The sequence below is a fragment of the Vigna unguiculata genome, chromosome 1, assembly GCF_037176805.1.
Source record: "Vigna unguiculata cultivar grain cowpea cultivar isolate G323 ecotype 2 chromosome 1, ASM3717680v1, whole genome shotgun sequence".
Classification (NCBI taxonomy): domain Eukaryota; kingdom Viridiplantae; phylum Streptophyta; class Magnoliopsida; order Fabales; family Fabaceae; genus Vigna; species Vigna unguiculata.
In genome coordinates this window covers 3290932-3347876 of record NC_140792.1, presented here as the reverse complement: position 1 = coordinate 3347876, position 56945 = coordinate 3290932, and the positions used below count along the sequence as shown (strand labels likewise).

The 56945-nt window shown below is 31.2% G+C and overlaps 4 protein-coding genes and 1 pseudogene across 4 annotated transcripts; 2 read left to right on the top strand and 3 right to left on the bottom strand.

Moving 5' to 3' along the window:
- The first annotated feature begins 3446 nt into the window (after positions 1-3446).
- Positions 3447-7662, top strand: LOC114177996 (uncharacterized). The gene is made up of 4 exons (XM_028063655.2): positions 3447-5675; positions 5754-6729; positions 6819-7010; positions 7111-7662. Exons 1-4 carry the CDS (start codon positions 4351-4353, stop codon positions 7273-7275), a joined length of 2658 nt encoding a protein of 885 aa, XP_027919456.2. The 5' UTR covers positions 3447-4350; the 3' UTR covers positions 7276-7662.
- On the bottom strand, positions 7523-12229 carry LOC114174604 (uncharacterized). The gene is made up of 5 exons (XM_028059463.2): positions 10375-12229; positions 9172-9470; positions 8401-9057; positions 7734-8313; positions 7523-7661 (listed from the first exon to the last, which is right to left on the bottom strand). Exons 1-3 carry the CDS (start codon positions 10580-10582, stop codon positions 8677-8679), a joined length of 888 nt encoding a protein of 295 aa, XP_027915264.2. The 5' UTR covers positions 10583-12229; the 3' UTR covers positions 7523-7661; positions 7734-8313; positions 8401-8676.
- Positions 12230-12578: 349 nt separating this feature from the next.
- Positions 12579-16099, bottom strand: LOC114174529 (putative disease resistance protein RGA4). The gene is made up of 2 exons (XM_028059386.2): positions 16071-16099; positions 12579-15526 (listed from the first exon to the last, which is right to left on the bottom strand). The coding sequence occupies exon 2, from the start codon at positions 15523-15525 to the stop codon at positions 12931-12933; it is 2595 nt and encodes an 864-aa protein (XP_027915187.1). The 5' UTR covers position 15526; positions 16071-16099; the 3' UTR covers positions 12579-12930.
- Positions 16100-42477: 26378 nt separating this feature from the next.
- Positions 42478-43810, top strand: LOC114182481 (uncharacterized; annotated as a pseudogene).
- Positions 43811-48954: 5144 nt separating this feature from the next.
- On the bottom strand, positions 48955-50255 carry LOC114178659 (two-component response regulator ORR3-like). Its single transcript, XM_028064693.2, has 5 exons — positions 50138-50255; positions 49904-50007; positions 49695-49772; positions 49488-49558; positions 48955-49307 (listed from the first exon to the last, which is right to left on the bottom strand). The coding sequence occupies exons 1-5, from the start codon at positions 50238-50240 to the stop codon at positions 49091-49093; spliced, it is 573 nt and encodes a 190-aa protein (XP_027920494.2). The 5' UTR covers positions 50241-50255; the 3' UTR covers positions 48955-49090.
- Positions 50256-56945: the final 6690 nt, after the last annotated feature.

Genomic DNA, 56945 nt, shown 5'->3' with positions numbered 1-56945 from the left:
CTATAAAATAAAAATTAAATTGTTTTATCAAACAAGAAAATTAAAATTTAAAATACTTTAATTTATTCATCCAAATTAATTATTTAAGAATTGTTGAAATCCCTAGTTCAAACACAAGGTAGTTTTTTCTTCACATACTCATATGAAATTTACATGAAAACTTTGAATACTAAGATGGTTTAAGAAATAACTCACACCCATGGATTATGAAATATAACTCCTATAGCACCTATATCATGCTTAACAATATTTGAAAAAAAAGTTGAAGTAAATAAAATCAACATTTTAAAATTACACTGTACTCTTTATATAACGTGGTCATCAACATCTTGATTGAGACAGAACACATGCTAGGATTGCACACCACACGCAACCAAATACAACTCATTTTAACTTTACCATTTATAATTGTTTCAACTTGCAAAGGCCTGTGGGGTTCTTGCATTTATTATATAAGTGTTATGAAGTTTCTCGCAAGATAAGGAGTCCCCTCAAATTGATTTTTTCTAACAAGTTTTGACTTTTTCAACTGGATTTGAGAGGAACAACACTACACTTAATCTTCCCTATAACGGATTTGAATTTAAATTAGTACTTGTATTACGTGTATACATAAATTAAATTACATTTTAAAAATATATTGAAACATTTAAACATGTTTGTACGAGTTTCTTCAAAAAAAACTTTTAAAACAAAAAATATGAAAAATGAACTTAATGATTAAACTAATTTGAAAAAACTTTGTTATCAAATTTTTTATTCTAACTTAGTATAAATTAATTTTAATTTATAATTCTTCTTTTATATTTCTTTAGAGATCTTTATGGATAAATATACAGTTTGTGTCCAGGTTCTTGGTTTGCTACAATGCCACATGGGACCAAAGGGTCTAAATCAATTTTGAATAATGACACCAAACTTTGGCAAATTCATAGTGTGAGAAAGCAAATAATTAATGACCTAGATTGAGACCTTACACCTACATTGACCCCTCAACTATACTATATATATGAACACATTACTGAGTCTGTTAGGCACACCAACCCTAAACATGGCTTCCTTTTCAACCTTTCTGGTGTTACTTCTTGCTGCCCTAATCCTCATTCCTCAAGGTTTTGCTACTTATTACAAACCAATCAAGAAACATCCCATTTACAAGCGTCCAATTTATAAGCATCCCATTTACAAGCCAAAACCTTTCCACAAGCCAATATACAAAAAGCCACCCTTCAAGAAGAAGCCACCTTATGGAAAGTACCCTCCAGTGGAGGACAACAACAACCATGCCTAGAACATGCAACATCCCCTTTTATCTTATTACTGCTTAAATAATAAGAGAATCTGCTTTGTGTTTTCTTGCATTGTCATGAATCACTCTTCTTTGCTCTTTCACTTCAATGCTTTGTGTTAATTATGATGTTGTGGTCAAGACAAAGACCATCACACATATGTCTCTGAATGTAAATCAAATCATAAATATGCTTCTTAATTCTACTGCAAATTATGAATAAAATGACTTTTGTGGTTCAGATTGTGAAGGTTATTGTTCATTGATTTACCATTTATGGTTAAGCTTTGTTCCTGTAGAGCTAAATATACAGTTAATCCCGCTAAGTAGAAAAGTCTCTTAGAGGTTTAATATTTTGCAGCAACACTTTTTGAAATCAGTTTGTGTAGTTCATTGGTGCATGGAATGAAAGTCTGACAAGAGACGAGAAACAGTGGTTATGAAACTTCTGTTCACTCTCCATGCTTTCCTAAAATGATGATAAACACTTACTGAATTAATTTGAGTATAAAATCAGGGGCGAGATACTTTCAATTACAGGTTCAACTTGAATAATTATATTTCTGGGTAAGAACTTATAAAATAAAGTACATCAAGGTAACCATAAATTAATTTTAATTTAATAGAAAAAAATGATTTATTTCAATACTTTGCTAATCAAACCCATATTCAAAATGTACAAAAGATAAGTTCCTACTTTAGGGAAAGGGACTGTGTTATATATATATATATATATATATATATATATATATATATATATATATATATATATATATATATATATATATATATATATATATATATATATATATATAATAGTCATCAGGAAGAGTGTCTCGCATTCATTCATCTTTAATGTCAATTAGAATTACTAAACTCAGTTTTGCCACTTTCTCTTTTCAAGTTTCACCAAAGCACTTCGTGTTCCTGTTCAGTGTAGACATAGTCATTGTATAAAATTAAAACCTAGATTTTAATTACCCACAGTTAAGATGCAGAAACAATCTGAAGTAATGAAGAAAAAATAAGATGGTAAGAAGAAAATGAGATTGAGGACTAAAAAAAATAAGATAAACCCATAAAGGAGAAAAAGGTACCAACCTGACACTAAGTGGATCGATTGGAGAATGCAGTGTTCATACCCACTTCAGTCAAGGCCCAACACTCGTGAGTGGGCGAAGAAGGCATTGGCCGAAGGCGCCTTCTCCATGCACCTTCAAGAAATCTCCTGTACCCCCAAAATTGACCCCCAAAATTGATGCTTATGTCCTTATTTAATATACCGTGAGAATGAGTGAAAGTGGGTAGGGACGCAGTAAATTTCATTTACTGCGTCAACGTCCCTGCACCCCCAAAACGTTACTATACATTACTATTAGTATTCTTGTACTCCCGTTTCTTCTCCATCCAGTGTCTGCTTTCATTAAAATTTTTGCTCAGTTTCATTGTGGTTCGTGGTCTTGAGAGCTGTCCTTCAATCGTTCATTCTCTCTGTAGTGGTCCCTCTTCTCTTCATTCGTTCATTATGTCTGTGGTGGTCCCTCTTCTGGTTTGTATGACTTTCATTTATTTTTTTTAAGGAATCCTGTTTTGTTTATTCTGTCAGTGAGTATGCATTATTGTGATTGAAGGTTGATTCTTTGAAGGAAGGTGTTGTGAGTAACTACCTTATCTCCTCTCCAAGTGGTACTTCCGTCAATCCAGGTTAGCCTTCATACCACCTTAAGTTCTTTGTAAACGGCATTTGTTTGAAGGGATTGTCTGTGTTTCAAAACGCAATACAAAAGTTGTTTTTCAAAATGTATGGGAAACAGATTACAGAATCCGTTTCAAAATGTTATGAAACAGTTTCTGTAATCCGTTTCTAAAAAAATTTGCAAATTTTTTTATAAAACGGAATACAGAATCCATTTCATAACATTTTGAAACGGATTCTGTATTCCGTTTCATAAAAAAATTTGCAAATTTTTGGAAATGGAATACAGAATCCGTTTCAAAATGTTATGAAACGGATTTTGTATTCCGTTTCATAAAAAAATTGCAATTTTTTTGTGAAACGGAATACAGAATCCGTTTCAAAATGTTGTGAAACGGATTCTGTATTCCATTTCATAAAAAAAATTGCAATTTTTTTTGAAACGGAATACAGAATCCGTTTCATAACGTTTGAAACGGCTTCTGTATTTCGTTTCCCATAAATTATGATTTTCGCATCCATTACAAAATTACATATGTGTATATATATATATATGTTCATTACTCATGTTCGTAGGTGGTTGTGGGATGCTGTAAGTCAAGAATACATTTGTTTTTGGTGTTTTTGGTGTACGTTTGTTAGATGATAAATGAGAGTTGATAAGGAATCCGTTTCACAATATTTTATGAAACGGAAAGTGTATGCCGTTTCGCATAAATTATGATTTTTTTCTTACACCCATTCATAAAAAAATAACACGATCACCCCATTATTTTTAAATCTTACTTTTAAATGTTAGTGGTAAATAAACCTTGCATAATATTCTGCTAAAAATTACACCCACACACCCACACCCCATTTCTTTCTTCTTGATTCCATTTCCAGTTCTGTGCAAAGAAAAGAACTCGTGAATAAGATTGGTGGCATGCATGTTGGTGCTGTCATCGTCTTAGAAATAGAATTGAATCACTTATTTCGTTGAAATTCCCGCTCCTTATTTGCATGGATGTTTTGTCCGACAGACCAAACACTTGAACAGAAACCAAAATTTTGTTTTTCCAAACGAATTACATAATCCGTGTCTTAAATATGTGAAACAGAATAGCTATTCTGTTTCATACTTGGATTTTGTGTGTTGGTGTGTATATTGTGTTATTGGGGAATTTTTAATGTGAGTGAATGTATATTGTGTGATTGGTGAATTTTCTAACGTAAATCATGCAATCAATATCAACATGCAATTAGTTTTCAATTTTTGATACGTGTTGCATTCACTCGTTTTCTGTGATACGTGTTGCATTCTTTATGCATTTAGATGGGTTATTTACGTATTAAAATTTCTTTTTTTATTATATTATAGTTCATTATGGAAGATCATCATTTTAGTTATTTGAGTTTCTTGGATTCTCAAGCGGATTCTCAACAAAATTGTAGTCTCATGTCAGAGTTTTCTGATTTTGTTCATGATATCTGCGAACAAGATTATACATCTCATTTTACAACTGATGATATTTTCTCAACACGTGAAGATTTAATTAAATGGGTTAGAGGGGTTGCTTATAATCTTGGGTTTGTCGTTATTATTCTAAGATCGGATAAATACAATGGACAACCAGGAAGAAAGACCCATGTATTATTAGGTTGTGAAAGAGGTGGAAAATATAGAAAATACAAGTGTGATGCAGAACCCAGTTTATCTGGGACAAGAAAATGTGATTGTCCCTTTAGATTGAGAGGGAGACCCATCTCTCAAGGGGAGGGATGGGTGTTGAACGTAAAATGTGGTTACCATAATCACGATGTCTCTTCTACTCTAGTTGGTCACCCCTATGCGGGTAGGTTGAAGTCTACTGAACAGTCGTTGCTTGTTGATATGACCAAAAGTCAAGTCAAACCTGCAAATATACTTCTCACTCTGAAAGAAAAAGATGATTGTAATGTTACAACTTTGAAGCAAGTGTATAATGCAAGATATAGGTACAAACGTTCAATAAGAGGTTCAAGAACTGAGTTACAACAATTAATGTTGATGTTGGAATGTGATCACTACATCCATTTTAGTAGATGTCTTGATGAATCTGATGTGGTAAGCGATTTGTTCTGGACCCATCCTGATGCTGTGAAGTTGTTAAATTCATTCAATATTGTGTTCTTAATGGATAGTACCTATAAAACCAACAAATATCGGTTGCCATTACTTGAGATTGTTGGTGTGACCTCAACAGGATTAACTTTCTCGGCCGCTTTTGCATTTTTATCTAGTGAAAAGCAAAATAATTTCATTTGGGCTCTTGAAAGGCTAAGAGGTCTATTTATGACGTCCGAGGGTGGTCCACAAGTCATTGTAACTGATAGGGATCTTGTTCTAATGAATGTTGTTGGCATGATGTTCCCTGAGTGTTATCATCTTCTATGTCGTTTCCACATTCAAAAAAATGTACAGGCAAAGTGCAAAATGTTAGTAAATTCTATTGATGCATGGGATGTTGTATTGCAAGCCTGGGAGAATGTCATGGACTGTGAAGATGAATTAAAGTTCAACGAGTGTGTTCATCGTCTTGAGCTTGTTTGCCAGCCATGGCCTATATTCATTGAATATGTTAACGACTCGTGGATCATTCCTTATAAGAAATTCTTTGTGAAGGCATGGACGAACAAAGTTATGCATTTAGGGAATACAATATCAAACAGGTATGTTTGTATTTTGCTATTAATTAAATTTTTTTTTTATTAATGGTTTATATGATTTCCTTGTATAAATTATACTAGGGTTGAGTCTGCTCACTGGAGTCTGAAGAAAGTTCTTGGAAGTAGTATGGGAGACCTTTGTTCGTGTTGGGATGGAATTCACAACGTTATTATCTTGCAACACAACGAAATTAAGGCGTCTTTTGAAAGAAGTTTAAATATGATCAGTGACTCTTACAAGGCATTGAGTTATAGAAGATTAGTGGGAAATATTTCTAGATGTGCCTTAGAACTCCTTGCTCCAGAGTTGGAAAGAGTAAAAAAGATTGGATTCGATAGTAGTCGTTGTGGCTGCATTCTCAGACAAACTTATGGTCTACCATGTGCGTGTGAATTAGCACGATATGATCCTGGGATTATTCCTCTCCAAGAAATTCATGTGATGTGGACTAGGTTGAGCTTCTCCAATGCCTCGTCTTCACAATCTGAAGGGCAATTATCTATTCAGAGGGAAGTTGATCTACTGCTTAATCTTTTCAAAGAAGTTGATATTGCAAGAAAAGTGACCATAAAACATAAATTACTCGACATAGTTTGCCCTTCCATGACATCGATGTTACCACCACCAAGTAAAGTTAAGACGAAAGGTGTAGCTAAGAGTCATAGATCAAAGAAGTCAACCAAACGTGATTCCTCCTATTTTGAACATGTGGACGCCTTCATTGAGTCCTCAAGACAAGACACATGTGTTGCAAAAACAGAAAACAAGCTGAAGAGCAAACGTGTAATTGAAGAGAAAGTAATACCCATGCTAGAACAGTTCAATCCTGTTTTTCATCCTTATATAGTCGATGTTGTCGATGTTGTTGCGGACGGTCATTGTGGATATAGATGCATTGCTGCATTGTTGGGTATGGGTGAGGAGTCGTGGCCTCTAATCAGACATGACCTATACAAAGAACTTAGTCAATGGCGAGATGAATATGCAACATTAGTTGGAGGCTATGATCGTCTGGAAGAACTGAGAAAGTCTTTGCTAGTTCACTCACCATCAGGGGTATGACTTCTACACACCAATGTTGAAATTTATGTATTAAAAGTTTTTTATGATATTGTTTTAGTATAATCTAATTAAATTATATGCAGGCTAATCGAGACAAGTGGATGACTATACCAGACATGGGGTATGCGATTGCTAATCGGTATAATGTAATCCTTGTCTGCTTGTCGTCAGTTCAGGATTTGACGATATTCCCACTTCGTACATCCCCACCTATTTCGCAAAGTCAACATCGACTAATTTGTATTGGACATGTTTACAGTTCTCATTTTGTGCAGGTATATATGTTTATATATATATATATATATATATATATATATATATATATTATTTTGATAAAGAATTTTATATCTCTATTCACTAATTACGTATTTATAGGTTCGTCTACAAGAAGGTTGTCCATTACCAACAGTGGATATCATATCATCTAGCAATTGTTACCCAAAGGCAAAAGGTTGGGCATCATTTTATAGAGATAGGATGCAAGCATTCCTAGATTTACACGTAGTGGATCGTAGTTATGTAGATCTCATGGAAGACTGATATTTGTTGATTGTATTAAGTATTTGACTGTTGTTGTTTGTAATTATTTTACCAATATATAAAATTCTAACTCCTTTGGCCAAGGGACGGATATATTTTGGCCTCATTGCTAACATTAAATAACTTAATATAAAATACAATATATAGATGAAATATCTTAATATAAAAATTCTAACATCAAATACAAATAAATAGTAAATGGACTATCCAGACGTAGATGGTCGTCGGCCTCGAACTCTACGTCCTCCTCTACTCTCTTCCTCTTCAACGCCTTCTTGAGCCATCTGCAATAACTCACGAGTGCAATCCCAAGCAACTGTGCCCTCAGTAACGTCTCTACAGTCTATCATCCGCTGAAGACCGCCTACAATGCGTTTCACGAGACCCTGTGATAATAACAAGTTAATGTCAAATATTAAAAGTTACTAATAATACGAGCAACTAAATTTATAACATACCAATAAACCACTGGAAGATGATGACGGTGACGTCCTCTGAACTGGTATGTCATCTGGCAAATTCCGACGAAGTCGGGGCACAATGACAAGGCTAGGTCGGTCGGCCTCAGCTCCACGTAAAATGTATGGATGGGAGACTCTCCTAAACCACTGCAAATATCCATCTGCACATGAAAAAGGAGCTGGTGCTTGGACCACTTGATGTACAACAAACTACTCGTGCTTCTTCCACTGATCATCAATAGCCTCAAAGTCCATCATGGGAAGCGAACTGGGCGGCGGTGGAATAGGCTGCTTCATGTCGCAACACACGCTCCGGCATATGACGATGTACGATGGTACCAACCCTCAGGAAGCTAGAAAACATGCCATGTGTTACAAGTTGTCGAGCAGCTCTATGTGCTACATATGGGTTCCAAATCATCCCATCATATGTCAAGCCATCCAACTGGACTCTAACATCAGCTATAGCGAAAATGGCGCGTCCAGTGACATAACGTAGAGCACGGGGTTCGGTCTCCACATATGTATCCCGTACTTGCTTCCTTCCCAATGTAGGGAAGTGCTCGTATATCCAAGCCTGTATCAAATAACATTTCATTTAACCATTGTCATATAAAACTAAAAACAAGTAAAATAAAGAATAAAATGTTATATAAATGGGTACCTACAGAAGAGGTAGATATCCAGCTAATTGCTTTGTATTTGCAAAGCTGGCATCTCCTAGCTGCTCATATAAGTGGACAAGAGCAGCAACTCCCCAACCATATGTACGACATGTGGAGAGATCTCTAAATAGCTCGAGATAATGTGTACGAACATAGGTCGCGCTTTTGTTAGCAAATATCGTGCACCCTACAAGGTGCAAAAGATATGCACGTGCAGCAAACTCCCATAACTCGTTTTCACAACAGCTGTCATACAACTCTCTCAACCAGCTAAGTCAGACCTGTGCACCCCGACTTTGATTAAGCTCCACACAAGCCATGGCCCGGTCAACACCAAGAAGTGTCGTCAAAATCTCAACAGACTCTTCATATTCAAGATTTTCAGTGGAGCAAAAGTTTCCACTGATGGAAAGATGGAGAAGTGACCATACGTCATCCAAAGTGATGGTCATCTCCCCAATGGGTAGATGAAAAGTATTAGTCTCGGGATGCCATCTCTCCACAAAACCCAATACTAACCCAAGATCGATATATTCATATAAAATATCGCACAGAGACGATAATCCAGAAGCTAACACAAAAGGTGCAACAGAAGGGTGAGGACGTCCTAATTTCTTCACTTTTTTAATATGAGACACTACTTTTACAACTCGATCCTAACAAAAGAAACAAAAAATAAATAAAAGTACTTAACAAAAGAAACAAAAAATAAATAAAAGTAGTTAACAAAAATAAAATCAAACATAAATAATAACTTCTTACTTACTGACCTGACCATCCCATATCATGCGTGCAACATGATCCTCGTACCGAGTCAATAAAGATGTATCATATGGACCACCAGGAAATCCTCCACCATCGTTATCAATCCCCTCCTCATCCTCCTGAGGAACGTCGGAGACCTCATTCTCAACAATATCATGCTCAACAACATTAGCTTCATCCTGACCCGTTGTACGATTTCTACGAGCCGAGGCTGTCGGTCTCTTGCGTGCACCACCTTGTGTGGAACTCTCGGGTACATCATTTGAACCACGTCTAGATAAATTTCCTCGTGTCCGAACCATAGCTATAATAAAATAAAATACAAATTATTTAAATAAGAAATACTCGCCCTCATCTTTCATTTTTTTTTACTCGTAAAAACAAAAACAAAACAATAACTGTAAGTGCAGGTTCAATTTCACAAATCTGTAAGTGCAAGTTGAATTTCACAAATTGAAGAACAATTTAAATAAAAATTAAAGAAGTAAATCAAATGATAAAACGGATTTCACATTTCACTCGAAAAGCAAAAAACACACCCAAAACGGATTTCAGGTTCCGTTTCAGCAGTATGGGAAACGGCTTTCACAATCCGTTTCACCTAAAATAAAAGAAAGGAAAATGTTTTTGAAAAAAAAATAAAAGGAAACAGATTCCAAAAAAAAAAAAAAACCAAACGGATTTCACAAAAAAAAAATAAAAAACACCAAACGGATTTCACAATCCGTTTTAAAAAATAAATAAATAAAAAATAGGAAACGGATTACACAATTCGTTTCCTAAAAAAAAAAGAAAAAAAACACCAAACAGATTTCACAATCCGTTTTTTAAAAAAAAATAAAAAAAAAGGAAACGGATTACACAATCCGTTTCTAAAAAAAAAAAACAAACGGATTTCACAATCCATTTTTAAAAAAAAAATAAAAGGAAACGGATTACACAATCCGTTTCTAAAAAAAAAAATCCCAAACGGATTCCACAATCCGTTTTGTAAAAAAAAAAAAGGGGGAAACGGATTCCATAATTCGTTTCCTAAAACAGAAAAAAAAACTCATAAACTATGTCTCAAATACTCAGACATCAACACAACACACCTTCCAAACTATTTCCGAAGCAGGTTTAACACAAAAAAGCGAAGATGTACACATTCAAATCTACAACTAAAATCAATTAAAATCAAAATACGTGAAAAAAATGGAGAAACGTACCGTGAAAAATGGAGAAACTACCGTCAAAAATGTAAAAGCGGCAGGAACAGATGAAACGCGGTTGTCTGGGGACAAGAATGGTGTGTGGAGAAGACAAAAAGATGGCGTCGGGGACAAGAGGGAGGACGTGGGTGGGTGCTGTGTTGTGTGTGTGGGAGAAGAGAGAGAACAGGGAGAAGAGGTGTGGAGGATGGAGGCCTCTGCACATTAAAAAAACCCTAGGTCAAAGATTCCAAGGGCAAGGGCAGGGGTGCAGAGCAGGGAATCTGCTTTTGGGGGTGCAGTGCGGTGACTCACGGGGTATTTAGGGGTGCAGTGCAGTAAAAAATAATAACTCATTTTTTAACCATGGACAAAGACGGAATTAAGATAAGTTTTGGGAGTATAAGAGAAATCATTGGAGGTGCAGGGAGAAGCCCCCTTGGCCGAAACAATACCAAATATGAAAGAGGAGTGAAAAAAAAAACATAGATTTACTAAAAAAAAACAATAAAGTTGAATAACATTTCAAACACTAGTCATCGGAAACACCAAACACTTTAACATTTAGATCTTACACAAAAAATACATGAACATAGATACAAAGGATTTGAAACCCTAATTATAAAAAACACAAACTTCAACGCCTTGAACAAAAACTTGGAATCGTGATTGAAGAAACCATTCACGCCTTAAACACCTTCAGAACGTCAGTGATTGAAAAAATAGTACAGATTGAGTGAATCAGGTACAAACACGTTTCAAAAAAGGCTTTGCAAGCAGTACAAATTGAATGAGTAAGATAGATGTAGGCTTTGAGAACCTAAAAAAAAGAGACAGAGTTAGAGGCGTAGGTGATGAAGGATATAGATCTTACCATCTGTGAGTTTTTAAAAACCAAAAATTTGCAAATCCTGTGCAGCGAGATGATTCATGTACAGATATTTGAAAATAGGGTTCTCATTTCATGAAAAATATATTAGCGCACCAGAGGAACCAAACCATTTAAAAGAGCATTGTATCTTGATTTGGGAAAACATTGAGGGCGGAGAAGGTGGAGGTTAAATATTTGAGGCATATTGTAGTCTATTCCCATTTTGTTCGTTTCTCTAAATTTCTGATCATTCCATAATGGCCTATTGGTTTTGTCCAGAACATCTCCAAAACTGTGAACAGCCCTCAGGAATCTGATCATTCCATAGGAGGGAATTTTGGGATTTTCTTACAACCTTTTGGAACTATGTATTAAGAAGTCAAAGAGTGGGAAAATGTAGAAGTTTTTGGTAGCCAACCTTTGGTAACCTCACTTGTTCAAGACTAGGAGTTAAGGGTACAACCAAATGAACTTGTAAGGGTGAGAAGGACAACTTAAGAGAACAAAACAGATATTTGAATGTTTATGCGAGTGTTATAACACCATAGAGAACCATTTTCCTAATTTTCTTCTTGATAAAAAATGTGAAACTGTTGGGAGGGACTCAAGGAGAATTCCATTACCCAACTGTATAGTAAAGAGAAGAAAAGGACTACAGAGACTTGAAGACACCTTCTTCATATTTTCTTTTTATTCAATTTTCTTCTTTGATTCTTTGTGCTAGCTGTTGAATCAGTGAGGAAAGAGAGGATCTCATGTTATACAGATCTTGTACTACTACTGATCATACCATATCAAAATCAGTAAGTCTTTAGGGATTTGCAGTAGTAAATCAATATAACAGTACCTTGTTTTGCAGTATCAAATCACATTCAGATGGACTTTAGTTGCATTACAGTTTTATCTTAAATTGTTCATAAAATGATGCGCTGCCATTTACCATCAAAATCTGATTTATTATGCAGGCAACAATTTGCAATTATTGTCTATCAATTGGTCGCTGCCACATTGTCGTTTTGTATTGAAAAACGGATAAAACAATACTTCAGAAGATAAGGCAACACACCGTAGATGGGTTTCTGTCCACCTTAAGTGATAACTGAAAGAAACATGGAATGTTCTGAATGCAGAATCAGGAGAATTACTATCTAAAGGGAAAGAAAAGGTTTCTTGTGTTTTTCGTAATTTTATACCAAAACTTGGATTCTCTCTTATGCCAAACATCATGAAAAAGGATTGTCAAACTAAGACAAGTACCACATAGCATACAACTCCAGTTCTTGAATCGACAAACCATCAATCCCAAGTCAGAAAATAAAGATACATAATTTAAATAAAGGGATGCAAAAAAGAGCGGAAAAACTAGAATATCATCACAGATTCAGAACTTCTTGAGAAAAAATTAGACACGTTCAGAGAAACTTGGACAAGGCAGTATGAACCATGGAGCCATATCTAGAAAATAGTGATTGGCACAAACAAGTGGTTGCTGCCTTCTTCCCCATTCATCACAAAATAAGTCATGCAGACTAAGAAAGTGAAGAATGGACATTGAATGATGGTAAGTGCAAAATAAGTCAAATGATCGGGGTGGATTTTTAAGCTTTGTGGGAATCTAAATGAATAGAGTAGGGAGGCCAGAGAACATGCAGTTAAGAATATACATGGAAATTGGATTAGTGAACCACCATCAAGTCCTTGACTCAATTAATATACCTGAGATCAGTTGGTGTAAAGGCAGAGACAAGAACTTTTGGGATATGAGCGATTTTCGACCATTCTACACCATTTCCTCTAGCACATCTTTTTTCTAGCAGTGAGCAATTATATATGCAGAGTCGTTGTAAAGACACAAGGTCCCGAATTCCATCAGGCAGTGATTTCAAACCATTGCAATTACTGATTTCAAGACTCAAGAGTGATGACAGATTCCCTATCCAGTCTGGTAAACTTTTGCCACAATATCCATCTATTACTAGTCTTTTTATTGAATGATGTGGCTGCAGGCCTTGCATTATCTTTTCATCTTTCTTCAGCAATGGCTCATCTATATAGATCTTTTCATTTTCCATCTTTAGCCTCTCCTCAATAGGATCCCTCCACAATGAATTCACACCGAGCCGCCACCGTAATTCCAATTCTTGAAGATGTTGCTTCTCCAGTAATATGTTTGCAGACTCAACCACTGCAGCATTTTCTCGCAGAGAATCCAACCATTTAATTACTAATTTCCCTCTAAGGTTGTTTAGCCCACTCAATTCACTTATATCAACGTTTTTACTTTTAGAGTCCAATAAAAAATGTGTCAGTGTTTGAAGATTGGTCAATTGTCCCAACCCACATGGCATACATGTCAATTTCCCACAATCATTCAATTCAAGATGCCTAAGACTTCTGCTGATATCTGAGGGTAATTCTTTAAGTTCGCCACATCGAGAAAGTTTTAAAGTCTGCAAGTTATGTAGGCTAGTAACATCTAGTGGAAGACTTACCAGAAACTTATTCATTGAAAGATCAAGATATCTCAATTGCTTCAACTCTCGAATACTATTTGGAATTGTTATCAAATGCAACCCAGAGAGTGTTAACACCCGTAGGCACTTCATGCTTAAGAGAAAAGGAAAATGAAGACTTGGCGGAGGACCGAAATTTTGACTTCCATAAAGTGGCTCTCCAATAAAAATAAATGTCCTTAACTTGTTGGAAAATGATGATGTTTTCTCTAAAAAATGTAATGAAGTACAAGAAGACAAATAACGTGTTCTGTTTCGAATGTCCTCTTTTTTTCCTTCAACAAAGGCGTATTCTTTTCCAACCACTAGTTGTGCGAGATCATGTACCAGGTCATGCATTTTACAAGTAAGAATGTCACCAAAATCATCTAAAGTCACATCTTGGAAAAGTGACATTGACAGCAAATTCATGAAGTACTCATGACCAACATCTTCTTCACATCTATTGTCACGTGATGATTGAATGAACCCCTCAGCCACCCATAACTGAATGAGTGTTTTCTTGTCAAACTCAAAATCTTTTGGAAACAATGAACAATACGCAAAACACTTTTTCAAAAATGAAGGAAGATGATCATAACTCAGTTTAAGGATTGCAAAGATTTTGTCCTTGTGTTGATCTATCTTTGAAAACTCAACTTCACTAAAATATAGCCAATCACTCCGGCCCAAGTTTCGAGAGTACAAGAGGCTGCCAATAGTTCTTATGGCCAGGGGAACCCCAGCACATTTTTGAACAATATCCCTTCCCATGGCTAACAACTCCAAATCATTTGGTTCTTTCCCCTCATCAAAAGCCACTCGAGAGAATAGCTTCCAAGATCTTTCTAAATCAAGACCTTTCAAGAAAAGGGGTGGATGTGTGGCCATTATTTTCGCCACGGTCCTACTACGTGTTGTTACAATTATGGCACTCCCCTTACCTCCTTCCACAACTAAGCTCTTCAATTTAAGCCACAGTTCCCTATCCTCATTCCACACGTCATCCAGCACAAGCAAAAACTTTTTTCCACGAACTTTGTTTCTGAGATCTTGCTGCAGCTGCTCAATCTCACTATTCTTATCATTCCCAATCATCTTTTCAGCTATTTTCCTCATGTCAAATTCATCTGAGACACACACCCACATTTTTTGCTCAAAATAGCACTGGACAGCATTGTCGTTAAAAACAAGTTGAGCAAGGGCAGTCTTACCTAGTCCTCCAAACCCAACTATGGCAAGTACAGACACATTGTCTATCACACTCACTTTGGTGTCTAGCAAATAACTTTTAAGAAGTTTCTTTTCCTCCTCTCTCCCAATGACATCATCTTCTCTCACAAAAGAGTAAGTTTGTCTCTGCTCCCTATATGCAATTGGAGTCTCCAAAGGACGGTCTGTCAATTGCAAAGTAATCTTGTTTTTAGCAATTGCATCTAGCCTCTTCTGGATTGCTTTCATTTGATGACCTAATTTAAAACTATAGGCAATTTGGTTTTCTTGGGAGAAGAAAATCTGTATCTTTCTCAAGACTGTGCTAGAACCTATCACTTTTCTTTTCATCGCTTCAGAGGAAATATCATTGAGCAAGTCATCTGCATCGTAAAGCACATCTTTCAGCTCCTCCAACCAATTACTGATTTGAAGGTTGTTGGTCTTTGCCTCTGCATCCAGGAGTACAGCTTTTATTGCAGATACTGTGCTCTTCATTTGCTGTACGTCATCTTTGAGATTCCAAATGATTCCAAACTCCTCTTGAGCAAAAGAGCTCAAGTTTTGTAAGACTATCTGAGCAATTACTTCCATCCTTTGCCAAATGAAGTTTGGTACAAGCATTATAAGAACAATATTAGGAATCAAACAATTTCACATCAGTAACAACAATATTAGATATCAAATAATTTCACAACCACAACAACAGCAAATGAATCCTTTAAACAATAAAGTGTGGCTGCCGGCTACATGGGTAACAGCCACCATAATGTTCAGTTATCTACAATTTGTGTTGATCTGTTATGAAAATCATATTTGTGGACAAATTGACCTTAGAAATCAAACAGTTTTTGTTGCATATAACATGAAAGGAGCATACGAAATTCCAATTATGATCTGCGATAATAAAAAAAAAAACGAGTACTACTAATGTTTTCAATCAAACCATATTTATTAGCTGAAATAAAGTAAAATTGATGGGTGTGTATATATATTGGAATTTAGTGAGAAAATTTCAGAATAATGACATTAGTTCCATGCTTTACAATGAAATTCAGTGGTGCTATCTACGATAGAACATCTTAGTGGTTCAATACCTAAGAGAGTTGGAATTAGAGAGAGAGGGAGAGAGAGCTGACCTGCTTTGGAAAAAAGAGTGTAAATGCGTGGAAGATGAAGAGATTAGATGAGCCACCTATATAAAGGAAATAAAAAGAAAAAATATTTTATTTTTTACATTTTTTTTATGGTTTTAATTTTTTACACCTTAAATTTTTTACACCTTAAATTTTTTACATTTGTAAAAGTTAAAATAATTTAAATATTTAGATATAATGATTTGATGTATAAATTCAAAACAATTATTTCAACTTGTATATATAAGTTATAATTAAACTTAGTTACTAATTTAGTCTCAGATTGGAAATAATCAAATTTGATCGTTTTAAAGAATTGTGGTACTAAATTGAACCAAAAATTTAAATAGAGGACTAAACTGAAAAATAACTATTATCACTGTCACATGACAACCCACGTGTCATGATTGTAAGTTGTCACGTGACACGACGATAAACTGACATGTGACAAGTTATAATTGTTTGAAAAAAAATTAAAAATTAAAAAAAAAATTAAAAATTTCACGGCTTGACACGTGTCCTGTACAAACATGGTGTTAACTCTAATTTAACGGAAATGACCAAATTAAATCCTTTTAGATAATTGAGGTACTAAATTAAAAAAAATATGGAATTAAATTGAACTTAAAAAAAAAATTTGGGATATCAAATTAGTAATTATACTTTTTTTTATTATTTGAATGGACACATCTATTTCAAAATAAATTTTAATTAAGGATGGTTTAAACTAACAAGTAATCTGTGCATATGTTTAAAGGAATAAATATTTTAATAAAAATTATGTAATTAGTTAAAATTTAAATATGAATATTATCATATTGTTTTATTATATACTGTGGGGTTTTTTTTATCGATGAACTTTATAAATATTTTGTTAATTTTGAAACAATGTAATGTTTTAAAATCTAAATATCAACTAAGCATTATTAAATTTAAATACATAATATATGTTCAATATTTTACATATCATATTTCATTATACACGGTTGCACCAACCGAAGAGTATTTCATTATACACAGTTGCATCAACCGAAGAGTATTTCACTATACACAGTTGCATCAACCGAAGAGGGCATTGACAAAAAAAAAACTGCGTCTTCTTGCACCTCCCTTCTTCCTTCATACATCCCATAAAATTCATAAACTAAAGTATAACTCGTTAAAATTATAATAAATAGCTAGAAATTGTTAACTAATTAAGGATAGATTAAGGTTTATGATTCTCACATGATAAAACATAGTAAAGTACTAACCTTGATTAATGGGAGATCCTCTGAATATACGTTTTTCAATTTGTATTTTGTGTGTTTTTCAACCACCTTTCTCAATCTATCTCTCTACCTTTCTTTTCTTTTCTCATACGTTCTTGATGGGTTACTGTGAAAAGAATCTTATGACAGAACCCAATCTCTTTTATAAACCAACGTCCATCAAGTTGCTTTTTATTTTATCTTTATTTTATTTTATTATCACTTCCCATAATAATAACCAATAGGTCTTTAAATTTTATTAAATCACAATTGGGCCCATCATAATATTTCAAATGAGTCACTAATAGAAATAATTCGTCAATTAATTCTAACATTCTCCCACTTGACTTATATGATGTCATAACATTATGTGATTTAATACATAAACATAATGCGCATTAAAAAACCTTGTATAAATTGGTTCCATCATTATTCATAATTAAAGACACAGAAATAATAAGAGTCATGGTCACACATCATTCGGTCGACATGATCCCTTCCATGTACTACTATATCATCCTTTTCTCCTTAATATGACCTTAAAACGAGAAGTCCATAATGGGTTCAAACATAATGTCATTTTTATAAAGCAATAACATAACATAATTTGTTTTCTTCATCATAATTTGCATGCATAAACATAAAGAAGAAAACACAGATTTCAGAAACTTATACATTAGGGAGCTCAGAGTGTCACATAAACATTAATAACATTAATAATCAACATTTAACATTCACTAGTAGACATAATGTCCATATTTTTTACATGACCAGCATACAATTTAGGCCATAATTATTTTGTTAAAGGGTCAGCAATAATAAGATTTGTGCTAATATGTTCTATTGACACTATGTTTTTGAACCTCTTCTTTAACGGCAAAATATTTCAATTTCATATGCTTAGCACCTTTGGAATACTTGTCGTTTTTAGAAAAGAAGACTATTGCGAAATTATCACAATAAATTTTCAGCAGCTTGGAAATATTGTAGACTACTCCAAGTCCTGAAATAAAGTTTCGCAACCAATTAGCCTGAACGGTGGCCTCAAAGCATGCCACAAATTCAGCTTCCAAGGTGGATGCAGCAATGACAGACTACTTCGCACTTTTCCATGAAATCGCTCCTCCGGCCAATAGATACACATAACCAAATGTAGAATTTCTTGTATCCACAAAGCTAACAAAGTCTGAATCTGTATAACCTATCACCTCAAGGTGATCATATTTTGTATAAGTAAGCATGTGATTCTTTTTTCCTTGTAGGTATCTTAAAACTTTCTTTGCAGCTTTCCAATGCTCCAGTCCTGGATTACTTTGGTATCTACCAAGCATACCAACTACAAAGCTAATATTTGGCCTCGTACAGGTTTGAGCATACATTAAACTCCCAACAACAGATGCATAAGGGATATTTTCCATTTGTTTCCGTTCCAAATCATTCTTTGGACATTGCATGAGACTAAACTTGTCTCTTTTCTGTATTGGAACGGGAGATGCTGAACATTTATCCATTCTGAATCTCTCTAAAACTTTATTAATATATGCATTTTGAGACAAACCTAACAGTCCTTGTGATCTATCACGAAATATTTCTATTTCTATCACATAGTATGCCTCACCCATATCTTTCATTTCAAAGTTATTAGAGAGAAACCCCTTAGTCTCACTTAGTAGACCAAGATCATTAGTCGCAAGCAAGATATCATCAACATACAAAATCAGAAATATAAACTTACTCCCACTGACCTTCAGATATATACACCGATCAACATTGTTTTCCTTAAATCCAAAGGACACAATAGTATCATTGAACTTAAGATACCATTGCCGAGAAACTTGCTTAAGTCCATATATCGATCTCTTAAGTTTACACACCATGTGTTCCTTTCCTTCTTCAGCGAACCCCACTGGTTGGTCCATATAGACATCCTCTTCTAAATCCCCATTCAGAAAAGCAGTTTTAACATCCATTTGATGCAACTCAAGATCATAATGAGCTACTAATGCCATGATAATTCTAAAAGAATCTTTCTTAGAAACAGGCGAAAATGTTTCCTTATAGTCAATGCCATCTTTCTGACTAAAACTTTTGGCAACAAGTCGGGCCTTGTAACGTTCAATATTGCCGTGAGAATCACGCTTAGTCTTAAAGACCTATTTACACCCAACTCTCTTGCATCTTCCTGGCAATTCCACAAGGTCACGTACGTCATTATGTGTCATTGATTTAAGCTCATCTTTCATGGCATCTAACCACTTATCAGAATTATCACCATTAATGGCTTCTGAAAAAGAAATTGGATCATTATCAATATTTAAGTCATTTTCTGACTCTTGTAAATAAACCACATAGTCATTCGAAATAGAAAACTTTCTATCTCTGTGAGATCTTCTTAATACTATTTCTTATGGTTATTATACTATTGGTTCATTGTTAACCTCAGGATCATTAATTTGTTATTCTTCTTGATTGTTGTGAGTTTCTACAACATGTGGAACAACAACTCTTGATAAAGAAGTACTAGCTATAGGAACTTTAATCTAACTTCCTTAATCTCCACATTTCGTGAAGTTTCACTCCCACTGGTTTCACCATTCTCAATGAACCGAACATTTCTAATTTCAACGATTCTTGTACTATAGGTAGGACAGTAAAACATATACCCTTTTGACTTTTATAGATAACCAATGAAATATCCACTGATTGTTCTTTCATCCAGTTTCTTTTCTTACAGATTATATATTCTTACTTCTGCTTGACAACCCCAAACATGCATGTGTCTCAAACTGGGTTTCCTACTCGTCCACAACTCAAAATGAGTCTTTTGAACAGCTTTACTAGGAACCTTGTTCAACAAATACATGGCAGTCTTTAAAGCATACATTCGCAATGATACAGGTAAACATGAATTACTTAACATACTCCTAACCATATCCATTAAGGTTCGATTACCCCTTTCTGATACACCATTTTGTTGTGGTGTGCCTGACATTGTGTATTGAGTACAAATACCACGTTTCTCAAGGAACTTAGCGAACGGACCAGGGTGTTGTCCACTTTCATCATATCTTCCATAATACTCACCACCTTTATCAAACCTTACGATTTTCATCTTTCTATCTAATTACTTTTCCACTTCATTTATATAAACTTCCAAGGCATTTAGTGATTGAGATTTCTCATGCAATAGATAAACATGTCCATAACGTGAAAAATCATCAATAAAGGTGATGAAGTATTTCTATTTATTGAAAGAATTTACATCAAACGGACCACATAGATCAATGTGTATGATTTCAAGAAGCTGAGTGCTTCTTGTGACTCCTTTCTTTGTGTGTTTTGTTTGTTTTCCTTTAATACAGTCCACACACACATTCAGATCAATAAAATCTAAATCTGGAAGGATTTCATTCTTTACTAATCTTGGCATTCTTTCTTTGGAAACATGTCTCAAACGTTTATGCCACAAGTAAGTAGATCGTTCATCCACTAAACTACGTTCAGTGCCAACATTGTGATGCAAAGTCAAAAGAGTTTCAGCATATAAATTATCCAAATTCAATTTATATAGACCATCATAAAGTGTACCAGATCTAATCATAAAAGTACGCTTAAACAAACTGAAACAACCATTCCCAAACTTAAAAGAGTATCCAGCAACATCAAGCTTAGACAAAGAAATTAAATTCTTACTGATACTAGGTACATAAAAAGTATCATTAAGGTCTAAGTGATATCTAGTGTCGAGGATTAGACGAGAAGTCTCGACCGCTTCCACTAAAACCTTTTCTTTATTGCCCATGAAGACGAACTTCTCACTTGGGTTTATGGTTCAGGTTGTAAGAAATCCCTGCATCACAATAGAAACATGAGTCGTACATTCAGAATCAATCCACCACGTATTATGGGGAACTTCAGTTAAATTTGATTCAAAACATACGTAAACGTTATGCTCACCTTTCTTTTCGAACCAAACTCTACGCTTTATGCAGTCCTTTTGGAAATGTCCAGACTTCCCGCAAAAATGACATTTGTCATTTTTCTTCTGGATTTTGGTTGAGGATTCATCAATCTTCAGTGATCCTTTACCCTTTCCATGTTTCTTAGCAACTTTCTTTCCAACAGCTCATTGATTCTTCACATATTGAATATAGTGGCTTCCTAAGTTCTTCAGTCAGGTCTCCTCTTGAACTAGCATACTATGTAATTCATGCACATTCCACTTGTCTTTCATGGTGCTGTAGTTCATCTGGAACAGACCATACTTAGACGGTAATTGAATTGCACGAGAAAACTTTCATTCATTGCCATTCCTAGAGACTTAAGTCTTGCTGCAATATTTGTCATCTCGATCACATGCTCATGCATAGTACATGAACCGTCAAACTTCATGGTGATCAACATACTCATCAGTGTCCCAACGAGAGATTTATCTTGCGTTATCAGTTTTGGCAAGAGCTGACTTAATATGGCTTGTTATGCTCATTCTCATAAATATTAAGCTAAGTCTGTTTGAAATTTCCCAAGCTTTATCTTCATTGCTATTGGCATCCATGATAGCAACCAACTTTTCAACTTGAAAAGCTAGATCAAGATCCAACACACCTAAGTGAAATTGGACTTGCTCACTCTAGTTAGGGAAATTCAACCCATTAAAGACGGGAACAGACGAAGCATGCGAGTGTAAAGATACCGGAACAGAGACTGCAATTAACACATGCCTAACATTAATGCTTTGAGTCATAAAACTAAACGTAAAAACAGATTCAGACATAAACAATCATTCTATGCATACTAATGTTCTCCTTTGGGAGATCCAATAATACACAAACATAAACATAATGATGCTAATCATATTATAACATTATTGATAATTAAAATATTCATTAACTAGAATCACCTACTACCTTTGGGTATATAAATAAAACTAGTGACGCATACAAAATTATCTACAATCATGCTCATTAATTATAAGAACAATTAATCAACCTTTGGGCGATTCTGAAATGCCTTATAATAATGAACTTCAATTAACCCATAAATCAACTATTCATAAATTAACATCCATACTAAGGGTAATTGAAATAAAACATTAATAATTTGAAATCACAAAACTTTAAAATTTTTGCCATTTTGGTGACTAACGAAAATTATCATAATTGATTTCAAATAAATAAATAAATACACATTTAATTACTACAAACCATACATAGCATTCTCATTAATTTTAATTTTAATTTAACAATAACAAATATACATATTATTGCAAATTAAAATAAAATTATTAATTATTTACATAAATAAAATAATTAATATTAATTTTATTGGTGACGTAAACCAATAAAAACATTACACTTTAATATTAATAAATAAAATAGCGTAAGGAGAAAAGGAATTGGAATTGGCACATTCACAGTAACGGTTTTCATACTTTCACATTAAAATAAAAAACACTTTCATACATTCACACGTAACAGTAGCGGAAAACATGAATCCAATGAATTCAATTAGGCACGTATTCCAATTAATGGCACGTATTCAATAATGGCACGTTCAATCTATTTGCAGTTAAACCACGCACACAATTCCAATTAATCCTATTCGTATGGGAGGCATCGTGGCATCGTACTCTTTCGCATTCAACATTTGTACACTTATAATAAAAAAACTTAATACAATTCAATAAACATAAAATTGTCGACGCCTTTCAATTGTAACTGAATCACGTAAAACAAAAAAAAACTTTCCAATTCCAAATTAAACCACGCATGATAGTTTTCACCAAAAACTAGTTTCATGCCACTGACGATGATTTTAACACGTGGTTTTCAAATCAAAAGAGAAGCGGTTCTCTTTTACATAAACACAGTGGAAAAAACATTAAAACCCCTAAATTCTATAATTAGGGTTCATTAAAATTAGGGAAACATCGTCATAAAATTGAAGAATCATAAATCCTATAATACCATGCTCTGATACCACATGTTAACTAATTAAGGATCGTTAAGGTTTATGATTCTCAAACGATAAAACATAATAGAGCACTAACCTTAATCCATGAGAGATCCTGTGAATATGCCTTCTTCCATTTGTATTATGTGTGCTCTTCAACCATCGTTTCCCAATCTATCTCTTTGCCTTTCTTTTCTTTTCTCACACGTTCTTGATATGTTACTGTGAAAAGAACCTTATGGCCAAAGATGGAACCCCAATCCCTTTTATAAACCAACGTCCATCAAGTTGGTTTTTATTTAATCTTTATTTTATTTTATTATCACTTCCCATAATAATAACCAATAGGTTTTTAAATTTTATTAAATCACAATTGAGCCCATCATAATATTTCAAATGAGTCACTAATAGAATTAATTCGTCAATTAATTCTAACAGAAATGACCTCTTCACTTCCATTTTTTAATACATATTTCAAAACATATTTTCAAATCCTATAATACATCCTAAAATGTGGAATTCGAAATGCATCTCACACACCTCCATTCTTTTTTCTTTCTTCTTTTCCACTCCACGAGACACACCAGGCACAACATCTTCTTCTTTTTTCTTCTCCATCTAATATAGATAACGCTTGTAGCAAGCAATATTTTAGGAAGTGGTCACCTTTTTGAAGTGGTTATCAATCATAGATATATAGGAATTGCTTTTATGAAGAGGATACGTGTAATTGTAATCAAACATTTTTACCTCAATTCTATTATGGCAACCTATTCTAGTTCCCTTTTTCTATACGTCTTTGTGTGAGTGAACACCTCCCATTCTTTTCTTCTCTTCTTATGTGTTCTTCTCTTCTTTTCATATCAATCTTAAAGAAAATAGTAGATCCTAACAATTCACTCAACAAATCATCTACTAAAGGAATTGGACATTCATTTTTTATTGTACCCTTATTTAATTCTTGGTAATACACGCAAAGTCTCCAAGACCTATCTTTTTTTTCGACAAGACCCATTGGACTAGCATAAGAGTTACTGTTGTCTTGAATAATGAGTGCAAATAGTTGTGTCCTGAATAATACGTGAGTGCAAATATTATTGTATTGTGTGATTCTTAGTGTTGGGAATCACATTGGATAAATATTTGGTGAATCTCGTAATTTCAATTTGAACACAACATTGTCAATTTTTTCAATGATCTCAAACGAACCAAAATATCTAAGGCTCAAATTTTGATTCTTTCTTAACACCACAAAATGTTGTTGGTATGATTGTAATTTAACCAAGGCCAAGTCGTCTACCTTTAATTGTACATCTCTTTTTTTTTTTAATCAGCCTACAATTTCATATAATTCTAATAGTGTTGTAATTTCTCTTTTAATCCCGCTAAGAGTGTATCTTGAGCATGCAAACTTAGCTTGCAATTCTGGTGGATCCTTTTCATTGTATTCATACCTAATTATGGAAGGTGGAGCCTTTCCATATACCACTTGATAAGGAGACATTGCCATACTATGATGAAAAGACGAGTTGTACCAATATTGAGTCCATGGAAGCATTTGCAACTAGTCTTTAGGGTGATTAAACACGAAACATCTTATATATAGTTCTAGAGTCTTGTTTAAATTCTCTATTTGGCCATCTGATTATGGATGATATGTTGAAGCCATAGCCAATGTAGTGCCCTAGGATTTGAATAACTATTCCAAAAATTACTAATAAAGACCCTATGACGGTCTTATATAATTGACTTTGGAAAGCCATATAACTTCACTATATTTTGAATGAATGCCTCTATGACAATTTTGCTATTAAACCCTGATTTCAATGGAATAAATGAGCGAATTTAACAATCTATCAATGACCACCATAATGTTAGAGTATCTTTTAGATGCTGGTAATGGTGTGATAAAGTCCATGGCAATGTCCTCCCAAATGAGGTTTGGAAAGGGAGAGGCTGCAACAATCCAACAAGCACTGATTCATTCACTTCGGCTTCTTGGCATATCATACATTCCTGCACATATCTTCTGATGTCTTCTCTTATTTTGTGCCAATAAAACTGAGCACTAATCCTAGCCATTGTTCAAGTGATTCCAGCGTGTCCTCCTAGTTCACAAGTATGAAATTCCTACAAGATCATTTTAATTAACTCCTTTTCCTTTGGCAACATAATTTTTCCTTTCCAAATCAGAACCTCATGCATCAAACTATAATCTCCACTCTTTCCACCATTGTTAATATAATCTTGATAGATTTTTATCAAGGATTGATCCCTTTTTTGTAGTAGAAGCCACTTTCTGTAGCCATGTATTGGAGGGTTCTAACCATGCCATAACAATGCTTCTGGATAAGGAATCAGCTAGAATATTTTCCTTTCCTTAAGTATATTGAATTGTGAAATCATAGTCGATAAATTTGGGCAACCACTATTTTTGTTTAAGGGTTTGCAACTTTTGTTCCGATAGTTGTTTCAAACTCTTCTTATTTGTCTTAATAATAAACTTGTGGCCCAAAAAATAATGTCAAAATTTGGATAGTGCTTATGTGATGGCATAAAACCCTCTTGCATAAGATGGTTGTTTATGCATTCTTGTCGACAGCTTCTTTGAAAAATACGCAATGGGATGCTTTTCTTAACTTAATATCACCCCAATGCCTACTCCTAAAGATTTGTTTCTAAGACAAATGAGTCATCACAATTTGAAATGGCTAAGACAGACGCGATTGTGAGAGCAATTTTTAAATCGTTAAAAGCTTTTGTTGTTGTTGGAGACCATTTAAAAGAGTCCTTATTTAAAATATTTTGGACTGGTGCCACCATTTGTGCATACCCCTTAATAAAACACCTATAATACTTTGTTAAGCCCAAAAAGTCTCTTTCTTGTTTTAGTGTTGTAGGCAGCCTCCACTAGGTAACTACTTCCAATTTTGTACGTCCATAGCCACACCATTACTCGATAATGTATGGCCTAGATAACCAATTTGTTGCACTCCAAAAGTACACTTAGATAATTTTGCAAACAAGTGATTTTATTATAAAACTTTTAACACCATCTCCATATGATGTAGATGATCCTTCCAATTCTTATTATAAACTAATATATCATTAAAAAGACTAACACAAACCTTCTCAACAAGCCCTTGAATATTTGATTCATTAAGCATTGAATGGTTACAGGTGAATTGGATAACCCAAATTGCATCACCAGTTATTCATATAACCCTTGATGGGTTCTAAAAGCGGTTTTGTGTCGATCATCAAGATTTAACAAAGTTTGATGATAACCTAACCTCAAATCCAACTTTGAAAAGAAACACGCTCCATACAATTCATCAACAATAGGAATTGGAAAGTTATCTTGAATAGTAATAGCATTGAGAGCTTTATAATCGTTGCATACGATCCATGTCCCATCTTTCTTCTTGACCAAGATAATTGGAGAAGATAATGAACTCTTACTCTACTGAATTATGCCTTCCATCAACATTCCTTGCACTAATTTTTCAATTTCTTCTTTTTAGTTGTATGGGTAGTAGTGTGGCCTTACTTTAATATGATTTGATCCTTCCAATAAGGGAATTAAATGAACCATAGATCTGGATGGGGAAATTCCATTAGAAGTGCTTAAAATTGTATTGTAAGTATGTAATAGGAGTGCTAGTTTTGGCTTTATTGTATTAGGTAATTCCAACAGTGCACATGATTGAGTGTCACTTTGCATAATTTCCATGTTATAGATTTGAGCAATAACATCAATATGCATCATTTGTTTGAGTTTATGTAATTGATTTGTGTGAAGTAACTTGTCTTTCTCCCCTTGTAATGTAGTTAAGTGTCCATCATATAAAAATTTAAGTTTTAAGGACTCATAATCCACCAGATGAATGCCAATTGTCTCAAGCCAACTTGCTTCTAATATTAAGTTTGCACCTGATATAGGCAAAAGAAAAGACAGGCATGTAAACACATTGCGTTGTGCCTGCAAAGTTAGTTGTTGAATCAAGCCCTTCGGATCCATGTAAAATTATCATTGCCCACCATAACTTTAAACGAGATGGCCTTTTCAATTGGGAGTTTTAAAATTTTAGCCACTCTTGGCTATAAGAAATTATCTGAGTTGCCTCTATCTATCAATACTCTTATTGGCATAGTTGTCGCATGAACCATGAGTGTAATGGTACGCACCCCTAAGCCTCCTTTAAGAGCATTAAAAGATAAATGATGATCGTCATTCACTGCCAGCTTTGGTTCTTCTTGTTTTTTAGCATTACTATCCATAGAAAAAGAATAATCCTCCTCCAATTGCAAGACAAATACTTGTTTGTTAGGGCACTTGTGATTAAATGAAAACTTCTCATAACAAAAATAACACATGCCTTTGTCTTTGTGCAGTTGCATTTTTGTTGGGCTTATCCTCTTAATATTAGAATTCTTCAATGGTGGTCTTGGAGGATTAGGTAATAATGGTGGTAATGTAGCTTTTGCATTTGTTTGTCATTTTAGGATTGTTTTTAGGTTTTGTCGTGCTGGAAGAACCGATAAAAGAAGAATTGCTAAATTTCACATGATGTGTAACTTGAACTTTTTGATTTGGCATATACTTTTCCTCATACAACTTAACTAACGCCATTGCATGTAGAAAATTGGGTGAGAAAAAGGAATTACATCATGCTTAATATCCCCATTCAAACCACTGATAAAACAATTTAGCATAACTTCATTCAATCCTTTAGTCTTATTTGCAAGATAATAATCAGATATTGATCCATCTTGTTGTAGTTTAAACAATTCAACCATCGAACATCGAAGGGAGACGATCTAAATTGAGATTTTAATGTTTTGGTGAGAGTTGTCCATGTTGTTACCGCTTTCATCTTCTGCAACATCTAAAACCAACTTGTTCTTCCAAAAACAAAAATGCGGTCGCAAGTGCAATGATGCAGCGAAAATGTGCATAGGTGGCCGACAACGGTTCATGCAAACCTTAAAGCTAAGGACAAAGTGAAGGTTTCAAAGAAGAACATGGTAAAGTTATAATTCAAGGGTATTTTGGGCTTTTCACCTAATGAAGTAGAGATAATAATTATGGGGTGTATGAAGTAAAATACGAAAATGTATCATTTAAGAACTGAAACCAAAATGATGGGTGCTTCCTCCACCCTTATAGACCAGGCTAAAAGACATTGTTGTCTTTATTTTCTATCTTCCATCCTTTTCCTCCTTCACGTGCATCCCTTCCCTTCTTCTCCTTCCACTACCCATCACCCACAGTCGATGTTGACCTTCACATGTATCTCCCAAGCCTTTGCCACCTCCGCTATCATCACCATCATTCAAAGCAAATTTGAAATTCACGATGATGGCTTGCTTGATCTGATTCATAACGTGCAGAGATAATTCTTGAAGTTCATAATGGTGACTTGTCTGATCTAGTCGTCCATGAAGGGCTATGTCTTGCCCTTATCGCGCTCTTCTTCCTTCCCATCTCCATTATCACCTCTGACCATGTTGTCATTGTGTGTGTCATTCCTGCACGTCCTCAAGTGTTCCAAATTGTACATTTTTTATTTTGTATTCCAAAATGTACATTCTAGAATACAATCTTTTTTGTATTTCAAGTTGTCTATTCTTGAATACACAATCTAAAATATAAAATTTGTATTTTGTGCTATGCATTTCAGAATACACAATAAAAAATGACTTTCAGATTGTACGATCCATAATGAAAATTTTTTGTATTCTGGATTGTTTATTCTAAAACATCTTTGAAATGTATACTCCAAAACTCAAAATAAGAAGAGAGTAAATTGAAACTTTAAAATGTATTGAAGTATAGGAACAAGTTATAAAGATACAGAAAGAAGTTCCCCAAGATGACACATGAGGTGTGTTTGGATTAAGGAGAAGATTTAAGAGAATGAGTGGATAAATTTGAGGGGATATAGATTTGATTGTAGTGATGTTTGTTTTAAGGGATAAATGAAAGAATTTGATGAAAAAATTGTGCTTTATTTCAAGAAGTTTAATAAGAAAAATACTCAATTGCATCAATTTTTAAAAAATTAAGACTAAATTGAAACAAAAAAAATTAGGGGACCAACTTAACATTTTTGAACGAAAAAAAGATTCAAAAGAGTAATTCAACCAAAATTTCACACAAACACACACACACACACACACATACACACACACACACACACACGTACGCACACACGCACATATGCACCCACCCACCCACCCAAATGCACGCACACACACACACCCATCCGCACCCACCCACTCGCACACACACACACACACACACACACACGCACACACACATGCACCCACTTACCCACCCACACGCACGTACCCATTTACCCACACACATCCACGCACGCACGCTCACTCGTAGCACACACGCACCTACTTACCCACACCCACTTACCCATCCACACCACGCACCCAAACACACACACACACACACACTTGCGCCCACTTACCCACACGCACCCTCACACACACCCATCCACCCACAAACCCACACACCCACCCATACCCACCCACCCACACGCACCTACACACACTCACCCACCTACACGCACGCACGCACGCGCACATAGTGATGGGCGTCCTTGATGGAGAATTGGAAGGAAATCCATGGAGGACAACAAGAAGAAGATAAAATGCATTGGAATTAATGATAAAGCCATAGAATGCTCTCGGCAATGGAGGTTTTTGGTGAAGATGAAGAGTAGAAGTGGTGTTATGGTGTGGAAGGTGGCTAGAGGAGATGAAGGAGAAGAATAGTCATGTATGCTCTCAAATTAATAGAAGTGTGGAGTGATCTCAACACCAGCATATATTAGCAATTCAAGAGTCACTTACATGTGCATAGGAAGCTATCATTTATAGTAGATTAGCTTCCTTAATGCAATTCAAATTAAGCACAAATGAAACATAGATGTAACTTGAAGAACAAGCTTAATTCTTGACCATGTGATGTAGGAGGTGATGTAAGATGACGCCAAGTGTCCTTGTCACACACTCCTTGCCACCTTCACACTCTCCTTGCTTTGGTCATGCTTAGCTTGCTTGTCTCCATGTGTAGCACATGCCAACGAATCCTGGCCAAGAAGGAAATTGGGTTTGGCCCAATTTTATGCACCATGTAATCCCAAATGTTCTAGCTTATTTATTGAAAGCAAAGTCTAAACAATGGCCCAATTTAAATCTAAACAACGACCTTCCATGCATCTAAAGAACTAAATCCACGCATTTTTAAAGATGATGGAGTAAATCGATTCAAAGTTTCAAAGATGGACTAATTTCTATTTTTACTCAAAGTTAAGGATAAAAAACATATTTAACCCTTAAAAAATATAAAATTAATAACAACTTTAAATTTATTAATTTTCTTTGAATTTTATTGATTACTAATATGGCTACACATAATTTAAATTTTTAATAAATTCATAAAAAAACCAAATATTTAGTAATATTTTAAAGATTGAAATACTCTTTTGGTCCCTATTTTCATTATGTGTGTTCAATTTGGTGTTCATTTAGTTTCAGTGTTTAATTAGATCCTAATTTTCATCAATTTTTATGAAGTTGGTCATTTTTTCTAATGGCGTTTGAATAGTTAAAGGCAGTGAGTCATGCCCCGTGTTTGTTCATGATTTGTTTTCTCTACTTTTTTTTTAAATTAAAAAAAATTAATTTTTTTGTTAATTTAAAAAAAAATTGTGTATATGTCAAACCAACATCGTGTCACGTGTCAATGTTAGTGCTATATGTCAATTCGTGATTGCGTCATTTTCTTTTGTTTAATTTAGTTTTTATATTCGTTATTTTAGTTCAATTCAGTCTTAATTTTTGTTAAAATAGAACAATTTTGTCTCTTTCAAATTGAGACTAAATTTAATTTTTATATAAATATTATATTAATTTTTTTATTAATTATTTCTTAAATTCAATTATAAATTATTATATTTACTTATAAATGGAATGTAAGTTTTAGATTCGATTATTAAATAGAATAATATTATTAGTTAAATATAAATTCAATATTTCTAAGATATTTTTAATATTTTTAACATATCTAAATATAAAGTAAAACATAAAGTTAATATTTCTAATATTTTTAAATGTCATTATTTAGAAATATTAGTATCTTCAGAATATATATTAGAAGAAAACATTCAATAATTATATTCAAATAATATTTTAACAATTATATTCTCTTTTTGATAATTGAATCTAAGAATTATATTACATTTGTAATTAAATATAAGAACTTTTAATTAAATTTTAAAAGTAATTAATAAAAATTTTAATTTTAATAAAAATATTAGTATAACATTTATATAAAAATTAAAGTTGGTTTCAATTTAAAAGAGACAAAATTGTTCCATTTTAACAAAAAATAAGACTGAATTGAACAAGAATAATGAATATATTAACTAAATTGAAAAAAACATGACAATCACGAATTAACACGTGGTATGATGCTGATTTGACACATAGACTTTTTTTTTTAAATTACAAAAATTACAAAAATAAAAAAAAAATCACAAACTAACTTGTGACAGACATCGTTCATAATCATTAATTATTTAAACACAATTAGCAAAAATTATCAAATTAACGAAAAATAGAACCTAATTGAACCTTAAATCTAAACGATGACCAAATTAAACAAGCACCGAAAATAGGAAAAAAAAGATATGTTAGCTTTTTTAAATTAATTACATATGAAAACTAGTTTTTTATAATAAATTCATAATAATTTTTAGGAAAACAAACACGTATTTCATTATTTTAATCATTACTTTAATATAAATCAAAATTACACTAAAATTATAATTTTTTTTATTATACTAAAATAAAATATATCAATATTTATTATATTAAACTAATTATTTATCCTTAAATATACAAACTCAATTATATATAAAACTATTAAAAGAGAAAAAATTAATTAATAAAAAAACTGTAAAGAACAGACAAAATTTAATGTGAAGACATTTTTTAATTAATCTATTTCCTGCTGATTGAAAAGCTAAGCTATCAGTATACGATGAAAGTGTCTTTTTCTGCCTTATGCCATTTCCGTTACATAATTTTGCAATAATGTCACAGTAGAAGAAGCCGACTGCAACTCATCCACCATAAATCTAACATTTCCTAATAATTATTTCAACTTTTCAACACTGGTTCATGTGCTTTCACATTTCAGCTCAATGTGTTTGGTCAGAAATATATGGTCTATATTTTTCATTCTTTTGCTAAATTTCGATAGCCTTTGAAATTTCAACCGATAGGTAGGGAATATGAAATTTGCTTCTCTCAAATCAAAGACTATAGTACCATTCTCATTGTATAGTCGTTGAAAAACTTTGGTATATGAACATTTTAAAATTTTATTAATTCGATGTTATACACTAACCTCAGTGTTAATTAGTTGTTAAGTAGTGTAAAGAGATTATGTAAATGGATTCCTATAATTTGATGTTGACTTGTTTGTCTTTCTGTTTCATAATATTTTACGATTTTACTTAATATTACCAGTTATGTATCACATAAGATTGGTAAAATAATAAAATCGCATAAATTATCGTTTCTTTTACACTACCCTTTCATATTTTTAACTGAATGTATTTTATTCAAATAAATAATTAAAAATTATTAGCAACCGCAACACTACGCATGTTATATGTACGATCAACATTGCTTAAGTCCATACTCATGCAGTCATGTTTAGATCAATAATTTTGTGATTTTATTTTCATAAAAAATCACGTAAAGTTATTTGACTTTATATTCTATTACATTTGTTATATATATATATATATATATATATATATATATATATATATATATATATATATATATATAAAATATGAAAGAAAAATATGAATAAAATAAAATAATAAGTTTCTCTTATAACATATTTCTTATATTTATCATATATCTTTTATCTTATGTTTACAATTCCTACAAGTTTTCAACACTCCTAATATTTTATATTGTAATTATATGACACCTAATATTTTATATTGTAATATAACTCTTAAAATTCTATAAGTCTTCATCCCAATTAAGTCTGTATTAAACTCTCAAGATCAAAATGCGAACTTTAGTAAATGTTTATTATATTTGAAACCATCTCGCCCTACAATGGCGTGGATCATCTCAACCTATTGTGGCCTACATCATCTCGGCCTCATTATGTTGCAATAATAATTAAGAACTAAACCATATTAGAAGATCATTAAATATATTAATCATGGTAATTATTTGTATGGCCTACACCCAACCAGGTAAGGGCCTATAAACCTATTATAAATAGTATAGTTTACGAGGTAAATGATTGACACATTCATCACAACATTCACTATTATCTGATGTATTAAACTGATTTGAGAATCAAAGTGTCTTTTGCAGGCACTCCAACTCAATTGAGAATGAGTAAGGAGTCTTTACTGAAACAAGTTTGAAGAGTTTGTAGAGGATAATTTCGGCCATGTAAGAACATTACCCAATTAAAAATAAATAGAATTAAAGTTTACCTTTTTTATGTTAACTTAATTAAAACTTAATACAATTAAAAATTCATCTTGTTTGGTATAATCAATTAAAGTTTAAGATTGTAAGAAGTTTACAAAATGACTAATTTTGTAAAGTTTAAGTTTAATGAAGTATTGATAAAGAAATTGATTTTACTTTAATAAATTATTGTTTTTATCATATAAATTACAATCTATGATTCGTGTTAGGATTTGACAATTTACGATTTTATTAACTCTTATAATTCTCACCATAATCCCAATTTTAACATAATCCTATAGGATATATTTAATCAAAGAATGTGTAATTAAGTGTTGTTAGGTTTATAGAAGAGATTTTACTTGGGATACACAACACCAATGAGACCTGAGTCCAACCACATAAGGCATTAACACCACTCTCAATTCAATACCTTAAAACAATGTGTTTATGGCTCTTCATCCTTATATAAGGCTAATTTCTCATATCTAGACAATGTGAGACTTAGACTCATACTTGAATTCTTAACAACCTTCAGTCGCATTGGTATACCCTGTTTCTTCTAAGCAACCTAAGCTAGAAGATTACACTATATCAAATGGAGTTTAGAAGATTGTAAGTGCATCTTAACAATCCAAAACTCTAAGAGACCAAAAACTTGATAAACCTATCAATAACCATACCCTAATACAATGCTATACATAATTGCAATTAAGACTATCGCCTACACAGTAATAAAAATATAAAGAATTGAAATAAGCAAAAAAGAAAATGAAACGAATATACCTAAAAGTGAAAATTTAATAAATCAATCCTACAGTTAAGCAAGAAGCTTTAAAGCCAAATCCATCTTGATTGATCATTAATAATCTCCAATAAACTCGGTACTACTTTCTTCAAAAACTCTTTTATCTTAGTATTCCAACTCTATGATTTCAAAGTTTGTAATTTAGAATGGCAAGGAACCAGATTTTTAAAGATAAATTGATTTTCTAATGATATTAATCGACCATGAAAAGAATCTAATCGATTAATGTCATTCCAGTTTGAAATCCTGCAACTGTTTATTATATTAATCGATTATATTAATATGTTAATTAATTATGACAGATGACATATATGTTTTTAAAATGGATATTTTTGGCTTCAAAACTATCCTTAATTGAATATGTTATGATTAATTTGATTTTAAAAACATTCTTGACTTACAACATTTCTATACTTAAATTTCTAATATAGACTAAATCGGTGTTTGGGCATCATCAAAAACTTGGAGTGTCACTTAGAAATTCGACAATGGTATTAATAATAATAAAAAGTTTAATGCGAGAGATAAACATAGAGGGTATTATTAAATGATGAAACCATAGCTGCTTCCCAACATGGGACCACTGCCCTTAGAAAAATGCACACCAACCGTTTGACATTTTGACACACTAACAGTGCGAACAATAAATGACTTGGATTGAGACCTGCATGAACACAGTCCTGAAAACACTATAAAAGCTCGTAATTCAGTGAGTAACATGCAGCAGCCAGCACCACTAATATCATCAAGATGGCTAATTATCTCTTATCCTTGCTTGTGTTGGTCCTTTTAGCTCTCATCCTCACCCCTCAAGGCCTTGCTGAATCTGAGTCTGACACCTACTACAAGCGTAAGCCACCAGTTTACAAGCCAAAACCACCAGTGTACAAGCCAAAACCAAAACCATACAAGCCAAAGCCACCAGTGTATAAGCCACCAGTGTACAAGCCCAAACCAAAGCCATACTACAAGCCCCCTTACGGTAAGCACCCACCAGTTGAAGAAAATGATCACTTCTAAACCATGCAACGTAGCACGTTAACTATCTACTAAATAAAGAGTTTCAGTTTACCTGCTATGTCGCATTCTGAATTTCATCTTTGTAGCCATGCATCAATGAATGTTCTTGGCACCTGCACTTCAATCTTCTGTTAAATGAGAGCATCTTCTGTGTGTCATGGGATGAATCCGTAACGAGAACATGATGCTTTTGTACTCTGAATTCATAAATAAAAAGACTTTTGTGGTTTCATGATTGTCTGCTGTTTCTTTCATGCATCTTCTCTACCACAGTTTTTACCTCCAAATTTTTTCATTTTTTGTTGCTTTTATCACAGTATATTAGAAATATATGTACAGAGATAACACAATTTTATAATATATATATGAGAGGTGCAAATCTCACCTTACCTGATTTTGTGATGTTGAGTTAGACTTAAAACTCACTTTTATTACAATATTTATAAATTCTATACTTAGTTTATATATAGAGAACATGACATCCGTTTTTACCCACAATTCTGTTAATTCTATTTGTTGGAAGATTCTAACTTGATTATAACTTAAATTAGGGTTTCTAATGTAGTATTACATGAGTAACTTGTTGAGGTTTTCAAGGAAGTATTTGAAAGAGTTTCTATTTTACTTGTTTACTAATTAATATTTGTAAAAATAGATTACAAATTATAACTTAATTTAAGTCCTTTAAGTTGTTTTAGTGATAACTTTATCTTAAGTAAGTCTATATGATTAATTGAATTAAAAAATAACCAGAAATTAATGTTGACTATGTCTTCGTACACACTACAATAAGAATACGAACAACTTCTCATTTAATAATAAAAATCTATTTGAGTAAATATTAAAAAAGTTATTTAATTATGTAACTAAACCTTGAATTTTTATTCTATTAACTATTTTGAGGATATAATTTCTTTAATATCAAATCAATCAATTAAATATATAGGCTTGATTGTATTTTTGTCCTGATAATTTATTAATCATTCACACTTTTAAAATTAATAAAATTAAAATAATTTTTTTTGTTTTTGTTTTACAGCATTAGGTGATATATACCTCTCTTTTTTTTTAATAAGATTTTATTTCTTTGACGTATTAATTAGAGATTATGTGTCGCTAATTATAAGACACGATATTCAACATGAAGTTTGAAAATTGTGCTTTAAGAGTAACCACGATACCATTGTAAGACTCTAATTAATTAACTTGTTATATGTATGAAAGTAAATAGTATAATAATGTAAAATTTTATAATCAGTTACCCGTACTTTTGTTAGTACTAGTAGTCTTAATTCTAACTTAATCTCTCCATATTAATTAAATATCTATCTATAAATTTGTGTTTTTATTGTGACATTCTTTAGTTACTAAAATAAGATATATTATTGATGCAGTAATTTCTTTCGTCATATATTCCAAATTTATGCTGTATTTTATTTTGTAATTAAAACTACATCATTTTTAATAATATTTTTCTTTTGTATTTACTAAATATTATTACATTAAAAATATTCTATAATTTACGAAACCTTTTTAATTTTAATATTCTATAATTTGTTTAGTATTAAATTAAAAATATCGTTGCTGGTAGTTGGTAATAGAAGTTAACTATATTTAGAAAACAAATTCCAGACAAGAAATAAAAGCAGTCAAATCCATAATTAATAATATCCTATTTTAACCAATTAAGTATAAAAACCAATTGTCAAAATAATGTGTTTAATGGAAGATCATTAAGTGATAAATAGCGTTAGAAAAGTATAAGCTGTTGTCTATTTCGTTTTATAAATTGTACTTTTAATTCTTTCATTACCAAAACGTAGCGTTTAGTTCACCGCACATTTAACTTATATACAGTGTATTTTTAATAGTAGTGATTTTGTGTCTAGTGACAATGCAGGAAATAATTGGTTCAAATGTCACATCAAACAAGTTTTCAAATTTTATTAAGAAAATTATAAAAAATATGTTATTTTTTATGTTTCGTAAGAATTTCAGAATTGTATTTGAGTTGTTTATATTGTTTGACATATTTTTACTTTAATGTTAAGTTAAATACTATTATGAAACACACTTGAAATATCAAATAAACTTAACAAAATTTGATTAAAAAAATTAAATTCATATATTTTGATAGATGAATAATTAAATTGGTCCAAAATTTTGAAATAGACTAATTCTAAATTTCACTGAAGATTAAAGAACAAAAACATATTTAACCCAATAAAATTTGTGTGACCTTACATCATTACAAATTTAATGTTAAGTTATGTATTAAAATAAATTTCAAATATTTTTAAAACACAGACGCAATTAAAATTAAATAGACTAAAAGTATCCTTTTAATAAACTGTATTGAACAAAAGACACAAATAAGCCTTAGATATACAGCAGAAGTAAGTGGATGAGTGTTAATTGCCCAACTTATTCAATACACACGTAAAATTCTCATTGTATCAGTTTTTTATCATTATAAATAGAATATCATAAAGCGTCCTTTAAACCCTTCTATTTTACATTTTCTCTCTTATTAATTTTAAGATAATATCATAGTTGGTTGATCTTGCTTTCTTGATTTCTGTCTTATCTTGTCTCAGTTTGTTAAAAGAATACTGTAAACATCTAAATTTGTTTAGATAAGTAAAATTATTTTGAAAAAAAAATAGTTATTAAACAAAATGGGTGAAATAAAGATTTTAATAACAATTTTAAAAATTAATTTTAAATTAAAAAATTAGTTAAAAAACAAAATAAGAATAAACATTTTATTTTATTTTTTATAAAATACATGATGAAGAATAAATATAAAAATATGAAAAAGTAAGTAATAAATAATAATAGAAAATTTGTAAATACAAAGAATAAACAAGAGAAAAAAGAGATGGAGATGGAAAGAAAAAGTTTGAGCCCTTTTATTTTGATCTAACTCTTCCAAAAATAATAATAAACGAGTTATCTAGTTATATCCCCTTAATTCACTCAAAACTTAATCTTCTCTTAATGTTTTAATGTCTACACCACTTATTTTGTATATACTCTTTTTTAATGAACTAATTAGCTCAACATGTTTTTTAGGCGATACTACTAGAAATTCGTATATTATATGAATTTTTTTTTATAAGTTTGTTAAAAATATTTGTAAGAAAAAAGTCATTTTCCAGTATTTTTCCTAAAAATCTTAATTTGTAAGAAATTTCTTCGTGAATAATTATTTTTTACAAAATTATAAAATTTACAAATATGTCCTACAAAATTTATTGTAAAAATTATTTTATACAAAATAATTTACAAAAAAATTGGTAACAATGTCTTATAATTTTTTTTATCAAAAAATTATAAGTATTTTCTACCAAAATAACTTCAAAACAAAATTGATGGAAAATAGAATTTTTTAATAGTGCGAATTCTTCCTGCATCCCATATTTTCGTCTCGCACGTCCATAGCCCCAAAGGAAATGACCTAACTACCATTGATTTTAAAAATATAAAAAACCCTAATGTGAAAATGACCTAACTCCATGTACAATTGTAGATATTTCCAGATCATAAATCACGTTGCAGACCGTAGAATCCTGGAAATCCAAAATACGTTTCAGATCTGGAAATTCGAAAAATCCGAAATTACAAATGTTAGGCTTCTTCCTTTTCTACAAAATTATGAAGCTGGGATGGTGATTGCTGGATTACTAAATCCGAAATTACAGATGTTGACCTTGCTTTATTACATGATGAAACACTTGAATTACTAAATCTTGAAGGAAGCAGGAAGCATAAAATGGGTCTTTCGAGTCCTCAAGTGGATCAAAGTGAGCAAAAAATATTGAAGGAAAACATTAACAATTGTTATAAACACTTACTCGTACCAAAAGAGGTATTAAGCCAAAAATCAAACATGTAATCATTAAAAAGGTTTTTTTTTTCTTCCTTAACTTTTATAGTAAATTTTGAAATTAGTTCATTTTAAAACTTTGGACCAATTTAGTCCTTCATATTTCAAAATACGTGGATTTAGTCTTTTTAATCAAATTTTGTTAGATTTATTTAATGTTTCGTACGCATTTCAGGATTGTATTTGAGTTTTTTTATATTGTTTGACACATTTTTGTTTTAATGTTAAGTCAAATAGTATAATGAAACGCGCTTGAAATGTCAAATAAACTTAACAAAATTTGATTAAAATGACTAAATCTACGTATTTCAAAAGATAAAAGACTAAATTTGTCAAAAATTTCGAAATGGACTAATTCCAAAATTTGCAAAAAGTTAAGAGACTAAAAACATTACTTAAATCTTAAAAAAAAATTGTCTTCGTATGAAAGTGATGATTTACGCTGATTATACTAATTATTGGTAGTATATGTAAAAATATTATTGATTATATTTTCACCATAATTAATAATGCTATTAATTTTTTATTAATATTTATGATTTTATTTATTATAATAAATTAATTAATTAATATAATATTATTAAAATAAATAAATAAAAAAATTGTGCAAATTTACAAGTTTGGGTTTACTAACTAACAGCCCCCACCTAGAATATTTTTGTCATCATGAAGACTACCTTTTAACTATGGATTTCTCATTCATAATGGGTACTTGTGAGTACTAAGTTCTTCAAAGGGAATTCTATTTCAACAATTTTTACATCCTACGAGATAAAAAAAAAGTAACACATTTTTTCCAACAATTTTCACATATTTTCCCCATGTGAATAGACAACAACAATGAATTTATGACTTTTATTATTGAACTTATCGCTCTTTCTATCTTAATTATGAGCATATGAAAGTGACTCAAAAACTATCGAGTGATCACAGGTAAAAGTTTGCAATGGATCAATCCATATGGAGTTTTCCTATTGATGGATTAAAAGTTTGCAAGTGATCCATTGGACTTCAGTCACAAAAGGCCAAAACAATTTTATTTCATTGGACTTGAGCATAAAAGTCACAACAATTTTAGTCTATTGGGCTTAAGTCCTAAAAGTTCCAACATCACACATGATTAAGTTTTAAAAGAGTTATGTAGCTGTGTAATCTATTGGCAAGTGAACCATATCAATTCTCGAACAGTCAAATGGAGATTAACATATCTACATGGATTTAATAAGTATATTAATAGTTAGTTTTTGCATTTTTGGATTTTTTTTTAGTGAAGAGTATATGTAAATATAGATAGTAGTAATTATATAGATTGAGTGGAGTAGAAGGTATGATTGGATTTCATCTCATATTCTTCTACTGTGCCACGATGATTTTGTCTACTTAATATGCAAATCATTTAATGTCTTGGGAATACTCTTTCTATGTAGATCTAGGCCCATTTTTGCAGTCTAGAGCCTAAGGACTTCAAACCTAGTGCGATTTCTCCACAACTGGCTGAATGAATCCTTGCTTTACTGTGCAAGACTCTTTCATCCAACACACCCTCTAGATCTTGTGGAAGCCTATAACAAGAGTGTGATGGTTTGATTGGACCTTAGTTTGAAACCAGTCTTCCAACTCAATCCAAACCATTCAAATAAATGAGTTGTCATGGTTGTCAAAATCATGACCTAAAACGTAAGATCGTACGAGTCTATGATCTTTTGCATCCTCTCTGATCTCGCCTCCACTTAAAACACATGATCTTCATGGATTGTGTTGGATCTCTGTTGTAAATCTCAACTCGGCTGGGAGCGACGATTTCGGTGATGCAGTCCCTTCCAATCGCCATGGTGCTTCTCTCACAACCTCTCGTCGCAATCCATTCCAGCAGTGAGGAACAATGAGCAGATAGACCTTGTGGCGACAACGGCAGCGCCCTCTATCAGTGACGACTCTTACAGCGTTGAGTCTCACGGCAACGTCGACGACAACATCGATGACAATTTTCGCATCTCGCAGCAGCAACGTTCGCATCTTGTAGCAGCAACCTCTCACGAACGAAACAGAGACATGTTTTCTAAAACCCTAAATCTTTAACCTAATCTTTTAAACTTCCAAAGCCCAATTTTAAAAGCCCATCAATGTTTCTGAAAAGTAAAAACTTGCACAGTAAAACCTACAACGTAAAAGATGCAGGTAAAAGTAACTTTTTTTTAAAAAAAAAGTTACAATCTCCCTCTCTCTTACATTAAAAAAAGTGGCATCTAACATTAAAATAATAAAACAATAATGAAACAGTGGGATTAAAAAATAATAACCCCTATTATTTCCCTCCTTTTATTAGATTAAAAAAAGTCTACTCTTTAAAGATTAAGAAAATATTTTATTAAGATTAAAAAATGTTATCCTTAATGATTAAGAAAATATTTTATTAGGATTAAAAAATCTGCTCTTTAAAGATTAAAAAAATATTTTATTAGCTGCTCCTTAAAGATTAAGAAAATATTTTATTAGGATTAAAAAATATCCTCCTTACTGATTAAGAAAAAAAAAAACGAGACAACTTACCTTAAAAAACTACTAATTATCTCCTTGCTGCCACTGTTTACAATTAAAAATCACTAATTCTTAAAATAAAAAAGTGGGACAGTGATTGTTTACCTTAAAAAACTACTAATTCTCTCCTTGTCGCCACTGTTTGCAACTAAAAATCACTAATTCTGTCCTTTTGCTAAGATTGAAAAAACTACTCTCTTTTTTATAAATAATAGAACTACCACGACACACATGACACAGACTATTGTATTGCATAGTAAAATTATTATTCCCACTATTCTCTCTATTTTTTTTCACTCTGTCAGTGTACGTGTACTGAAACATCCATTCCCTTTGTTTCTTCCACTCCACCACCACACCAATTTTTCAACTTACACTATTCACAACATCCAAACTACAATCCACTTTTGCATTATTGAAATGACTTCAAAATCCTCTATACCCGTGGCTCCAAAAAATGCCCCAGGAAATAAGAGTGATATAGCATGGAAGCATTGTAATTATGTTGTTGGGAATACTAGAAAGTTGCAATGCAAATACTGTTAGAAGGTAGTAAGAGGGGGAGTTTATCGATTGAAGCATCACTTGGCTGGTACTCAAAAGGATGTTGGTGCTTCCAAGGATGTTACTGATGAAGTGAAGAAAGCGATGTGGGAAATTTTTGTTGGTTTGCATCAAAATTTAAACAAGAAATCAAGGTTGAATATGGAGGAGGAAACAATATAAGCTAGTGAGAAAAGAAAAAATAGTGAAGCTTCAAGTCCTACAAATATTTTTAAGAAGAGAGTAGTTGGTACACAAACTACCAACAACAACATATTTAAGAAAGGTATGAGAAAAATTCTTCTATAACAATGTTATACCTTTCAATGTGGCAAAAAGTGAAGAATTCATTGCTATGCTTGATTTGGTTTCAAGACATGGTCTTGGATTTAAGCCTCCATCTTATCATGAGATCAAAGTTAAATATTTAAAGGAGGAAGTTCAAAATACATTCCTTGCTTTACAAGCATATAGGGATGAATGGAAAAAAATAGGGTGTACTATTATGATCGATGGCTGGACTGATAAGAAAAGAAGGACAATAATAAACTTCTTGGTGAACAACCCAAAGGGAACTGTGTTTTTGAAGTCCATAGATGCCTCTGCAATATCTAAAACAGCTGAGAAAGAGGTGGGAGAAGAAAATGTCATTCAAGTTGTCACCGATAATGCTGCAAACTATAAAGTTGCTGGCCACTTGTTGATGACAAAGAGAAAAAGGCTACTTTGGACATCATGTGCTGCACATTTTGTCGACTTAATGTTGGAAGATTATGAAAAGAAGATCCCCAATCATGAGGAGACTATTCCAAAAGGTAAAAAATTACTACCTTTATTTATTCAAGATCTTCTCTAATTTGTCTATTACAACATTTCACAAAAGGAAGGGATTTGGTGAGGTCGGTGTTACCCGACGTTAAGATGCCTACATGAGAATAAATGAGCTTTGTTTAGAATGTTTACTAGCAATGAATGGAAGTCTAGCAAGTTTGCTAAAACCAATGATGGTAAAATAGTTGAAGATGTTGTTTTAGATAAGGAATTTTGGAAGAATATAATAACTTGTTTGAAGGGTACATTGCCTCTAATTGAAGTGCTTCAATTGGTTGATTCGGATCAAAAGCCAGCCATGAGATTCATTTATGAAGCAATGGATCAAGCAAAGGAGAATATTCAAAAGGCTTTCAATGCTGTCAAAAAAAGGTATTAGTCATATCTCTATAATAAATTAATGTTAGAAAGGCAATGTACCCTTCAAGTGCTTCAATGAGCTTAATTGGAGTTCCTTTGAGATGGTAAGTTAATGTTAGAATATATCTCTATAATAAATTACTAGTAGTTTTCGCTTATCATATTTGTCTTTGCATTTGTTTAGGTTCATACAAAGAGAAGAAATAGGCTAAAGCAAAACACAATGAATGATGTTGTTTTTGTTATGACCAATTCAAAATTAGCCAAGAAGAAACAAACAAGAAAACCAACTCGAACTAACATTGATGATTGTTCATCCAATGAAGAGTGGATTATGGAAGATGAGCATTAAAAACATTGGATTTGGATGAGAACTTGATTCCAGTTGAAGTTGAGGAAGATGAAACTTTACATAATCAAGACTTAGATATGGCTAATTTGAGTGACGAAGGAGATAGGAATGATGAAGCTAAAGATTGTGAATTTAACTTAGAAGACTATTTGATTTAGAAGAATCATTCTTTTGTTACTCCTATAAACGTAGGATATTGATTTGCACTTAGTGAAGTACTCTTTTATTTCATATATTATGAAATTTACTTATGAATTTTGAGTGACAATAAAATTTGTAGGATCTTACGACCCGTGTTACGATCTTTCGATTTACGATCCTTTCCGATCTTGAGTAGGATCTCGATTTTGACTACCATGTGAGTTGTCAATTCATCATTAAGCATAAATCAAACCACAAACTATTGAATGAAAGCATAGATAAATATCTAAGAAATTGAAGTACATAGAATTAGAATTGATTAAATCAAACCTGAACACGAGAGAGTTCAACTACTCACAAAATATTGCAATACAACTTCAACAACATGTAGACATAGATTTTACAATAGGAGCATCTCTCTCTAGCCTCACAAACCTATTCCTACTATACTATTCCATTTATAACTTTCCACTCAATGCTTCTAATGAGGACTTAAGGTCTTTATTTATGAAATTTTTTGGGTAATGCTCAACCCAACTTTTAGTGCTCAGCCAGGAAGGTTTCCTTCTCTGGAGGTTTTTCGTCTATCTTTGCCGCCTCTATGGCTCAATACCACCTTCATATGGCTCAACCATGCACCGCCTTAAGTGTTAAGCACCATTTTCTTGTAGCTTAGCCATGCATTGCCTTAAGTGCTAAGCACCATTTTGTTTGGCTCAATCATGCAACACCTTAAGTGTTGAGCACCACTTTGTTGTGACTCAACTCAAAAACTCACTTTTTGGATCCTTCCTTGACCGTCTTACTAGAGCTCAACTCTAGATTTTGGGGCCCAATTGTGTCATTTTTAATTCTTCGAGAAATTGATGCAAAATCATCAAAAATTCATCAATTTAATATTTTTCTTCTTTTTAGTACCTCATTCTGTAATTATAATCTAAAATGGGTTGTTTACTTACAAAATATGATCAATTAAAACATGACAAATGTCAAGTTTATATGGAAATTTTACGTATTCTAGACACTTATCACTTACATATAATGAATGATGATGTCAAATTAATCAAGTAATGAAGCTATAAAGTTGACCTAGTGATAAAAGAGAGAAGTATTAGTTTAAGCAAGTGAATTCTATACATTGCCATTTCTAACCACTTTGACGTAAATATCAAATTTTAGTTAAGTTAGAGTGAAGAAATTTCTTTTTGTGAAGTCAAATCCTTTTCTTCACTTAACAAGTGTATTTAAATAACTATAATGATCATCGATATGATGCGCCACATGGCAAAAATGTTTTATAAGGACCTAATAAATCACAATTATCAAACAAAAAGGAAAGGTTAAAATACATTTTTGGTCCCAATTTTCGTCAAATTTTGTTAAATAAGTCCTAATTTTGGTTTTGTGTTCAAATAGTTCCCAATTTTCGTCAATTTTGTTCAATTGGGTCCTATTTTGCTAACACCGTTTAAATCGTTAACGACCATCAATAGTGACTTCCACGTGTCACTTCGTGGTTTTTTTATTTTTTTATTTATTATTTTTAAATTATTTTTAATTTTTTTAAAATTTTTTAAAATTTTTTTAAATGTCCATGTGTCAAACCAGTAGCGTGTCACATGTCAAAGTCAATATTCTATATTCAATTTTGTCCCTATATTTGTTATTTTTGTTCAATTTAGTCCCAATTTTGTTTAAAATTGACAAATTTTGTCTCTATCAAAGATGTGACCAAATTTAATTTTTATATCAAAATTATAATGATGTGAATTTCAATATATTATAAAAAATATTTAATAAAAAATGGGAATTTTAATATAAAAATTAAATTTGGTTTCAATTTAGATAGGGACCAAATTGGTTCATATTAAAAAAAAAAAATTAAAACTAAATTGAACAAAACTAACAAATATAGGGACCAAATTAAATATAGAACATTGACTTTGACACGTGGCACGTTGTTTTGTTGACACATGTACATTTAAAAAAAATTAAAAAAAATAAAACAAAAACTACGAAGTGACCCGTGGCAGCCACTGTTCATGATCGTTAATGATTTAAACGGTGTTAACAAAAAATGACCCAATTGAACAAAATTAACGAAAATTAGGACCTATTTGAACGCAAAACCAAAATTAGAACTTATTTGACAAAACTTAACAAAAATTGGGACAAAAAAGTATTTTAACTAAAAGGAAAATATGCAAAAAGTACTCAAAGTTTTATTCAAACACTTACTCTTAATACCATTACTTACATTCACATTTTATCAATTAAGTTCACCACTGTCTTTATATGAAAATTTTATTAAAAAATAAGAAAAAAAAATGAAAGATCATACCAAACCTAGAATAAAAAATCTATTTAACAATTTGAATGTATGAATGGTGAATACCTTTGAAGTTGATAATTTGTTATAGTCTAACAAACCCTTTTATTTTGAACACCATGATACACATAGAGCTCATATTTTCGCTTAGCCACCGTAATGGACATCCTTAATGTGCGGTTTTGTATTACACAAAGTTTATCAATAAATTAAAGAAAAATATTTTTTTCATCTATAATTTGAGATATAAATATAATGTTGCAATTTGACTTTGGTACAAAAAGGACATTTTTAGTCTAAGAGCCCCATGAAAAATTATTGTCCTTAGTTACTATTACTTATTCACCATCTGGTAATCCCATTAGACATCTATATCTTGTTTTTTATTGACAATATTTTTTTTTTTTAAATGGTTCCATACTAACAGGATGAGCCATACCCTGTTTGCCATATTTTACTATAAGGTTTTATGTCGTTTATTTTTGTTAATTATTCAAGTGAGTTTAAATATCAAATAAAAATAAAAAAGTTGAATATTTATAAATATTTATAAATTTAATTAATACTTTAAAATTTTAGATTAAAAGGGATATTAATTTTCTATATCAATTGAACTGAAATATCATGGTTATTTCCTAAAAGAATTCTCCCCGTCAATACCCATTTAATTACCACATATATTTCTCCTACAATCATATTAATAAATACCGCACTTTCCTAAAGTAAAAAATAATATAAACATACTATATTTAAAAAATAACAATCGGTATATAAAAGTATAACAATAATTTGGATAAATATATGTAACAGATATTTAGGTAAGAAACTATTATATTTTTACTTCGTGCTGGTAGAGAGAAGCTAATGAATTTTGTAAATGATTCACAGAGTGTGTATGATTTAATTTTTAATCAATTCTCCAGAAACAAGAATTAATTGTTTCACTGGGAATTTTTTATCTTTTAATTAATTTTGAAATTCAAACACATACCGATTTTGTGTTAAGAAAATCAATTCTATTCAATTCTATATCAATTTAACACAAAACCATCCACGCACTTATAAGAGGAAAGGATTTTTTCAAGTATATTAAAATATTCATTTACTAAAAATAATAACTACAATTATAAATTTAATCTCGCAATTTTAGTATAGCTAATTTTGTTTTGTTATTACTAACTATCGACAAATACAATTTTTGACAAAAATATTGCGTAAGTAAAACTTTTGTTAACTTGTTAAGTGCATGTTTAGTTTCATTCTTGAATGAGTCAAAATTAACATAAATTATTTGGAGGCATCCAAAATCAATTTTTAAAATTAATTATAAATGAAAAATTTATATAAAAAAGAAACATTTTTTTCTGACTTTTCCATTAACCAAAATTAATTTTTCACGTCAAATAGAACCAATTTTATCAAAGTATTTCTAAATACACCCTAATAACTGTCACAGTAGTTGACATATCTGTTTTATATTTAAGGATTATTGATGTGTAGTGGAAGATTTTTTCCAACACTAAAAGGCCAATTTTCTGATACTCAAAAAACCAATATCAAATCTCACTTACTTTATAGGGAATAAAAATATAATTAGACATTTTAATTAGAAAAAGTTGATTCTTGTGTAACACTTCGTCTCATACTTCTTGTTACCACGCCCCACTACAAAGACTTCATTGTGACAACGATGTTTTTCATTTCTATAAGTTTTATGAGAAACTTGATATATAATATTCTTTTATCTTTTATTTAAAATTTAATTTTTATATTTTATTATAATGAAAGTGAAATATTTTCAGATAAAAAAATTAAATGTAAATAATTATTAAATTAAAAAAATATGATCAAAATATTAACTCATTAATTTTAAAAAAGTTATTTTTTGTGGATAGATTATAAAATACAATCTTCCTTTATTTGTAAACTCCATTCAATGTTTCCTAAAACAGTTTATGTATATTAAAATTTTAGTATGCATATTAATTTGAATTATGATTTGGTAACCTGATTTGTTTTTTACACAATAATATATTTTTAACAAGGACAACGATATTTTGATTACTAAACTTTGATAACTTTTTTTTACAATATGAAATGTCATTTTTTAAATAGTTTTTGAATATTGAAAATAAGAAAAAAAATAGAAAATCACTCAAAAGATGACACCTAAATTTGTAAAAGAAAGTTATCAAAATTTGGTAGTAAAAAAATCATTTTCCTTTTAACAATGACGTTGGAATCTAAGAATTTATAAATTATCTAAACTTTTTACCTTCCAAAGGGGTTAGTAACAGGCAAGAAAAAGAAATCTTATGTTGTTGCATTTGGCACATAAGAGAAAGAGAAACATTTGGTGAAGTAATTTATATTTGTCAGAGAAAATTGAATGAGAAATGAAATTTGTTTTGTCAGGGACTATACTACAGATTTCTTTAGTATGATTGAGGTACAACCTATGATGCATCATCAGAGTTTTAACTTGAATTAACCACTTTTTGAGGCTCCATTTTTGTCCTGCTTTTATCTGGGGAATCACTTTCTTCTTCTTCTTCTGTTTCCTTCCTTTTGTTATTCATCTGTTGCTCTTCTTCATCCTTAACTTTTGATTTCAACAAATGTGGTCTCAGCCTGTTTACATCTGACTGTTGAACTGGTTTCAAAAAGAATTCATCAGCTCCATCTTCTAGGCATCTGACATAACAAAAGGGCCTTTAACATCTCAGTTGTACAAAATCTCAGTTATACAAAATCGTAAAATCTATGAATTATTTGTTATGACGTGAAATTAACCAATTTGATGTACTAAAAATAATTTTTTTCTTCAAATATCTTGATGTTAAGATTTGGGTCATGAGAGGTAATTTCCCTCACCTGTTGATTCTTGATGGAACATTCTCTGAGGACATAATCACCACTGGTATATCTTTAAGAGATTTAGATTCCTGCAGATCAATAACTTTTTGTTATTCATAGAAGATACCAGCAACATGCACATCACAAGATTGGTTTTGAGATTTGGTATGATTAAAGGTAGACAAATATTTGATTTTAGTGAACATAAAAACATGTTATTTTTACCTTGATTTTTCTGAGCAGATCATACCCTGTCATTTCTGGCATACAGTAATCAGTTATGATCAGGTTTACATCTACATCCTGCAATTACAATAAGCAAAAGGGATTGATTAATTAGATCATATTATATATCATTCTAACTTTTGCATTAAAAGAAAGGTAAAACTATGTGTCATCATCATTTTTGATAAAATTTTGCAGTAAAATTGAACCTGATTGGCTTCTAAAGCAATGGTGGGAGGCTCTTCATTTCTCTTCTCATCTTCAACCAAACCAAGAAACCTCAAAGCCTTACTACCAGAATCCACAGCAGTAACTGTATTCACAGAACATATATCACATCAAGCAAAACCAAATCACCCCATCTCATAAACAAACATAAAAACATCCAAGTCCATGTTTTTTTATAAAAAGGACAAAGCACATAAAAAAAATAACAAAATTACCATGAAAAGAAGAGGTTTTGAGGAGTCTCTCAATCAACATTCTGTCAATAAGGCTATCATCAACAGCCAGAACATGAAACTGTGCCTCTGCAGCCAAACCCATGATTATGATAATGATGTGGGAAGTTGCAGGCCAAAACAGGAGAAGAAGAAGAAGAAGAAGAGAGAAAAAGATGAAAAGAGTGATGAAAGAAGGTGGCATGCAGAGATTTTAAAAGGAGGCAGATGATGGTGAAGAAGATAGAAAATCCAGGAAGAAAATCTGACAGTTTGGAAAGCAAGATCCGACAGATTTCATCAAGAATCTGGCGGATCTTTTGGGTTGATTTTTGAATTGAAAAACAAGCAAAGAAAGTGCTGTTATTGTACCAAACTCAAAATCTGACTTCTTCATTATTACTATTCTTTTCATTATTCTATTTCACCCTTTTGCTTAGGGTTAAAGACAAAAAAAAAAAAAAACTATTTCGCTGTTCTCTTCTCTTCTCCTTACCCTTTCACAAGACCAAACTATTATTCTTAATTATATCAAACGTTGTTGTCATTGTTCTCACTGTTCAGAGTCGTGTGTGTGGACTCTATTCTATTCCATGCACGTGCATGACATGCTTACCACTATCACACCCACGTACCTGTTGTACAAATATATATACAAACAAAACCACTGCAAAATCAAAAACGTAATTTTCTTTTTACTAATCAAATCTTTTGTCTCTGCTCTTTTTCTAAGAGCCAATATTGACCTAAATTATTTATACATAATTTTCAAACTCTTCTCTGTTGCTCTTTCTTCGAACATTCTCATTTCTTCAATTATGAAAAAAAAAAAAAAACAAATATGTCATGCACTTGCACACTAACTCAGTTTTTATATAAGGCGGCTTTCACTAAAAAATGGTTTGGATGAACTTCACATAATCACTTTAAAGAAAAAGCAAATAAGAGTGAAATTTCACTGCATGAAGATATCTTATTGCTGACCAATTTTCAAGATAAAAAATAAATTGTCTTAATAATCACTCATCTAAATATTAATTTATAAATTAAAAATAATTGATAACTAAAATAATTTCTAAATTAATTATTATAGTGAATTGATCTCTAAATTAGTTACTAATATTAATTACCAAAAAAATTGATTTTTAAATTTATTTCATTAGTGATCAATTTATATACAAATTTAGAGACACATTCTTTTGATAGTTAAAACCTTTGAAGCTAATGTTAATCACCAATTTTAGTGATAAATTCATTATAATGACTAGTTTAGAAATCAATTTAGAAATTATTTTAATTATTAATAATTTTTAGTTTATATATTTGTATTATAGTGGCTAATTATTTTTTATTACTAAAATTGATCATTAATAAGATATTTTCTTGTAATGTATTTAATAAATTTATATGTAGACTAAAGTTAGTTTATTGGAAGTTAGAAGTTATGTTTTAATGAAATTACAATAGGATAACTTTTATAAATTTGTTTATTTTTGAATTAATTTTAATGTTTCATTTTTCATTTTTTTTATGTCTTGTAAATATTTTTAAATATCTTAAAATTTACGTCAATAATTTTTATTAAATAAATGTTGCAAAACTTTTTTTTATCAGAAAAGGGAAAGATATGATATAAAATGTATGTAAAGAGTATCTTAGTTCGTATACAAAATCAGATAAAGCTCTAAGGTTTTAATATTGTATCTTGAATCAAAATCATCATAAAACAAAAAAGAAAAACCCCTTATATTTTTCATATGACCAGTAAAATATCTAAAAATAACAAAATTAATAATTGGAGAGTGACCAGACAATCAAAAAAATATTATTTGTTAAACTATATTATATTTTCACACATAGTTCCTAAGCCCTTTTAATTTAGTAAAGAAAATGGTAGTTACAGCTTACATGTCTTTGATATTCCAAAATTTTCCTTTTAGCAATATGCTGTCTTATGAAAAAAAATAAAAATACCCTTTTGTCTTTTCTGTCTGAAAACTTGTGCTGTCACCGGCATATATATAAAATTGGCTTTCAAATTATGCCTCTTTAATCTCCAATTTTCTTTCAGGGGTCAATATTTATTATTTTAAAAGATAAATATATAATTGGAACATGATCATGTGAGTGATTAAAATATTGCAAATATTTCTCATTCTGATCTTTGGATGCAAGTAATCTGACAGCATGAGAAAGAGAGAGTGAAAAAAAAATATTTTCATTAATATTTGGCCAGATTCCTTTTTTTTTTGGACAGTGGCCAGAATCATTATCGAATATTTTTAATCTTTTCTAAGAAAATATTAGTTTTTTAATCTCTTGGTTTAATTTAAAGCACGTTGTGAAAGTAACCTACAAATAATTCCAAAGCCCTTTTACTTAATTAGGTTAGAAAATTATATTTTTGGTTTATTAGGCACAAGACAGTAGGAAATAATAATAATAGTAATAAAATATACATAAATCAAAACAATAAGTATGATTTTAATCTTTTAAGAAAAAAAAGTTGTTATTTAGAGGACTAAAAGTAATATCTTTTAACACTAAAAAAGAAATAATTTTTTTTCTCTTAAAAGTCTAAAATTGAACTTAAAATACTTTAGGAGTTAAGTATGAGATAAAAAAAAATCATTTAATTAACCCTCATAGAATGATGGTATGAAAGCCTATTGTCCCACCAATTAGGGATGATTGAATGTAATATATTGGTGAGCAGTCCTCTAATAAGGGAAGGCCATTCACTCTATATATAGACTGCACGCTTAATTCATAAAGAAAAGTAGTGAATAAATATCAAAATATTCCCTATTTGGTGGACCCATTCATGTGGTGTAAAATTGTCTAAATAATTAATGGAAGAAGGACACAACATAGTTTTAGGCTTTTTTTTTTTTTTTCATTTGTTTGTAGGACATAGTTTCCTTACCATTATGAATTGACCTAATTTTAGGATAAAGTGGTAACTCTAACATAGTTTTAGGTTTAAAATAAAATTCAAAATGAAATATTTCATTTTCAACTAGTCATCAAAATATAACTTAAAAGAAGTCAAATATTTTTAATGAGATTATTCGTAAAAAAATCAATAATACTTCTAATAAATAAAATAGTTACAGAAAAATAATAATAATACTATTTATTTTACTATTAGAGTGAGTAGCCTTCGAGAGTAATCTTTAATATATTAAATTTGGTAATTCAAAAAACAATTTATTTAATTAAAATTAATAAGCAATTAATATTTAGAAATGTTATTTGTCCAGCCGCATTGTATGAATTGTTTTATATCCCACCTTTCTGCTCATCTTTTACATGTCATACATAATGTTGGGAAGCCATAAACACACACACAAAAGAAAACAGATATTATATAAAATGTTGTACGTGTATCAATTCTCTAATTTTTTTTTAAGAAAAAAATTTTAAGAGCCTTCTAAACAATTAAAATAGTTTTTCTTTTAGTAGGGTTTGAACTCTATTTACAAAAAGAAAAAGAAAAATACTTGAGTTATTACTACACTTAACCAACTAATAATAAAAATGATATAAATACAAATAGTAAGTGTGTTTTCTTGTAGGATGGCTAAAAGACAAGACTTTGTATAATCTTTTGTTTATTATTTGTTTTTTGTTAGCCAATATGATGTTAAGTGTAAGCAGGAAAATGAAAAAAAAAAAATAGAAATAGAAATGTTTGTTGTATTATCGTTTTAGTTTATTCCCCTTCTTTGTGTATATACTAAAACCTTCTAATGTGGTTGAAAAACTCTAAATCCATCTGTCTATATGGATACGAATAAAAAAAATCTCTTTACGTTTTATCGTTTTAGTTTTTTTTCAAAATCTTGAATTTTCAAATTTCTTTGTAAGGTTATGAAAGATAATCATAAATTCTTTTTTTCTTTTGTTCTTTTTTGTTTTGTTAAAAAGGTTAAGATTGAGAATTAAGTATGAGTCTAAGTTTTACATTGAGTAAAAATGAACAAATTGAACATCACACAAGAAAGGAGACTCATAAACTAGTTACTTTAAGGTTTACATTAAGTAAAAATAACAAAGTTGAAAATCATATAAGAAAGAAAACACATAAATTTATTGTTTTAAGATTTTAGATCGCAGGTGGTATCAATACTTTATGTATGAGTTGAACTCATATTTTATTGGTATTGTATCTCGTTAATGATTCTCCTTCTAAAGATCTATCAGAGACAATCCAATTTCCTTTATTAATTACAAGTGAAAAAGGTACATGTGTGTTTCCACTTTTTTCTTATAATAATGAAATTATTATTATAATTTGTAAAATTTTAGTATGACAATTTTAGTTTATTTTATAGGTAATTGTTTTATTATAAATAATCATTTTAATTTTAAAAAATAATAAAATTTAAAAAAATAGTCAAAGTAAGATTGGTAAAAATTTCTGTACATAAAAGGAAAGAACCTCTTTATTAATGTTATACATTAATTATTTGATAAAAAATATTTTTTTTCTAATAAAGAAAATGAAAAACACATCTTTATTAGTGATGACAATAGGGCGAGACGGGGACGTGTTTCGCAATCTCACACTCATTCTCATAAAAAAATTTATCCACATCCTCATACCCAAACTCAACGGGTATTAAACTTTTGTCACATTCTCATCCTTTCCGGGTAACGGGTATATACTTGTACTCATACCCATACCCCATTTCTTACTGTTTCAATATTAATTAATTAATTTCCATAAAATAATATAAAATTACGGTAAAGGAAATATAATATTATCAAGTATTCAATATTAAGTGGAAGTTTGTTTCTTCTATATCAAATATTTAGAAAGAAATTATAATTGTATTTATTTCAAATTAGAATACCAAATAAAATTTCATGAACCAAAACATTTATTAAATCGACTAGTAAAAATCAATGGTAATTAGTCTTTGAATTTGAGTTGCATGTTTTTGTGACTCTAAAACTATAGATGTTAATTTATTAGTGTCAATGCTAATGAATTAGCCTAGGGCTTTTGAAGGTTGACTCTATGTGCACCGACATAGTAGATGTTAAATCATCATTAATTTTAATTTTTTTAATTAAAGCATTTCAACATTAGTCAAGTTAATGGTAATGCATTTTTATTTTAAAATTTATTTAATTTAACGTCGACTTAACAAATGCTTAATAAAATATATTTTTAACATTAATTTAATTTGCATCATTTTTTAGCTTATGCTACTAACAATAACTTCAATAATAAAGTCATGCAATGCCTTCTTCTTCAATAAAGTAAAATACAAATGAAAAAAATAGAGAAAAAATATATTGAATGAAGGAGATGAGTTTAGATGAAAGAGATGAATGTTAATGAAGGTAATGAGTGTAAATGAAGGAGATGAGAATATGAGTGTAGATGAAAAAGATGTGTGTAGATGAAGACGAGTGTCAATGATGGAAATGTGTTTCAATGAAAGAGACGAGTGTGAATGAATGAGGTGAATTGTGAATATTTATAAAGAAAATGAAAGAAGAAAATTGTGAGTGAGAAAATTTGTTATCTTTAAGTTTGGACTATTGGATTAAAAATTATAGGTGTAGCTGGTGACATCGCGGCCCAACCACGGAGCACAGATGGTTGGGATCATCCCGACCTAGGTAGGGTCTGGTCTCATCTTGACCCAATCGCTTAGGTGTCTGCTTTTCAGGTCCAACAAAACACAAAGCGTAAAAGGGGCATGGACAAAGCAAAGAAGGCCGAATATATCTCGGCCCTTTTTGCTGTGTATATCCCAACCCAATAATGTGATGGATGGAAAATGGTACCATTTTGCAGAGGTGTAGAGGAGCAGCGCGCAATCTCATTAAATAAATAAAGAACTAATCCTTGACAAAGTACAGACGAAAAAATCTTAGCCAAAAAGGAAAGAGTTGATCTTTAACAAAGGCACAGATGAACAATCTCATTCAAAAAGGAAAGAGTCGATCTTTGACAAAGTGCAGACACACAATTTCAGTCAATAAGAAAAGAACCGACACGTACAACCTTAGTCAAAAAAGAAAGAGTTTATCCTCATACACAAATGGTCTGCAAATAGTAATAACAGGTATGTTAAAAGATTAGTATAAATTAGGGTCTAGTAAACACATAAATGTATGTTTTTCTCACTTTACTACTTATGCCTCATATTGAATCACTATTTGACTTGAGCGTCAAAGTGCCTATAGGTACCCCCCACCCTCGGAGTTCATACAACAAGAAGATCTAGGAAGAGTCCGAAGAGGAACAACAGGAGGGTCGACATATAGGGTTCTTGAGATTGTCTGGTTCCGTACTAAAATCGTATGGATCAGGTACAAAAATAATCTGTTATTTCTATTCATTATCACAAATACACATAAATTCATAACATATAAATTACACAACACTAACTTAAATAAATATAAGTGTTAAATATATTTCTAATCTCTAAACCTGGATGCAAAATTGAAATTCCTCTATGTCCCAAATTTTGATACATTTTGCTTTCCAAATTTTATAAATATAAGTCATTTTAATTTAACAATGTTAAATCGTTTTTATGTTTCAAACAACATTCTAGACTATCATTTGATTTTGAACGTCTCAAATAAATAAACAACTTAAATGTCATTTGACACGTAAAAAAAGTTTAATGTAGTTAGGTTATAATAACTATATTTATTGATTTTTAAAATTTAAGAACTAAATTGTATTAAAGTTTGGGACAAAGACAAATTTTAATTTCGAATCAAAATTCAAAGATTAAAAATATATTTAATTTTAAATATAAACACTAAAAATAAATAAATT

Bases quoted from the DNA above. Each gene is read 5' to 3' on its own strand.
- LOC114177996 (XM_028063655.2), top strand. From the start codon at position 4,351: ATGGAAGATCATCATTTTAGTTATTTGAGTTTCTTGGATTCTCAAGCG. The intron at 5,676-5,753 runs GTATGTTTGTAT...AAATTATACTAG, and splicing joins GGGAATACAATATCAAACAG to GGTTGAGTCTGCTCACTGGA. The intron at 6,730-6,818 runs GTATGACTTCTA...AATTATATGCAG, and splicing joins TAGTTCACTCACCATCAGGG to GCTAATCGAGACAAGTGGAT.
- LOC114174604 (XM_028059463.2), bottom strand. From the start codon at position 10,582: ATGTGCAGAGGCCTCCATCCTCCACACCTCTTCTCCCTGTTCTCTCTC. The intron at 9,471-10,374 runs GTACGTTTCTCC...ATTTTATTATAG, and splicing joins TAGTTTCTCCATTTTTCACG to CTATGGTTCGGACACGAGGA. The intron at 9,058-9,171 runs GTCAGTAAGTAA...TTCTTTTGTTAG, and splicing joins GCATGATATGGGATGGTCAG to GATCGAGTTGTAAAAGTAGT.
- LOC114174529 (XM_028059386.2), bottom strand. From the start codon at position 15,525: ATGGAAGTAATTGCTCAGATAGTCTTACAAAACTTGAGCTCTTTTGCT.
- LOC114178659 (XM_028064693.2), bottom strand. From the start codon at position 50,240: ATGGGTTTGGCTGCAGAGGCACAGTTTCATGTTCTGGCTGTTGATGAT. The intron at 49,773-49,903 runs GTTCAATTTTAC...TTGTAATTGCAG, and splicing joins TTGCTTTAGAAGCCAATCAG to GATGTAGATGTAAACCTGAT. The intron at 49,308-49,487 runs GTGAGGGAAATT...TTGTTATGTCAG, and splicing joins GTTCCATCAAGAATCAACAG to ATGCCTAGAAGATGGAGCTG.